This window comes from Clytia hemisphaerica, unplaced genomic scaffold, assembly GCF_902728285.1.
Source record: "Clytia hemisphaerica strain Z4C2 unplaced genomic scaffold, Clytia hemisphaerica genome assembly, whole genome shotgun sequence".
In the NCBI taxonomy this organism is placed as follows: Eukaryota; Metazoa; Cnidaria; class Hydrozoa; order Leptothecata; family Clytiidae; genus Clytia; species Clytia hemisphaerica.
The window spans coordinates 6,766-69,825 of NW_027103973.1; the positions used below are offsets into that span (position 1 = coordinate 6,766).

The window sequence follows — 63,060 nt, forward strand, 5'->3', positions numbered from 1 at the left end:
TTGTGATGCCATTTTGAATCTGAATAAAAGTTTTACTTGAATTAAAAGTCAAAAAATTGCTCAAAACTTGTAGAAACACACATAAACATCAATGTTTATCAAGTAAAAAAGCATTTAATTTTCCGCCCTTGTATTACTCAGTGTCATTTGCTTCCAATCAGGGGGTAACAAACAATAAAATAGATCAAAATCGTGATCTTAGATGGAGAGTTATTTTACTTTATAAAGAATTTGTTGTGAATAAAAGTTCTCTATCTGCATGTTGTCAACATGTTTTGTCTAAAGTATACGAAAAAAGAAATTGATCTTATAAACCCCCTGCCATAGATTCTTTTTATAAACATAAATAACTCTCTCGAGGTATCTAAGGCACCCTTTGACTTAGAAATATTTGTTTAGGGGGTACATAATGACTAGCAAGATAATATCATACAGTAAGACGGAGATTTTATTTGCCTTATTAAGAGCTTGTTGTAGATAAGGGTTCTCAAACTATACGTTGTTCACATTGTATTTTGTCAAAATGTATGGCTAAAGACAATTAAAATGATTATATAAACCCCCTATCTTAGTTTCCTTTTACCAACGTTAATACCAGCTTACTCAAAGTTACCAATGCACCATTTGACTCTGAATTATTGGTTCCTCCTCAGGGGTAGAGTATTATTTTGAGGACTAGAATTTATGATAAAGATGGAGATTTTATTTTCCTTATTAAGAATTTGTTGTGGATAAAAGTTCTCTAGCCGCCTGCTTTCAACAATTATATAACCCCCCTATCATAGTATCTTTCGGTAAACTTTGTATGAATATCTATTCAACTTTAATCTTATAATTATTTGTTCCTTATTAAGAGAGTAAACTATAATTAGAGGGCTTAGGAGGCTTAGAACATTCCCAAGGAGGGTGATTTCATTTTCCTTATTAAGACATTGTTGTGGCTAAAAGTTCTCCTACTCCTGCATGTCTCCAACAGTATGTTTTTTCTAAAATGTAAGACTAAACCTTTTGAAAAGGATAATCTAAATCTGATAAATATACTTAATAGACCAAAGGTATTGAAAAGGCTTATCTTGACCTCCTAATTCTTTTTATCGAATCCAATACCTTTTATTAAAAGCTTTCTAAAGGTATCTAGGTGTTTTATTAGCCTATTAATTATCGCTAAGCCCACACATTACTTGCTTTTTTATAAGAATGGTGTTTTTTTTCATTTCATGATAGATATTCTTAAATTTTTGGGAAAAATCATCCTATGATGATTACAGTATTCTTAAGTTAGGACCCTAATTCAAACTAGATTTAACATTTAATTCATACGTCTAAAGCGTAAAATGGCCTGTTTGTGAAAGTAGCGAGCCTTACTTCGGTGTAATTTACAATTTATCTATTGAAAATGCTCTAAAAATGGCATTCTTAGCTTCAGTTACCTGATTGCCCATGATAGTTGTAATCTTCTTAGCATCTTCTTAATTTTTTGTCAAATTTCATCATGTATATAAAGTATAATTCTTATTAAAAAAAGCGTATAATTCTTATATGGAGGGATTTTTAATATTATTCCCAGGCACTCTACTTATTCGGTTTTACTTTAAGTGGGAAGTGTAAACAATTTACAAGGGGAACTATGTAAGAACATAACGCTTCGTTGGAAAAAATATTAAGAACAAGCTAGAAAAAAATTTTCAGCTCTGCGCAGACTCTAAAATAAACACCCAATTTCTTAGGACATTGCACAAATGTACTCAACAAATGATAAAAGTAAATGTATCAAGACTATTTTTAAAAAATATCTTATGTCTTCAAAAGTTTTGGATGTTCTTTTGAAAAAAACGTGTGTATATTATGTATTATATTATGAGGCATCATTTATAGAATTTAATTAGATTAATTAGACTCTAATTCTTTTTAAATACATAACCGAATTAACAAACTTCTGCAATAATCTTTCTCTCAAGCATGTTTGATCGTAAATAAACCAGTTTTTTGTTGTGATTGCATAGAAATGTTTCCGTGTCCCCGTGACCATACATCCCTATATAAGTGACCATGCACCCCTGTATAAGTGACCATACACCCCTGTACAAGTGACCATACATTCCTGTATAAGTGACCATACAGCCCTGGTATAAGTGACCATACACCCATGTATAAGTGACAATACATCCCTGTATAAATGACGATACATCGCTGTATAAAAGACAATACATCCCTGTGTAAGTGACCATACACCTCTATAGAAGTGACCATACACTCCTGTATAAGTGATCATACACCCTGTATAAGTGACCATACATTCCTGGTATAAGTGAACATACACCCCTGTTTAAGTAACCATACACCCCTGTATAAGTGACCATACATCGCTGTATAAGTGACCATACACCTCTGTACAAGTAACCATACATCCCTGTGTAAGTGACCACACATCTCTGTATTAGTGACCATACACCCCTGGTATAAGTGACCACACAGCTCTGTATAAGTGACCATACACCCCTTTGTAAGTGACCATACATTCCTGTATAAGTGACCATACACCCCTGTATAAGTGGTCATACATCCCTATATAAGTAACCATACATCCCTGTATAATTGATCATAAACCCCTGTATAAGTGACCATACACCCCTGTATAAGTGACCATACATCCCTGTATAAGTGACCATACATCCCTGTATAAGTGACCATACATCCCTGTATAAGTGACCATACATCCCTGGTATAAATGACAATACATCCCTGTATAAGTGACCATACACCCCTGTATAAGTGACCATACATCCCTGTATAAGTTATCATACATCCCTATATAAGTAACCATACATCTCTGTATAAGTAACCATACATCCCTGTATAAGTGACCATACATCCCTGTATAAGGGACCATACATCCCTGTATAATTGATCATAAACCCCTGTATAAGTGACCATACACCCCTGTATAAGTGACCATACATCCCTGTATAAGTGACCATACATCCCTGTATAAGTGACCATACATCCCTGGTATAAATGACAATACATCCCTGTATAAGTGACCATACACCCCTGTATAAATGACCATGCACCCCTGTATAAGTGACCATACATTCCTGTATAAGTGACCATGCACCCCTGGTATAAGTGATCAAACACCCCTGTTTAGGTAACCATACACCCCTGTATAAGTGACCATACATCGCTGTATAAGTGACCATACACCTCTGTATAAGTGACCACACACCTCTGTATTAGTGACCATACACCCCTGGTATAATTGACCACACAGCTCTGTATAAGTGACCATACACCCCTGTGTAAGTGACCATACATTCCTGTGTAAGTGACCATACATTCCTGTATAAGTGACCATACACCCCTGTATAAGTGGTCATACATCCCTATATAAGTAACCATACATCCCTGTATAATTGATCATAAACCCCTGTATAAGTGACCATACACCCCTGTATAAGTGACCATGACCATTACCATCCATCCCTGTATAAGTGACCATACACCCCTGTATAAGTGACCATACATCCCTGTATAAGTTATCATACATCCCTATATAAGTAACCATACATCCCTGTATAAGTATCCATACATCCCTGTATAAGTGACCATACATCCCTGTATAAGGGACCATACATCCCTGTATAAGGGACCATACATCCCTGTATAAGTGACCATACATCCCTGTATAAGTGACCATGCACCCCTGTATAAGCCACCATACATCCCCTGTAAATCTTATCACAAATAGAATCCAGCCCGTGAGAGTAGAGGTACTATCGCTAAATTGTTGTCAGGCATGTGTTAAGAAGGGTCCCTTTTGTAAACCCTTGAAAGTCTTTCAAATGGGTACAGAGAAGTATATATTAGGAATCGGTTCTCTGAAAGGGTCCCGAAATTACGAAACATAAAAAACCGACTCCATCAAAGGGTCATAAACTCTGGTAATTTTGAGCCAAAAATTTGAAAAATAGTCTTTCAAAGGGTCACATAAATGTCAAAATTCACTCCCTCAAAGACTCGAATTTATTGTTTGGATATACCCGTCAATTTTTAAACCTAGTACCCCTCCTGAAAAGAGCTCTCTAATTGCCATATCTTATCTGTCTTTTTTAAGTCTTTTTTTAGCATTTTAATTGTTGCTATATCCTTGATAATGTATTTGACATGTTTTGCTATCTTTTCAACAATGATGTATTAAGGGATTATATTTTTAGTGAAATTTGTCTGGAACGTTTGAAATACGTTTGTTTAATGTTAGTTAAATGTCTGGTAAAATTCGGTTCACCGCCAAAAGTACATTTTCACAAAGGGCTTGCTAAGAAATCGCCGATCTAGAATCTAGAGCTGGCCAAAGTAAATTTTTCATTCGCCAGAAAATTGAAAACAAAGAAAAATGCATAAATGCAATAAAACATAAAAATGCATAAAAACAAACTTCTGGACTTGACTATTTGAAGCTATTTTGCTAATGCTGAAACTATACTCCCACACCTCGGTACGAACCACCAAATGCAAGCAACCTTGGTTTCCTAACCCGACGCCTTACCACTTGCACTATCGTCGCACAGCAAAATCACGCAATTCATAACATATTATACCGAACTGGCAAAAGACGGGGGTAATGTTATTATAATATGGGTAAAAGTACCCCTTTTTTAAACCTGACTGAAATTCGAGCCGTTACTAGCAACCCTGCGGGGCCCAAGGCGCCGAGTATGCACCCGGCACAGTGACAAGCCGTTACTAGCAACCCTGACCCTAACTAACTGACAATAATCGAATCCTGACCCCCAGAAAATTACCACGGACTAGAGAGAACGAAAAAAATTGAAGGGGCGGAATTGTTGATTGAAACTAGTTTTCACCGTTCGTTCTTTCGTTTGTTCGTTATGAGCTTTTTTCGAGATTTGCTCCTTAGCTCTTTATGATTTGATGCAAAATGAAAATGCCCAAAATGTGACGGAGCCAAAACCATTTTTTGGCTCATTAATTGAATCTTTATTGATAAAAATCACTATTTATAAGCATGCATCTATGTTCGATTTTTTGATGAGATAGATATTCTTTTCCTTCCAATCCCATCCCATAGTACCACCCAATGGGCACGGTGTACAATCAGTGATGAAAATAAACGACAAATTTTAGTAAATGGTAACTATTTGTGTTCTGAATGATTATTTTAACGGTCATGCTCACATACAGGGTGTCCCTAATAAAAGTATCGAGTTTGAACATGCGATTGAGTAAAAAAGTTTGTGTGTGTTATCGCTAAAATATAAGAACGTTCTCCATCAAATAGGCTCATTACAAAAGGTAGTTACAACGTATAAATTAATCAATAAAAAGAGGGAGAGCTTAAAATACAATTTTGTGAATACACACTTAAAACTTTCTACTCAATCGCATGTTCAAATTCGATACTTTTATTAGGGACACCCTGTAGATCTTAATTATATAAGTGTTAAATGCATAGCCAAGTAGGGCAATAAAGATAATCGCTTGTTGATCTTTTGATCAATCTACGGTTGTTGTTTTATATCGTTAATAGTTATATTCTTCAAATTTCTTTTTTCTAGATGAAGCTGTTCCTTGGAATATGAAATGCGGATCAAGTCAGTTAGGTCAATTACGTATGGATGGTGGTGAATAAATTATGCAAAGAATCAATTATGCCGAATTGAATAATTATCAATGATTGCATCGATTCGAGAAGTCAGTAGCGTTTCTCATGGGTGTAGGAAAATTCGTGTGGGAGAGCAGATTTTTATGACAAAGTAATTATCTATTCATAACATGTTAACTTCGTAACAAAACTTTTCCCTCCTAGAGAAATTGCCCAACACCCTTGAGAATGCTACTGGGAACTCCCTTTTTTAGAAGGCCCAATAAACGGGTAGCGTTTGCCTGAAAAATTATTTTGTTTTTAATGCAAAGAGTAAAATGAATCTTGATCATCTAAATTTGAGTCTTTTTCAACAAGAAACTTTAATTATTACACCCCTGTGTCACAAACCCACTGCGACCCCAAACTCACTGCCGTCGCCGGTGGGAAAATACCCTGGAATTTCAGCCCCACTGGGAAAATGACTTTGATTTCATTCCCATTCGAGATTCAATCTTTGAGACTGAGGCTGTTGTATACTTTTATTCCCCTTTTGAGAATTAGCCCTTGATTTGCTAAAGATTATTTTATTTTTTTGGCATTTTTGAGCCTTCTTTTTGTGTATGCATGCTTATGATAATTATGTCACATTGTGCAAACACCCAAAATATTTGTTCATTGATGATGCTAGTTAATTTGTAACGTACAAACATTTTTTATAATACATTTCATTTATAAGAACGCACTAAATATAAGAAATTGATAGGAACCACAATGAATAAGAATATGCTAAAAATGTTTAGATCCTAACCTAGGAATACCCTTTCTGAAAAATGTTAAGAATATCTGTGAGAAAATGGAAACATCATTTTTATAAAAAAGCGTGTTTGAGATGTAGAAAGGCTGTGGCTCAATATTATTTACGGGGATGCTTGTTCCCGGTGTCAAATTTTATTTTCTGTTGAATCACGTAATTTTATTGTTTTGATTCAATATATTGAAGCTTCATTCTTTAATTTAGTTTAAAATGGTACTGTAGGTTTTTGGAAGTTTCTTAACTTCCAGAAAGAGAAGATTTAGCAAAAGGGTTTATTGTTCGTGACCAGGTTTCCGAAACCTGACGAAAGAAGTGAGCATTATTGAAATTAAAGTCTGATTGATCTGACGCCACTAGAAACATTTTTCGGACTTACTTTTCTTTTATACTGGAAACATTGTTAATCGAATAGAAACATTTGAAAACTGAAACACGCAAAATTTTTCAATTTGAAGGGAACGACGCATGGTATATTTATTAAATGCTGATCTAGCATTGGCACAAACATCCATACGGAGGAGTATTTAGGAGTGCTGGATCATAACAAAAACCAAAAGTGACTTTATTCCAAAAAATATATTCAAAAAAGTGAATATAATTTACTATAATGTTCAACAACAACAACACAAAAAGACTTACATAAAACTGAAAGAAAGAAAGAATGTCTTTTTCTTTTGAATGAAATCGAGTGTTTCTATTTTTAAATGAAGACATTCTATTGTGAATATATTCGAAAACTTCTTTGCAATCTTCTTGTTAACATTTTGTCTTCATTCACTTTCGTTTACTGTTGAAAACATAACAAAGTTTTAGCTATACTCTTAAACCGCTTATAACTGTTGGTTAAGCCAATCAGCTTTCGGGCTGACATCAGCATGTATTTCAGAGTATACCATGGAAGTGCCACCAAATCCGACCCCTACTATAAGTATAGCGCTATTGCCTTTAATGAAAAAAGTTGCTAGTGGCAGCCCCATCATCTCAAAGGACGATAAAAAACTTAAAGAAATCGGTTTTTGAAACAAAAAATGTTTCAAAATATCATCAAAGAGTTTTTGCCTAGTTGTAGCTTCGTGACGGTGACAAAAAATCGTTTTCTTGAAATCTCAGTGAAATAACAGTGGACTACAGTACAGAAAAATACAATTTTTTGTTTAGGTTTTTGTAAATGTGAGCAAATTCAGTTTAACTCTCTGTTCCTTAACTTTTCTTTATTTTTTCGGAACATTTTCAGCCTCGAGCTCATTATAAACTTATATATTAAAAAAAGGCGTACAATTTTTATTTGAAAGGCTTTCAGTAATTAAATTAACAAAAGTAAAACAAAAGCTAATATATTTTCTTCTCCAGTAAAATTTCACCCAACGAAATAGACCCTTGATTTAATTCAGAAATTCAGTTATCAAAGACGACGAGAGTTTTTGATGACATTTTTGTTGTTTATAAATAATGTTGGAATATAAAGATAAACGTTCAAATTGAAAGTTGAAATAAAATTTAGTAAAACAAATAGTTTTTTGATGACAAGAAAAAACATTTACATTAATTTTGTAAGTGAAAAAATATTTTTACAAATAGTTTCTAAAAATTAAAAAAAAGCGTAAGATATGTTAATAGTCTACATTTTTTTATAAAAACGTTAAAAGATTTTGAAGCCTCTTAGATGCTCTTAAACTTTTAGGGTTAAAACTTTGAAATGATTTTCCATCCATTTTGTTTACATATATGCATAAAAGTTGCAGATTTAAGAGCTTGAGTAAGCCAATAAGAAAAACGATGTTGCTTAAAAAAATACACAATTGGTGACTCCATTTCGGTATCAAAGAAAATATTTGTTTCTTTAAAATGATAAAATGTAACAAAAACTGAAATAATTATCTCGAAAATTCTATGTACTAAGTTCAAAGATTATGATTAATTATTTAAGTCTTAGTCTTTTAAGTTTAATCATCAGAAGAATCGTCACTATCGGTTTCATCTAAAGAATCGCCACTATCGGTTTCATCTGAAGATACTTCACTATCGAAAATTCTTCTTTCATCAACAATCATGAGATTCGTCGTGCATCTCATGATGTAATTACATATATGGCCATCAAAATCACCCGGGTATGCTCCCTTGATGATGATGATGTTATTCCATTCAAAACCGGAAATTAAATCATAGCCCTTAATCAATAAAATGTTTCCGTCTACGAGAAATTGATATGGACTTTCACCTTCATTGAAATCGTTTTTGTATATGCCATACCTTTTCCATTTCAATTGCAACTTGTTCAATGTTTGAAGATCATCATCATCCTCGTATGGAATATCATATATCACTAGCACTCCATCGTTCGCGATCTTTCTCATTTCTGTGATGCCGTTTTCAAATGAGTCGGAATGGTAGGGTTGTTTTCCATTAGGGTGATTCGGTGGTGGAAGTACTATCCCTTCTTTATAGAGCGAAGTTTTTCTTTCTTCAAATGCCTCTCTAACGATACTTTCACAGTTTCTTAAATTTACGTCAAGTTCATATTTCATGAAATCGTCATACATCGAAAGATCTTCATTACCTTTTAAAAGATCCCGATGACCGTACCCGTTTGATGCAATCCAAATCACATCAACGTGTTCTTTGACTTTCATTATCATATCTTTCATTGGATTATTGGGAATATAACACTCATCGATGAATAACGCTTTGATGTTTCCCGTTCGAATCCTTTTCGTCAGCTTTTCAGTTTCCTCTTTATTCTTTTCATCGATATCGGTAATGCCGAACTGTTTGTAAGAAAAGAAATATATTATTTTAAGTAAATCTGTTCATTTGCATGCAAAGGATCCTAAAAGTCTCTTACGGAAAAATGCACGATAAAATTTTAATTGAACTATCGTTTCTGACTTTTCTTCAATAATACCGGTAAGCTTAAAACATTTACAGTATTAATAGTATATCAGTGCAATATTAGTTTTATAAAGTTGTTTCATGTTTTAAATTCAAAATGGTCACTCAGTCTCTCATACATAAAAAGCCTAATTTTTGGCACACTTGGGGATTAGAAAGTTTTTTTCCGAATAGAAAAAATGCAATAAACAAACCATGAATCTGCGTTGACAACAGTCTTAAAACGATCTCAATTTTCTTTTACTTTTACTGCTCTTTTCAGTTATTCTACGATATCATTTATAATCGATAAAACAATGTATTGTAACATAGTTTGGAGTCAATCGATCAATCAAAGCCGTTTTTTTAGTTAAAATTAGAAAAAGATTCAAAATTAGATTCAAAATGCAACTCACATAGTATTCTCTGTATCCATAAACCTCAACTCCATGTTCTTTTCCCAATTTGTCTTTCAAACTCCACTCGAGAAGGGTTACTCTGCTATCATCATCCCTCTCAATGACATACATAACACGTCCTTTGTATTGCGCCATTTCACTCAATTGTTTCGCTTTCTCCTGAAGGATGAATGACTTGCCGCATCCGTAAGGGGCATAAAAGAGGATCTTATTGAATTCAGAAGTGTCTGTCTTCATGATGGGAAGTTGACGCTGACTGTAAAAGAGTATGTTGTCAGTAGTGCAGACGGTATCGATGGCTTGCGAGATATACTCGACCCAGTTTGACGTTGTAATGGGTGCTGTTTTTGAAGCGTGAATGGCAAACACAATTATTCTTAGGAGGTCTTTAACTTGATTTACTGCTGGGATGAAAGGTATTCCAGACGGAACGGTCGGATATTTTGCCAACGCGGTGGATAACCAACATTTCAAATCTGTTTCTTGGTCAATGTAATGTTGATTGTTGAAGAAAAGGTAGTCCTTCTCAACAAAAATGGCTGGATGGTACGTCCAGCCTTGTCCCAATTGATCACTCAATCTCTCTTCTATCAATTTATGGTATTTATCCAACTGGTCAAAAGCTTTTATATTTAGTGTCCGTTTGATTTCAATGCCTATGATTAATTTCCTGGTCCACGAGAAAATAAGGACGTCAATCTCCTGATGCATTTTCTTTTGGACATTGGTGAGAAAGTTGATGGAACTGAGAATCACAGTATCTTGAAGAACAGGATCGTCTTTGAGGGAATAGATTTTTTCAAAAAATGAGTGTTCACCTTTTTCACCGACCTCCGATAGAACTAATCCGAAAAGCCATTTTATTGTTGGATGGGATGGTGGGTTTTGTTTGACCAAGTTTTCGACTTCTTTTTTAACGTCTTTTAACTTCTGGAAATGAAATTAGGGATTAAAAAAAACTTTACTCTTTGAAAGCGATGGATTCCATCGAGGTGTACAAACGAATTCTTTCTTTTACTGAACTATATCAACCTGGAATAAACTGTCAAAAATTGTCGCTGAGGCAAAACCAGTCAAAGTATTCAAAGAGACAAAAAGATTCGACACAAGACAATTGACAATAATAATCACGATCAGCTTCAGGTCCTCTTTCACCTAGAACTTTTTTACCTTAGGATTTTTATAAATTTCGAGAAACAAATTGTTGATAAGTTACCTTATTTTTAAGAGTTTGTTCCAGTTTTGATCCTGGTGATTTTAAAGCCAATTCCTGAATACATGCTTGGATGAATGTGTCTTTGTCCTCAGTTGTTGATGGTAGAGTTATATTGACTGTTTCCAACTCTTTGACCATTAGATACTTTATCTTTACATTGAGAATCCAATTACTGAATTCTTTTCCATTGATTTCCCTGTTAGTGTTGTTTTCTTGCAATTCAGAGAAAGCTTGAAGTCCCTTTGTTAACCAATGGAGATAATGGAAATATTGAAGCTCACGTGTGAACCAATGGGCTGGCGAATCCTTCTTCAAATTATCCAAACATTTCTTAAGAGTGTTTATGTCAACATCGTAGTCAAGGAGGTGTACGGTTGAATCCTTCTTCGCGTATTGGTGTGATTGGAAAACCGGGGGAATAAATACAGGATCATGGCGGTTGGTGTTGAATAATGCTGAATCAGCATACTCTCTTAAGAGAAGCTGATCAGCGGCAAGAATAGGGTCGTTAAATAACTGACCATTCCCGAGGTTGAACTTTCGGTTTTGTTTGTCGATGGTGGATTGTGCATTTATCAATATTTGATGATATAATGACGTTCGCGGGGTGCATTTTGATGGATCGATAATCTGCGATTTCAGTGCAGCGACTTTCTGTTGAAAATTCAATTGTGATGCCATTTAGAATAAGAATAAAAGTTTTTCTCGAATTAAAAGTCAAAAAATTACTCAAACCTTGTAGAAACACACATAAACATCAATGTTTATCAAGTAAAAAAGCATTTACTTTTCCGCCCTTGTATTACTCAGTGTCATTTGCTTCCATTCAGGGGGTAACAAACAATAAAATAGATCAAAATCGTGATCTTAGATGGAGAGTTTTTTTACTTTATAAAGACTTTGTGTGGATAAAAGTTCTCTACCTGCATGTTGTCAACTTGTTTTGTCTAAAATATACGAAAAAAGATATTGATCTTATAAACCCCCTGCCATAGATTCTTTTTATAAACATAAATAACTCTCTCGAGGTATCTAAGGCATCCTTTGAATATTTGTTTCTTATTTAGGGGGGTACATTATGACTAGGAGGATAAGACCATTCACTAAGACGTAGATTTTATTTGCCTTATTAAGACTTTGCTGTTGATAAAAGTTCTCCAACTGCATGTTTTCAATAGCATATTTTGTCAAAATGAATTACTAAAAACAATTAAAATGATTATATAAACCCCCTATCTGAGTTTCTTTATTACAAACGTTAATACTATAGCCGCATGTTTTCAACAATTATATAATCCCCTATCATAGTATCTTTTGGTAAGCTTCAATACTATTGTATGAATATCTATTCAACTTTAATCTTATAGTTATTTGTTCCTCGCTAAGATGATAAACTATAATTAGAGGGATTAGGAGGCTTAGAACATTCCCCAAGGAGGGACATTTCATTTTCCTTATTAAGAATTTGTTGTGGCTGAAAGTTGTCTCCAACAGTATGTTTTTTTTGTAAATGTAAGACCAAAGGTATTGAAAAGGATAATCTAAATCTGATAAATATACAATACCTTTTATTAGGAGCTTTCTAAAGGTATCTAGGGTGTCTTCTTAGACTGTTAATTATCGCTAAGCCCACAAATTACTTGCTTTTTTATAAGAATGGTGTTTTTTTTCATTTCATGATAGATGTTCTTAACTTTTTGGGGAAAAAAATCATCCTAGAATATTCCTACAGTATTTTTAAGTTAGGACCCTAATTCAAACTAGATTTAACATTTAATTCATACGTCTAAAGCGTAAAATGGCCTGTTTGTGAAAGTAGCGAGCTTTACTTCGGTGTAATTTACAATTTATCTATTGAAAATGCACTAAAATGGTATTTTTAGCTTCAGTTACCTAATTGCCCATGATAGTGATAGTCTTAGCATTTTCTTAATTTTTTGTCAAATTTCATCATGTATATAAAGTATAATTCTTATTAAAAAAGGCGTGTAATTGTTTGATGAAAACTGTTATATGGAGGGATTTTTAATATTATTCACAGGCACTTTACTTATAAGTGGGAAGTGTAAACAATTTACAGGGGGAACTATGTAAGAACATAAGGCTTCGTTGGAAAAAATATTAAGAACAAGCTAAAACAAAAATTTAAGCTCTGCTCAAACTCAAAAGTTTTGGATTTTCTTTTGAAAAAAACGTGTGTATAATATATTATGTATTAGATAAGGCATCGTTTATAGAATTTAATTAGACTAATTAGACTCTAATTCTTTTTAAATACATAACCGAATTGACAAAGTTCTACAATAATCTTCATCTCAAGCATGTTTGATCGTAAATAAACCAGTTTTTTGTTGTGATTACATAAAAATGTTTCCGTGTCCCCTTAGCATTGAATTCATATTCAACCATACATCCCTGTATAAGTGACCATACACCCCTGTATAAATGACCATACATCCCTGTATAAGTGACCATACACCCCTGCATAAGTGATCATACATTCCTGTATAAATAACTATACACCCCTGTATAAGTGACCATACACCCCTGTATAACTGACCATACACCCCTGTATAACTGACCATACACCCCTGGTATAAGTTACCATACACCCTGTATAAGTGACCATACACCCCTGTACAAGTCACCATACACCCCTGTATAAGTGACCATACACCCCTGGTATAAGTGACCATACACCCCTGTACAAGTGACCATACACCCCTGTATAAATGACCATACATCCCTGTATAAATGACCATACACCCCTGTATAAGTGACCATACACCCCTGTATAAGTGACCATACACCCCTGTATAAGTGACCATACACCCCTGGTATAAGTGACCATACACCCTGTATAAGTGACCATACACCCCTGTACAAGTCACCATACACCCCTGTATAAGTGACCATACATCTCTGTTTAAGTGACCATACATTCCTGTATAAATAACTATACACCCCTGTATAAGTGACCATACACCCCTGTATAACTGACCATACACCCCTGTATAAGTGACCATACACCCCTGGTATAAGTTACCACACACCCTGTATAAGTGACCATACACCCCTGTACAAGTCACCATACACCCCTGTATAAGTGACCATACACCCCTGGTATAAGTGACCATACACCCCTGTACAAGTGACCATACACCCCTGTATAAATGACCATACATCCCTGTATAAATGACCATACACCCCTGTATAAGTGATCATACATCCATGTATAAGTCACCATACACCCCTGTACAAGTCACCATACACCCCTGTATAAGTGACCATACACCCCTGGTATAAGTGACCATACACCCCTGTACAAGTGACCATACACCCCTGTATAAGTGAACATACACACCTGTATAAGTGACCATACGTCCCTGTACAAGTAATCATATATCCCTGTATAAGTGATCATACATTCATGTATAAGTTACCATACATCCCGGTTTAAGTGATCATCCATCCCTGTTTAAGTGACCATACATCCCTGTGTAAGTGGCCATACATCCCTCTATAAATGAACATACATCCTTGTATAATTGATAATACACCCCTGTATAAGTAACCATACATCCCTGTATAAGTGTTCATACACCCCTATATAAGTGATCATGCACCCCTTTTTAAACTACCATTCATCGTAGTTTAAATGGCTAGTGAATAATTGATGAAACATCCCTGTATATATAACCCAAGGAACCTTTAAGAAAAATTAACTAAATCATAACCCCTATTTAAGAGTTCAGTAGCTTCTTAAACATATTTTAGAAACACAGTGAACTTGTTTTTTAATTTGGAATAGAGCAGTTTTTTGAAAAGAAATATCTACTGCACATTAGATTAGAAATTGATTTCCGATGGGATATGAACCTTAAAAATTAGGACTGTTAACTTTTGAATCTAGAATAAGGACGAGAATTTGAATTATTTTTGACTAAATGTACATCAAGGTTTTCTCCCGCCAGGGGTTTTTAGCGGGTCACTGCATATTTATCATTATTGACCCAAAAAAATAATATGAAATCGAATTTGATCTTGGAATAGATTTATTCAATCCATTGCAATCCTATTTTCCAAATTTAAGTCATCATTGCCATTCAACTAAAAGTATGACTTACATTCAGAATTCTCTTTCATGAGATTGACATTTTAACTCTCTCTATGTATTGTTTGGCGATCTAAAATTTCTTTATTTTCTTTATTACGGCTTTCCTTTCACATCGGACAAACACTCGCTAGGCGACAACGTTTTCAAATATTTCTCAATCTTATCAAAAATAGAATCGAGCCTCAGGGAGGGGGAGGTACTATGGCTAAATTGTTATCAGATATGTGTAAACATAGTATAAGAAAGCCGCGGCTGGAATATGTACCGCATTGTCTTTTCAGTTAATTGCTGTTCCATCTCTGTCTCCGAGCTTTATAAGAACATCAAGATTGTCAGTTTATTATTGGTAAATAGTTTTTGAAATTTTTCTCTTATTTTCCTTCACAAGAAGATTTTTTATTTCTAGATATCTTTGAATCTGTACCCAATGAAACACTTTAACTGATTTTGGACATATTTTAGAGGTATTTTGTGGAAACGATACTTTTTCGCCAAAATTAAAATTATAAGAACTATATTTAAGATGACAACTTTCCTGTCAGTTTGAATGATAAATTTTGAAGACGCTGGCTTGAAATTTTCACAGAGTTATCTTGATGTACTATTTCATTGATTTCTAGAAAGATTTCACTGAAATATTGTGAAGGCATTTCGAGGCACCTTATTAATTTTTGAGTTCTTTCAGCCCAGCCATTTTGTGCTTGTTTAAATTTCTTATTGTTGATCTTTCCTGCACAATGATATTATAATGCAAGTGTATTATCAAGGGCATATAATTAATGTCTAAAACGCACTGCGAAGTAAGTATTAACGACAAACTAATAAAGTTTACCATTAAAGATGCTACACTACATATTTCTTGATCAACAAATAGTCATCAAATACGACAGAGATAGAACAGTAGAAATTCAGATGTTATCATTCCAGCCGCGGCTTTCTTATACTATGGTGTAAAGAAGGGTCCCTTTTGTAAACCCTTAGAAGTCTCTCAAATGGGTACAGAGGAGGATATATTAGGAATCGACTCTCTGAAAGGGTCCCGAAATTACGAAATTACTCCATCAAAGGGTCATAAACTTTGGTAATTCTGAGCCAAATTTTTGAAAAATAGTCTTTCAAAGGGTCACATAAATGTCAAAATTCACTCTCTCAAAGACTCGAATTTGTTGTTTGGATATACCCGTCAATTTATAAACCTAGTACCCCTCCTAAAAAGAGCTCTCTAATTGCCGTATCTAATCCGTCTTTTTATTAAGTCTCTTTTTAACCATTTTAATTGTTGCTATATCCTTGATAATCTATTTGACATGTTTTGCTATCTTTTCAACAATGATGTATTAAGGGATTATATTTTTAGTGAAATTCGTCTGCAACGTTTGAAATACGTTTGTTTAATGTTAGTTAAATGTCTGGGAAAATTCGCTTCACCGCCAGAAGTACATTTTCCCAAAGGGCTTGCTAAGAAATCGCTGATCTAGAATCTAGAGCTGGAAAAAGTTAATTTTTTATTCGCCATCAATTTGAAAACAAAGAAAAATGCATAAATGCAATGAAAACAAAAGCCTGAGGGGCTACAAATGAATCTAATAAACCTTTCACCGAAGAAAAATCTTTTAGCTATCAAACATTAAAAGTTATGACAAAAATTTATTAAGAAAATCGTTTATCAAACGTTACTTTTTTTTGCCCTTTCTGTCCGACCCACCGACAAGACGTCGGTGCGAAACTTTTTTTTTCAAAAAAGTGAAAAACTTCAGGACTCAAAGAGTTAAGAATAAAATTAAGTTATACTTCTATCTTTTAATTCCTGAAAAGTATGATTTGAATTCAGTGATTTCCACCTGAATCTGTACAGGCTGCACGTTGCCTTCGCATCAACGCCAAATTGAAAAAAGATTTAATATCCCTAGATAAGAGAAATTGAACCAATCAAAAAAAAAAGAAAAACCTCCTCTGTAACCTCAGTCTCCTAGATGGCTGTATATGCCTAAAATCGTCGAGGCGATCCAACCAAGAAGCAACAGCCTTTCCCAGATGGTTATACCTTAAGGGAACTTTTTTTATTGAAAACTAATTTTGACGAGCGGCAAGAATCCTGAAAATTTTTAATTTGGGCGAGAACTTATTTTGGTGATTGATGAATTTTTTTTATTTTGGCGGGCTGTGGCGGGAACTAATTTTGGCGAATGACAGCCGAAGTCTGTTCTCTCTTGCCTTATTTGAAGCTTTTCTTGTGAAATCAAAAAGTTATTTAGACAAATACCAAAAGATTTAGTTTTGGGCGTGAACTTCTTTTGGCGAGAGGGCAAAATAATTAATTTTGGCGGGGGCTAATTTTAGCAAATTTTGTCTAAATTTGCCGAATTCGCCAAAAGTACCTTAAGGTATATGCCTTAATTTATCGATAGTTATTTAAGATATGTTCTTCATTCAGGTGATCCAGAAATGCTTTACGAATCAGTTCACTCAAAAATTTTCTTGCTGCCGGAAGATTTTCATTTATATCCAGCTCACGATTATAAAGGTATGACATGTTTTTTGAGAAAAAAAGCAAAAATGTTTGAGTGTTTAAGTATAAAACATTCTGTAGTAAACCAATAGAGCACTAATCATTTTTTCTTGAATTCGACAAATTTCTTTCGTTTTTGAACGAAGCTCATTGTAGGGCTTTTACCAACTCTAAAGAAAAACAAATATGATGTAATCTTTCTTTGTTGACCAATGAGAACTTGTTATTTCGCATCAGGACATCACGTGACCACTGTTGCCGAAGAAAAATCTTTGAATCCTCGATTAACCAAAACGAAAGAAGAATTTGTTCAACTTATGAAAAACCTTGGTCTCGCCTACCCGAAAAATATAGGTATGAAAAAATGTTGAAACCTTCTGAATGAGAATTGTTCAAAACAAATTTTGCTTCTGATATGTCTAACCCATTTGTTAGATAAGGGAGTTAATTTAAACTAAAAAATGCTTTTTTGGACCTACCCTAATGGAGGTCCTTTAATTTAACCAATGTCTGTTCGTTCTTCTGTTTTTTATGAGCTCTTCCCTCGAGATTCGTTCATTAGTTTTTTCTGATTTGATGCAAAATGGAATTGCCCAAAATGTGACGGAGCCAAAAACATTTTCTCGTCTCATTAATTGAATCTTTATTCATAAAAATCACTATTTTTAAGCATTCATCTATGTTCTTAGCCAAATTACTCAATTTTTTGATGAGATAGATATTCTTTTCCTTCCAATCCCATCCCATAGTACCGCCCAATGGGCACGGGGGACAATCAGTGATGAAAATAAACGACGAATTTTAGTAAATGGTAACTATTTGTGTTCCGAATGATTGTTTTAATGGTCACTCTCACATACATCTTAATTATATATGTGTTAAATGGATAATCAGGTAGGTCCATAAAAGTATCACTTGTCGATCTTTTGATCAATCTACGGTTGTTGTATTATATCGTTAACAATTATATTCTTCAAATTTCTTTTTTCTAGATGAAGCTGTTCCTTGGAATATGAAATGCGGACCAAGTCAGTTAGGTCAATTACGTATGGATGGTGGTGAATAAATTATGCAAAGAATTAGTTATGCCGAATTGAATAATTATCAATGATTGCATGGATTCGAGAAGTCAGTAGCGTTTCTCATGGGTGTAGGAAAATTAGTGTGGGAGAGCAGATTTTTATGACAAAGTAATTATCTATTCATAACATGTTAACTTCATAACAAAACCTTTCCCTCCTAGAGAAATTGTCCAACACCCCTGAGAATGCTACTGGGAACTCCCTTCTTAGAAGGGCCATTAAACGGGTAGCGTTTGCCTGAAAAATTATTTTGTTTTTAATGCAAAGAGTAAAATGAATTTTGATCATCTAAATTTGAGTCTTTTTCAACAAGAAACTTTAATTATTACACCCCTGTGTCACAAACCCACTGCGACCCCAGACTCACTGCCGTCGCCGGTGGGAAAATAACCTGGAATTTCATCCCCACTGGAAAAATGACTTTGATTTCATTCCCATTCGAGTTTCAATCTTTAAAAAATACACTCCAAATCCATCCATACGGAATTTTTAACCTTGGAACAATAGCATTTCTATTCCCATCAGGATTTCAATAGGAATTTTTATTCCCACTACTGAGAAAAAAGTTCCAGTGGGGCCTTGAGACAGGAGTGTATTATTGGAAAAAAAGTTTTTCGGTTCATTCAAAATATGATGAGGCTCTTTCAATCTCGTCATTGAGCACTATGTTGAATATTAAATCAGTTATACAATAAATTTCTGGACAGATTCTGATTACTTCGCGCATGACACGTATTTACTGTGAAGGCCATCATTAAAAGAGAATCTGCTCAGGCTCACTGACCATTTTACTAATCTATTAAATCCAGATTTTGAATGAACATTAAATGAGCTTTTACGCGTGTTAATTGGATTGGATAAAGCAAAAAAAGACTTAGTTATTTAGTTACTTATTGAAGCTGAAAAAGGAGAGTGAAGTAAAATGTAATTTATTTCAAAAGTAGTGACAGTTCCTTGATTATTTTCAAATGATTTCATTCAAAATTTAGTTGGCTGAACACCCAGATCAGATAATCACATTCACTACATCTCTCTAAATGACAAAACGCGTGATGTGGGCAGGATTTATGATCTCTTATGAGATTAGAGAGAGACACATCTTTTTGTTAGAAACTTTTTTTGAGACTGAGGCTGTTTTTATGTTTTCAGCACTTTGAGCGTCAAAGTTTTCTTGCTCTGTTATTAATTTCAAAGTGAACTCTTTCAGGGCTTTTTTATCGTTATTCATATTTTGAGAATTAGCCCTTGATTTGCTAAAGATTGTTTTAATTAATTGGATTTTTTTAGCCTTCTTTTCTCATAAGACTGTTCTTATAAAAGTAAAAGAGTGTATGCATGTTTATGATGATAATAATACATTGTGCGAAACACACAAAATATTTGTTCATTTGGGACTAGCTGGAAATTTTACAAACTCTTACTTGATTTGGTTGGTCGTTAAGATGTAATAAAAGAATCTTGTTACTTTTTCTAAAGAACGCGTCCTCTCTATCACTTTACAGTAAATGACCAATTAGTGAAATATCTTGTAAAAACTCCGAGGATTCTCGTTCATTTATGATGCTAGCGATTTTGTAACCTACACGTGTTTTTTATAATACATTTTTTATAAGAACGTACTAAATATAAAAATATGATAAAAACTGGCCCTTTCTGAAAAAAGTTAAGTATATCCGTGAGAAAATGGAAACACCATTCTTATAAAAAAATGTGTGTACCATTCACAAAAAAATGTAGCAACGTCCCTTGGTAAAATGAAATGGAGTTAGGTTGAATTTGAATTCTAACCTAAAAATAACGTAATAATATTTTAGGATGATCTTCTCCCAAAAGTTAAGAATATCCGTGAGGAAATGGAAAACACCATTCTTATAAAAGGCGTTTTTGAGATGTGGAAAGGCTGTGAACCAATAGTATTTACGGTGATGCTTAGACCATAGCCAGTGGATTGCTAAAGTTTCAAAATAAAGAAAAAATTCAAAATGCCGCAACAAGCATTGACCATTGACTTTAGTCAATTTGAGGGTGCTGATTTGGAGATTAAATGTTACTCTTGTCTCCCGAATAGACGTCCCCCCGCTAATTGTTAAGAGAAAAAAATCCCCCCCCCCCGCTCTTATTAAATTCGAATAATTCAATATTTTAAAATTTTCCTTTTTGTTAGTATTGGTTCTTATTTTACGTGTTCATTTGTGAAAGTATCTTTTTTGTTGTTGAAATTGATATCAGTAAAAAAAATTATGTCTTCAATTACCCCCTACCTCTTATTTCATCCTCTCCGCTTATTATAACTTAGAAAATTTTCCTATCCCCCCACTGCAAAAAATCATTTCTTAAAGAAAGTCACACATCTTATAGCAAGAAAGTTAAACTCCTAATAAGGAATTAAGTCTTAATACAAGAAAACGCCATTTCAATGTTTTTCATTTTCTTAGAATTTTCAAAAGTCGAAATACTGAATTCTTCGCTCAAGAAAAATAATCTTACTGTAAAGATTTTGTTAAGAAAATTACAATATTAATTTTCTTAAATTTTCTTTTCTTGGAAATTGACGAAAAGATAGTACCAAAATGCTATGAGAAGATTATAGGTTTGTTGAGTGTAAAATTTTAATTTTCAAAAAAGCACGTGGTGCGAGAAGACGTGTCTTCAAAAACTTAAAAGATAAGTATTTTTCTTTCATTGTTACTTTATCGTTTACTTATTGCTTTTTTGCCTGTAAAGCTATAACATACCACAGTTATAAGCTGATACATGTAAAGCAAATCTTTAAGCAAATTTTATTGAAGGAAATGGAAAGGAATAAGTAAGACAGCGTATTCAGGAAAATTCATGGATGTGGTCTACTCTCAAGTACTTTAAACGGTGCTGTTTGTAGTACCAGCCATAACGATTTTCGCTTAGCTGTATGAAGGTAAAAATGGGAAAGAATGAGTCAGCGTATTCAGGAAAATTCATGGATGTTGGTCTACTCTCAAGTACTTTAACCAGTGCTGTTTGTGTAGTACCGGCCATAACGATTTTCGCGTAGCTGTATGAAGGTAAAAATGGGAAAGAATGAGACAGCGTATTCAGGAAAATTCATGGATGTGGTCTACTCTCAAGTACTTTAAACGGTGCTGTTTTTAGTACCAGCCATAACGATTTTCGCTTAGCTGTATGAAGGTAAAAATGGGAAAGAATGAGTCAGCGTATTCAGGAAAATTCATGGATGTGGTCTACTCTCAAGTACTTTAACCAGTGCTGTTTGTAGTACCAGCCATAACGATTTTCGCTTAGCTGTATGAAGGTAAAAATGGGAAAGAATGAGACAGCGTATTCAGGAAAATTCATGGATGTGGTCTACTCTCAAGTACTTTAACCAGTGCTGTTTGTAGTACCGGCCATAACGATTTTCGCGTAGCTGTATGAAGGTAAAAATGGGAAAGAATGAGACAGCGTATTCAGGAAAATTCATGGATGTGGTCTACACTCAAGTACTTTAAACGGTGCTGTTTTTAGTACCAGCCATAACGATTTTCGCTTAGCTGTATGAAGGTAAAAATGGGAAAGAATGAGTCAGCGTATTCAGGAAAATTCATGGATGTGGTCTACTCTCAAGTACTTTAACCAGTGCTGTTTGTAGTACCAGCCATAACGATTTTCGCTTAGCTGTTTGAAGGTAAAAATGGGAAAGAACGAGTCAGCGTATTCAGGAAAATTCATGGATGTGGTCTACTCTCAAGTACTTTAACCAGTGCTGTTTGTAGTACCAGCCATAACGATTTTCGCTTAGCTGTATGAAGGTAAAAATGGGAAAGAATGAGTCAGCGTATTCAGGAAAATTCTTGGATGTGGTCTACTCTCAAGTACTTTAACCAGTGCTGTTTGTAGTACCAGCCATAACGATTTTCGCTTAGCTGTATGAAGGTAAAAATGGGAAAGAATGAGACAGCGTATTCAGGAAAATTCATGGATGTGGTCTACTCTCAAGTACTTTAAACGGTGCTGTTTTTAGTACCAGCCATAACGATTTTCGCTTAGCTGTATGAAGGTAAAAATGGGAAAGAACGAGTCAGTGGTATTTAGTAAAATTCATGGATGTGGTCTACTTTCAAGTGCTTTAACCAGTGCTGTTATTAGTACCAGCCAAAAATATTTTATAAGCTCAGCTGTATGATAGTGTGAAAAGTGAGTGACTATCCATGAAAATCTATTTATGTTGTGTATAAAATTCCAGGTCTTCCAGCTACTTTATCTGGTGCTCTAACAATTTATAAAAATATTTCTTATAGAGTAATATTTTCCTTTTTCTTATAAATAGTAGCGTATTCTATTACCGATAATTTATGTGAACTTTTTCTTGATTTAAGAAAATTAAAGAAGATATTTTCTCATCACAAGAAAATATTTATTTATAAAGTTAAGTACGGTGGCTTGTTAGGGCCATGTACAAAATATATTAGTTAGCTAATTAAATGGGCTCAAAACGCAATATTTTAATGACTTAGCGTACTAACTCGACTTAGCGTACTAACTCGACTTAGCGTACTAACTCGACTTAGCGTGCTAACTCCACTTAGCGTACTAACTCCACTTAGCGTACTAACTCCACTTAGCGTGCTAACTCGACTTAGCGTGCTAACTCGACTTGATTATGAGGGTCTTCAGATAATGTGTATGTAAAATAGAGGTCACCAAATGACGTATATATATCACAAGTCTGATTTATTCAGGTGTTATTCTGGTTATCAGGTTATTGGTTATATACAAGGAAAGCAAGCACATATATAATGGATGTCGACATAGATTCGTCATCTGGTGAAGATTCTGGGCTTGAGGAAAATCTAATTCTTACAGACAGTAAGTAAGCAATATATATTTTATCATTATTGTGATGGAATCCAGTCTTAAAAATGGCAAAAATGGCCCTTAGGCTCAGGCAATTTCTATATATAAAATAATCAAACAAGTTTGAAATGAAATCAATCAAATCAATTATACATTGTGATTGAATTTGATTGAGTCAAAAAACTCAGATTGAATTTAAAGACCTTTCCGATAATGCGGCAGAACGCGGCAGACATCTTTATTTTAATGCAATGCAATTAGGTTTAACTCGCAGAGTATACACAGGAAAAAGTCATTAGTTCAGTATAATTTACATTTGGCGGGAATTTGATTTGGCTGATGGCGGCAAAAATTAAATTTAGCTGGAACTTAATTTGGCAGATTTTTTTACTCAGTATCGGCCACATAAATTTGGAAGCCAAAGTAATCGTTTCAAAAGAATCAAAATTGCAAGTGTTTCCATCTCCAGATAGCGTAGTTTTGATACTGACCTTTTTTCAATCAGATTAGTATTAAGCATGCCTAGGATTGAAGTCAGAAATTTCTAGAGGAAGGCTTAACCTTTAGAATCCGCAATTATAAAAAACTGGGCCTAATCCAAATCAAGTCAAGTTTTCTGACTATGTAAAAATTCCTTAAAACATAACTTAAAGATCTAGATTTAAATACTTCTAAAATAAACATCTCATAAAATTTGTAAATATATTATATAAATAACATCCAGAAATATATCAAGATATTTATCTTTTAAAATAAATAAAACTATATGGAAAACAATAAATCTCTCTGAAAACATCCCTTCTCCAGACCAGAACTTTTGTAGAATGAAATTATCAAGAATAACAGAACTAATAAAATCTAACAAAAAGAAACATACGCAACCAATTAACAAAATTTGTGTCAAAACCACTTCATATAAGACTGCTCATCTTGAAATTGACAAGAAAAAGAACATGTAATCTCAATATACGTGAAAAATTCAAAGAAATTCAGGAATTGTTATAAATTTATTCTTTTTTCATTTCAAAGTCAAACAGTTTTCTAGCCAGTGGAAAAATTGGGGCAGTCTAAGAAGGGTGAAAAATATATCAAAATACATACACTTTTAAAAAAGAAAAACAACTACGATATTTTTCAAACATAAAATATCTGGAAAAAATAAAAAACAAGTCTTCCCTTACTTTGTTCAACATCGGAAGGTTCAAATAAAAATTCGTTCTAAAGAGTATAAAAATAAATAACAACAATGAGCTTCATTACATCTAGGCATTTATGTTTTCTGTGGATGTTGTTTTTTAATCTTTCATAAACAAAAGAGAAAGAAATACCCAAAAACACAGACATTTTGAACTTATTTTTAAAACTGTTTGCACAATTAATCAATTATGAGGTAAAATCAAAATGCAAAAAAAGGTTTAAAAAATTTTTGTCAAATAACAAGCTTGTCCAAAGTGACCTATGAAATTAGGAACCTGGACAAAAATCAGATTAAAATATTTTGAAAGCCTGATGTTTAAACGTTGCTGATCCTTTCTTTTGTGGTTTGGTTGCACAGCATTAACTTGGAAACTTGGAAAAACACTCAAAAATATGAACAGGTGACATGTTAAAAATGGTTACCTTTCAAAAAATAATTTAAAAAATAAACAAAAGACGCTATGACCAACAAAATGTGAATGTAAAGTTAAGCCCTGAAAGGCGTGGAAAATCTGTCAAATGTTACTCGAAATAGTCACCCATTTTGTATTCTGGTTGGTACAAATGACGAATAACATTGTTTTGAAATGCTAAATAGGTCGAAAAGTTTTTAGGTATATAAATCTTTTTGAAACATGTGAATGATGTTGGCCTTGACACGAATTCGCTCATGGATTTGCATGACACTGTCATTTTAGCACCCGGCAAAAGGTAAGATGAAGATGTGGTAAACTGCAATAATTTTATCAACAGTGGTTGGTCTGCCTCATCTATGAGCCTTTTAAAGTACTCAAAGGCTCTTTCTTCTGCATCATCCTTTGGATCAGGAAACGAAATGGCTTGCATCACAGTGTTTGGGGTAGGTAAAGCATTGCCATACATGGCTTCAATACAATTCTCTGGTAGGTCAGAAAAAAAATTTTTGAAACCTTTCACAATGTGTAACATTGCAAAGGCTGGTTTGTTGATAACATGCATCTTAGCAGACTTCAAAATAAGTTCTTCAATGTTTTCTACTGTTGGTAGTCTTCGGATACCATAAACAGAAAGTGACTCGATGGCAGCAGCTTTATCAAAGAAAGCTCCACTGTATGCATTGGACAGAAAGGTTGCGTCTTTTTTGGAAACACTCAATAAGAAGGATTCCATTAATAGCTGATTCTTTACAGGTTTGCCAAGTGCATGAGTGAGTGAAGCTCTAGCAATTTGAAATGGAAATACCCCAAAATTCAAAAAGAAATGAAAAATTATCGACCCAATATGTTCATAATCATCTTCTGTTACATCAGCCATCATAACTGGAAGATATTGTTCTCTCCCATCAAAGTTTTTAAGCAATAGCTCATTGATGAAGATATCAAATGCTTCACGACCTACACCGTCCCCCTTAGCATCCTCACCATCAAAAGAAACCTCAAATCTATAGTCGAAGACTTCTTTATCACTAAAGAAGTTCACGATATCTTCGAACACGAAGTTCCTTCTAACAATAAGTTTCCTAGGAATGGGAACAAGGTGATCAGCTAGCATTTCACGTCTCACTTCGATCTTCTTAATACTAGATGTCCATGAGGTCAACTCATGCTCAGCAACTTCTTCATTGGTTTCAATCATACGAAGTAGCGTCCCTTTACAAATATCAATTGATTCTGCTTTTGGAAGCGGTGAATTCAACTGCATAGGTAAACTAAGATAAAAGTTAACATAGTCTAAAGAGCCTATCCAATCATAAACATGTCTTAATTGACAATTTAAAGGAAATTTTCGTTGAATTTTCCCAAGTACAATGTGCATCACAGAAACCATAATGAAATCTTCTGAGTCTTCTGGTTCGAGTAGAAGATTTTGTTGCAGAGCTTCTCTTTCTTTTTCTTTCTTTCGCAATGATTCGATTGAGGTTCTGAGAGACTCTGTTTCACTCTGCATTTTCTCCTTGATTGCATTCTAAAATGAAAAAAGGCAAAAGTTTACTATCAATAAGATTTGAGATTTGTCTCATGAATAACTATAGTGGATGGGCCAACTGGGGGACAGGGTAATTGGCAGACACATGTCTTTAAACATCGAGAAAAATAAAAATACAAACATTAGAGAAAAATCCATCTGACTTATAATCCAACTTTTATTCTGTCATGGGGCCGTTCAAAAAGTACGTTCGTCCATTTTCACCTATTTTAGACCCCCTCCCCCCTCTGTTCGTCGGCGTTTGTTTCAAAGTACCCCCCCTCAGTAAGTTCGTTTTTAATCTTAGATTTCTGATCCCCCTCCAATTTGAAGGTTTAATTTTACACTTATTAAAATGATAATGAATTTTGAGTTTATAAAATTGTCTTGAAGATAATTGTTGGAAAATTAAACAATATGACTTCAAAGAGTTTTTTGTTACATTTGATAATAGATAAGAGAACGCCCATTATAACAATTATGGTCTAGTCAGCTCTGTGATTTATATAAAAAATGCAATCAGTAAAGAAAAGAAAGAATTGTTTACGATAAAATTAAGATTGAAGCTAGACCCCCTCACCTCTTCAAAAGCGTACATACACTTGACGAACTTGACCCCCCTCCCCCTGTTCGTTTTTGTTTGCTTTCTGGCTGACCCCCTCCCCCCTCAGCAACGAACGTACTTCTTGAATGGCCCCATCTGTGCAAAGATTGCCTTTATTTTAACAACCTGTCAAACTACGCTTGTGGGTGAAAAGATGTCAATTTACGTCCAAAGTAGTTTCAGAAAAAATGTAAAGAAGGAGCTTGATTGAAAATTGTACTCTTGGATACCAAATACACAGGGGGTGTGGAAAAAAATTCATTTTTAAGGTAGGTAAGACAACAGGTGAGAAAATGAATGTCAAATATTAAAAAAAGGCATTTTGACACTGCTTATCCTTAGAGCAGAACAACTTTTTTTTTACAGTTTTGGAAAACTTACCATTTCTTTCAGTTGGTCCTGCTTCAGACTATCAAGATATTCCAAGTCTTGTTGCAATCGAATTTCTGATGACCCTCCAGGAATTGATGCTGGTGGCTGTTGCGGTTGTGACGATGATGGACAATTAAGATTGTTTAACAATGATGGAGGGTGTGGGTGGTGTTGCTTCTTTCAGTTGTGTTTTTTGAATCCTTTGATCTTTTGGCTTTTTCTTTGGAATTTCGAAATCAGATCCTGATGAGTCACTGTCATCAACTTTATTCTTTCTATTATTGTGATATTTTCTGAGTATAAATTGTTGAGAAGAGAGTTTCTTTGTTTTCAGTACAAATACTGGTTTTGGCCAAGATTTCATTTTCAAAAAATTTTCCACTGTGAATTTAACAGAATTCTCAGTGTCAATTGGATCTTTAATTTCGTTTAGTTGTTGGTCGGCAACAGACCATTCGAAATAGTCGAGATGCTCATCTTTGGAATTAACTCCCCCGGGGAAGAAAAAGTTTTTCAATTTTGTAGTTATCTCTTGGAGATCTTCACTGAGTGGGATGGATTTACTATGTACACCACCACCTGTCTCACTACGAACCATGCAGTATCTATCCTTCTTAGGATCGTAGTTGTACCATTTGAAGGAGGATGGGGCAGATTTATGCTTGACATTTTTTGAAGATCGATCTCTTCGGACATTTTTCACCAAATTGGTGAGAATCTCTTTTCTGTCATGTTCATTTTGCTTTTGACAAAACTTCCTATGCAATAAATAATAATCTCCCAACGGCAAATACATGTTTAAGAAATCTTCTTTTGTAAAGTGGTGAATGTTGTCAAGCGTGACCTAAGAGAAAACAAAAAGATAAAAAACAATTACCTTAAGTAGATTAATTTTGGCGTGGACAGGCGTGGATTAAATTTGGCGAATTTGGCGAATTTTGCAAAAATTTGCCAAATCAAATCCTCGCCAAAATTTTAAAAATCGGTCATTCACCAAATTAAACCCAAGCTAAATCTATCAAAATCTCCCATTCGCCAAATTAAATCCACGCAAACATTTTTTTTAAAAACAACGTTTTTTTGAGACTTTATTTACCCGATCTCGTGTTGTGTATATAAATTTTATCTAAACTAATTTTACTTCCATTTAGCAGGATCTTACGTATGTAAGTACATTTTAGTAACCTATTTTTACCTTTATTTAGCCATCTTATGTTATGTATATACATTTTTTTCTGTTCTGATACTATAACACATTATAACGCATGAATAAAAAAAATGTTTTTGTGCCTTTCGCCAAATTTAACCAAATCTCACATTAGCCAAATTAAATCCCGCAAAATTTTACAAAATTCATCATTCGCCAAATTAAATCCTCACCAAAAATCGCATTTTGCCCAATTGCCAAAGTAAATCCACGCCAAAATTAATCCACTTATTAAGGTACAGATCTTGTGCGCTTATTGTCAATAACAATTTCTCAGCAAATCTTTCACTTTGCAACCACAGGTTATATTTTTAAAAATCTATGCAATACTAGGTGTCTTTTTGTCAAAAGTGGACAGAAATATTGGACATCACACTATTGTGTGGAAAAATCAAATATAACAAAGAAACCTCAGAAATAGGAATTCCTAAAATCCACAAATAAAATTAATCTACCTTGGCACACTTGAATTTCTCGATCACAACTTCCCCCACTTTTGCTTCTTCAAGAAATTGAATGATCTAAAATATATAAAAACGCAAACATTTTTCAGGTTTACGAGCTTCAGTTTGAGAAATTGAAGCCAACTATTAAGTTGAATTATTCAGCCCCAACACTAAGTGATGAGATTTTAGCTCCCCTAAAGTGCATAGGTCCCCCCCAACAAGGGGTACGTACTTCCAGCCCCCTCCTTTTTTGGTAAAATTTAGGCTGTAACCCCCCCGACCAAAAGGGGTGCTGACGCTAGCAGTTTTGTCTAACAACGGTAATTGATCGATTGATATCAATTAGCTAAGCGTGGTTTCCACCAGTGTGATAGAGCTATTGTTGCAATAAATTTTTTTGTAATTAGAAAATATGGTGATAAGATTGATTGTTTCCACCAGTGTGATATCTCCACAAAGATTTGATGTTACAGATTTGAAAACAAATTAAACAAAAGATTTTTCTCGGAATGAATAGAGAGAAATTAGCAGCTTCCTTAATTTAATTTCTACTGATATCACACAGTCCTATTGCACACTGCAATATCGTCAACGGGACAGTCTGATAAAACATGGGCCAGCAATTCGGCCATCATTTTACCGAAACATCCAAAGTCATTCAATTAACATAGTCGCAAATCTCACAGAAAACAAGGTAGATGCTGAATGGACCTACCTGATGATGAAAGACATTGATGGAAAAGATCCTGAAAAACGAGCGAATGAACGAACAAAAGAACAAACGAAAGAACGAGTAAACGAATGAAAGAGCGAGCGAAAGAATAGAGCAAAAATTCATGAATGAAACATGAGTAACACTCGAGAAATTGAAGAAAATCTTTTTTTGGGCACGACAATCGGCTCACTTATGAAAGTAACCCCAATTGACGGTAGGACCTCCAGGTAGTTCCAACAAACTTGTTGTCAAGAGAGACTTAGCAGTAAGTGAAAATACAGACCAGAAAGTCAACCATCCCATGATATGACCACTCATCTCAAGTTCGAGCCGATGACAGTTAGTTCAGTCAGATCAAAAGCTATCAAACAAGTGTCTCTAAAAAAATATAAACAAACGTTCACACGGAAAAAAAAGATAAATGATGGAGAGAAGCTACTGTGGATTCATTAAATGTAAACAAACCATATTCCAGAGGCTGTGTATTAAAACTGCAAAGAGTCCAACAAATAACAAGACTTTTCAATTCCCTTATGACTTTGTTGACAGCGCGAGTGAGAAAATGAAAGTAAGTACAACGGAGCCTGGGGAGGAATAATTCAAATGCGCTAGGCTTTATTTACACTATCAACACCCTTTTCTTCGCCCTTTCACCACCTCACCACCCCAACGTCCCGTGCTGCCACGCCCCATTTTCATTAAAACTAATCTTGCTCCACAATCTTGTCAATTTTACAGCTCAGTGTAAACTAGCCTTTAGGAATTAGAATTTTTAATGAATTGCCGCAATTTTGTGCTTTATTCCGTGGGGAGAGAAAAGTTGATGGAAGGATGTTTATTACTGTTTCCATATTTGAACATGCTCCTTCGTTGGTTGAAATCTTCTTATTTACATTTCCTTCATTTTTGGAAGAAGTCCCTGGTTGGGGATTTTGAAATTTGGCACACTCGTTGTACATACCTTCATCCATCATCAGTCAAAAAATAAAGATTCCCAACCAGGGACTTCGATCGCTAGATCAATTAAAGTGATTTTACCCCCTGGATTACACTGGATTACTCGATGATTCAACAAAATAATTAATATACGCACTGTAAAAGAATTACTTATCGAGACACAAAATCCCTGATTGCATAATTTTTTAGAGACACTTGTTTGATAGCTTTTGATCTGACTGTAGTTGATGTAAACCACGCTCTATTGATTTTAATGGCCCGTTCCAGTTATAGTCCGTTACCCCCCTAGTGGACGACACGCAATTTCCGAAACAAAAGCAACAAAAAAATTACTGGAATTTCTGATACCTAATTTGAATTCTTTAGCAGAATTCTGACACAGTTAAGATAAAGGTCAACAAAATTCCGATACCAACAGCAAGATCAATTTAAAAATTTTGATACCAACGACAACACTGGCCAATAAAATGTGATTTCTGTTACTATGTTTTCCAGGCGATATCAATCGAAGATTTCGATTATCCAATTAATCGAAGTCAATCAAAGTCAATCAAAGTTAATTGAACGATTAAAATTCAATTATTGAATCTAATCGAATACTAATAGAATATTTACATTTTTTCACTGTTAATTCGATTATATTCGATTAGTTTACAGTTCGATTAAATTCGATTGTATTCCTTTAGCTTCGATTATGCTCGATAATACTTACAAATATGTAAATAGCCTGTAGAAAAGTGCCGTAGCGCGAATGAAGGCTTCAAAAATTCATCTGTCATAGTGCGAGTTATAACCTCACTATAATATAGTTATGAATATCAAGAATTGAGGATTGAAAGTAATCTTATACTAATCGAAAAAGTGATCGAATAGTAATCGAAGGGAGTCGAAGGGGCCATCCATATCGTATGTACGCAAAAATTTTCCAAAAATTTGATACCCCCTCCCCCTTGTATACGCAGAGAACAATAGAAATGATGTCATTCAAACAATAGATGTACGCTTTTGCTAAACCCCCTCTCCCCCTTCAGCTGCACTGCGTACATACTACCGTAAGATGTTCTAATACTGACTCCCCTGCTCTAAAATCGAATGCTAGAAAAATGATTATTTTTTTTGCGAAAAACTTGAATTTCATGTCATAAACTGAATTATTCAAAATAAAAACAATTTTTAAATAGTTTTTGCAAGAAATTTTAATTGCAAAAAAAGTTGTCTGTTTTTTACGACAATGTCGGAATTAGAACCTGGGGGTTGGTATTAGAGCATCTTACGGTATATGGATGGTCCCGAACGGTAATCGAAGGTGATCCATTTGTAATTGCATTGAATTTCTATTTCTTTATAACTTTGATTAATCATCGATTATATTTGATAATCGAATTTTAATCGTTCAATTATTTTCGATTAATTTCGATTAGCAGTCATATTAACTTCTATAAAATAGCTCCTCACTCGATGAAGGCAAAAGCCTAACTGAATACCTAGTAATCTAAGGCTCTATGATTGAAAATCAATCATGTCATTATACATTAACTACCTGGTTGGGGAAAACAATTTTCAAATTGTCAACCCTTTCAGTTCTGTTCAGTTCAGTCCCACGCACCCGCAGGGCGGGTACCCTAGTAAGTCTTTTGTGTATATCCATTATATAAATTATCCATTATATAAATTATTTCATGAAAAATAAAAAATTCCCCACAAACCAGGTAGTTAATGAGATAAAATTGATTTTTAATCACTTTAAATCTGCTGTAACCTAGCCTGGTTGTAAGAACTTTTAAAAAATAACTTAAGACAGAGTAGCAGAAGGAAAAAGTACAAGTATCTACCTCATTGTTATTGATTCCCTCCATAGCTGATAGCTGCTGACTGGCTGGTTCCAGATGGAATGGAATCTCCTGATCTCAGCACACCATCTCAGTTCAGCGGATTGTTTTCAAATATTATTTTGTGAAATGAGCCAATCAAACTCGGCAGTTTGAGAGTATTACGTCATGGTAAACATTTCAGTGGATGTGTTTATAACCTCGTGTATTTTCCCGCCAAAATCGAGTTTAGTACGCTAAGTCAAGTTAGCGCGCTAAATGGAGTTAGCACACTAAGTGGAGTTAGCACACTAAGTGGAGTTAGTACGCTAAGTGGAGTTAGTACGCTAAGTCGAGTTAGCACGCTAAGTCGAGTTAGTACGCTAAGTCGAGTTAGTACGCTAAGTCATTAAAATATTGCGTTTTGAGTCATTTAGTTAGCTAATTATATCTGTTTTGTACATGGCCCTAACAAACCACCGTAGTTAAGTAAAAAATAATTGACATAAGAAAAATTTTCTTAATGGTATAAGAAAAATTATCTTAAAAGAATGTTAAGAAAATTTTTCTTACCTATCGGAATAGAAAATATTTCTCATCTTAAGTAAGTTTTTACTTAATTCGTTATTTTTTTTCTTCTAACAAGAAATGATTTTTTGCAGTGCTGCTTATTCGGACGCCCCCCCCCATCTATTCAGGAGACAGGAGTACCAAGCTTGATAACCCGCAGTTTTGGCGTAATTTGCGATATCTTTCGTTTTTAGGTAAGCCCTGAAAATTCATGGTTTTGTGCGGGGTCTTCAAAATCAAAAAAGACCTATACTACATGTATTAAAGTCTCTAGACGATGTTGTCAAAAATTATTTCCCCACGATCTGCATAATTTATACAAAATAAAGCACTTTTTTACGATAAAACTCCAATAACTTTTGATCTTGAAAAGTTGAGACTTTGATCTGATACAATTTTTTGACAAAAAATATTAACCAGGGGTTATAAGAATGATGTCTGTAAGCTTTATTACACCGAATATTTAAACTATGCTGTATACGTCAGCAGGGAAAAAGTGACTTACTTCGACAGAGATAATTTTCTAATGATTAAACTTGTTGAGAATATTTTTAGACTTAAAACTCAAAACGCTAAGAACATCCAAACGCTTCAAAAAATTCATATGATCTTTAATAAAAAACGTCTTTACATTTTTTCACAAGCATAAAATTTTGGAAGTGGTCAAGTAAAAATTCGACATTCCACGGGCTACTCACATTCCTTGCTCCCAAAATTGGAACAAATTTTGACAAATTTCTGAGATCTCACAAAATAATTGGATCGTGTGAATTATAAGCATACAATAATTCATAATAAAAAAAATCAAGCATAGACTAAGGACCCTCTATTTAATTCAGAATTCTAGGTATCAAAGATGGCATTTTATTTTTAATTATTCTTGTTGTTATTCATACAGTTTACGAATGATATTTTTGATAAGATAAATGACATTAAAATAAATTTTGTAAAACAAATAATTATATTTTTATGACAAGGGATTGACATTAATTTTGTGAGTGAAAAAAATTTACAAATAGTTACTAAAAATAAAAAAAAAGTGTAAGATCAAGTAAGATGTGTTAATAATATCTACATGTTTTTTATAAGAACGTCGAGAAATATTGAAGCCTCTTAGATGTTCTTAAATTTTTAGGGTTAAAACTTTGAAATGATTTTCCATCCATTTTGTTTACAAATTGCATAAAAGTTGCAGATTTTAGAGCTTGAGTTAGCCAGTAAGAAAAACGATGCTGCTTAAAAAAAATACACAATTCGTGACTCCATTTTAGTTGTCAAAGAAAATATTTGTTCCCTTAAAAGTGATAAAATGTAGCAAAAACTGAAATAATTATCTCGAAAACTCTATGTACTAACTAATTTCAACAATTATGATTAATTATTTAAATTAGTTAGTTAATTTAATTAGTCTTTTAAGTTTAATCATCGGAAGAATCGTCACTATCGGTTTCATCTGAAGAAAATTCTTCTCCGTGAACAATCATGAGATTCGTCGTACATCTCATGATCCAATTACTTGGATGGAAATCAAAAGTACCCATGTGTTCTTTCACGATGATGATGATGATGTTATTCCATTCAAAACCGGCAATTAATCTATAGTCCTCAATCAATAAAATGTTTCCGTCTACGAGATATTGATAAGGACTTTCACCTTCATTGCAATCCTTTTTGAATGCTCCATACCTTTTCCATTTCAATTTCATCTTGTTCAATGTTTGAAGATGATCATCCTTCTTGTATGGAGAACCATACATCACTAGCACTCCATCGTTCGTGATCTTTCTCATTTCTTTGATGACATCTTCAAATGAGTCGGAATAGTAGGGTTTCTCTCCGTCAGGGTAGTTTTGTGGTGGAAGTACTAAACCAGCTTTATAGTGCGAACTGTCTCTTTCTTGAAAGCGTAATGCCTCTTTTACTATACTTTCACAGTTTCTTAAATTCACGTCAAGCTCATATTTAATGAAATCGTCATACACCAAAAAATCTTCACCAACTGATAAAATATCGAGATGACCCTCCCCATTTGATGCAATCCAAATTACCTCAACGTGTTGTTTGACTTTCATTATCATTTCTTTCCATTGATTATTGGTAACCCTACACTCATCGATGAATAATGCTTTGATGTGTCTTGTTCGAATCCTCTCCATTAGCTTTTCAATTTCCTCTTTATAGATCTGTTTGATATAAAATATTATTTTGAGTAAATCTCTTCATTTGCATACAAAGGCTCATAAAAGTCTCTTACGGAAAAATACACGATAAAATTTTAATTGAACTATTGTTTCTAACTTTTCTTCAATAATACCAGTAAGCTTAAAACATTTACAGTATTAATAGTAGATCAGTTCAATATTAGTTTTATAAAGTTGTTTCATTTTTTAAATTCAAAATGGTCACTCATTCTCTCATACATAAAAAGCCTAATTTTTGGCACACTTGGGAATTAGAAATTTTTTTTGCCGAATAGAAAAAACGCAATAAACAAACCATGAATCTGCGTTGAAAACAGTCTTAAAACGATCTCGATTTTCTTTTACTTTTACTTTTTCTTATCGGTTATTCTACGATATCATTTGTAATCAATAAAACAGTATATTGTAACATAGTTTGCAGGCAATCAATATAACATAGTTTGCAGGCAATCAATCAATCAAAACCGTTTTTATTTAGTTAAAATTAGAAAATGATTCAATTTATATTCAAAATGCAACTTACGTGTTTTCTGTATCCATAAATCTCAACTCCGTGTTCATTTCCCAATTCATCTTTCAATCTCCATTCAAGAAGGGTTTCTATATCATAACCCCTCTCAATGACATACATAACATGTCCTTTGTATTGCGCCATTCCACTCAATTTTTTTGCTTTCTCCTGAAGGATGAAAGACTTGCCGCATCCGTAAGGGGCATAAAAGAGGATCCTATTGAATTCAGAAGTGTCTGTCTTCATGATGGGAAGTTGATGCTGACTGTAAAAGAGTATGTTGTCAGTGGTGCAGACGGTATCGATAGCTTGCGAGATATACTCGACCCAGTTTGACGTTGTGATGGGTGCTGTTTTTGAAGCGTGAATTGCAAACACAACGATTCTTAGGAGGTCTTTAACTTGATTTACTGCTGGGATGAAAGGTATTCCAGAGGGAACGGTCGGATATTTTGCCAACACGGTGGATAACCAGCATTTCAAATCTGTTTCTTGATCAATATAATGTTGATTGTTAAAAGAAAGGTCGTCCTTTTCAACCAAAATGGCTGGATGGTACGTCCAGCCATGTCCCAATTGATCACTCAACCTCTCCTCTATCAATTTATGGTATTTATCCAACTGGTCAAAAGCTTTTATAGTCAGTGTCCGTTTGATTTCTACGCCTATGATTAATTTCTTGGTCCACGAGAAAATAAGGACGTCAATCTCCTGATGCATTTTCTTTTGGACATTGGTGAGGAAATTGATGGAACTGAGAATCACAGTATCTTGAAGAACAGGGTCGTCTTTGAGGGAATAGAGTTTTGCGAAAAACGAGTGTTCGCCTTTTTCACCGAGCTCCGATAGAACTAATCCGAAAAGCCATCTTATTGTTGGATGAGATGGTGGGTTTTGTTCGACCAAGTTTTCGACTTCTTTTTTAACATCTTTTAACGTCTGGAAATGAAAATTAGGGATTAAAAAAAAATTTCTCTTTGAAAGCGATGGATTCCGTCGAGGTGTACAAAAGAATTCTTTCTTTTCCTGAACTACCGGGTGTGTCAAAAAAAACGCCCCTATTTTACAATCTTTGACGTACATTTTTCTATTCAGTTGAACTGCTTGAATTTTTTTGTGAGTATTGTACATTTTATTTCCAAACATTTCTAAAAGTTTGGCAGAGTTACCTCAAATGAATTTAAAGTTATGAATATTCTCGCAAGATCACTACTTTTTGTGTTGTTTACAGTAGCAATTAATTGACGTCAAAGAAGACGTCAAACCTTTACATTCTAGCTTTCCTATCAACTGTAAAAACCGTTTTAAAGTGAAATTGAAGTTTAAGCTACATGTAGAAGGGAATATTCCTACTAAACCAAAAATTTTTGATGTCAAACTTATCTTTTTTTTAAATTAAAGGGGTTTTGGGAATCTTTTCGCAGTGTTATCGTAACATCTCAAGGTGTTCAAGGCAATGTAAAGCATTTCTTAGCAAAACAAATTTTCATCAATTCGTTTCATTTCCATTATTTAATCGATCATATTATATTATACAAGCTCTGTTCTGCTTCTTTAACATTTTGCAAAACAGTTGAACTGAAAACCTAAGTATTTTGATGTACAAAAGGTAATAACATCGGTTCATTTCTGCACCATTGACGATTTGAAAGTATTTTTTTGTCGTCGCAATTGACGTTAAAAAATGGCTTGGTTGGAACTAGCTAGAATCTATCAAATATTGACCTTGGAACAAAACTTAACCTATGAAATGAAAAAATGATGCCATTTTAATGTTTTAAAAGTAGCGAGACAAAATAAGAGCGTAAAAACGAAGCGTAGTTTAGTTCCTTGTTCCATATGGGAAAATTTAACTATGAAAATCCGTGAACAATGAAAAATTGACCTAAGTCAGCGGAATTATCATAAAGTCACTTTAAATGAACATACAAATGTATAATTTTCACCAAGGGTAAAAAATTAAATTCTAAATCTTCCCTAGAAATTTCATTTGTCTTCGTTCAATAGAAATTTGTACACCAAAAATAAAAAAATAGGCGCGTTTTTTTTGACACACCCGGTATATCAACCTAGAATAAACTGCCAAAAATTGTCGCTAAGGCAAAACCAGTCAAAGTATTCAAAGAGACAAAAAGATTCGACACAAGACAATTGACAATAATAATCACGATCAGCTCCAGAGGTCCTCGTTCACCTAGAACTTTGTTACCTTAATAATGAATAGGTTTTTATAACTTTCGAGAAACAAATTATTGATAAGTTACCTTTTTGAGAGTTTGTTCCAGTTTTGAACCTGGTGATTTTAAAGCCAATTCCTGAATACATGCTTGGATGAATGTCTTTTTGTCCTCAGTTGTTGATGGTAGAGTCGTATTGACTGTTGCCAACTCTTTGACCATTAGATACTTGATCTTTAGATTAAGAATCCAATTGCTGAATTCTTTTCCATTGATCTCCTTGTCAGTTTTGTTTTCCTGCAATTCAGAGAAAGCTTGAAGTCCCTTTGTTAACCAATGGCGACAATGGAAGGATTGGAGCTCACGTGTGAACCAAAAGGCTGGCGAATCCTTCTTCAAATTATCCAAACATTTCTTGAGAGTGTTTATGTCAACATCGAAATCAAGGAGATGTACGGTTGAATCCTTTTTCGCGTATTGGTGTGATTGAAAAACTGGGGGAATAAATATAGGGTCGTGGCGATTGGTGTCGAATAGTGCTGAATCAGCATACTCTCTTAAGAGAAGCTGATCAGCAGCAAGAATAGGGTCGGTAAATAACTGACCATTCCCGAGGTTGAACTTTCGGTTTTGTTTGTCGATGGTGGATTTTGGATTTTTCAATATTTGCTCATACAATGATGTTCGTGGTACGCATTTTGATGGATCGATAATCTTCGATTTCAATGCAGCGACTTTCTGTTGAAAATTCAATTGTGATCTCATTTTGAATCTGAATAAATCTCGAATTAAAAGTCAAAAAATTGCTCAAAACTTGTAGAAACACACATAAACATCAATGTTTATCAAGTAAAAAAGCATTTAATTTTCCGCCCTTGTATTACTCAGTGTCATTTGCTTCCATTCAGGGGGTAACAAACAATAAAACAAATCAAAATCGTGATCTTAGATGGAGAGCTCTTTTACTTTATAAAGACTTTGTTGTGGATAAAAGTTCTCTACCTGCATGTTGTCAACTTGTTTTGTCTAAAATATGCGAAAAAAGATATTGATTATAAACCCCCTTTCTTTTTATAAACATAAATAACTAATTTTGAAGGTATCTAAGGTATCCATTGACTCCTTATTTAAGGGGGTACATTATGACTAGGAGGATAAGACCATTCACTAAGACGGAGATTTTATTTGCCTTATTAAGAATTCGTTGTGGATAAAAGTTCTCCAACTGCATGTTTTCAATAGCATATTTTGTCAAAATGAATTACTAAAAACAATTAAAATGATTATATAAACCCCCTATCTTAGTTTCCTTTTACCAACGTTAATACCTTTCTCAAGGTATCCAAGCCACCTTTTGACACTGAACTATCTGTTTCTCCTCGGGGGGTAAAGTATTATTTTGAGGACTAAAATTTATGTCAAAGATGGAGATTTGTTTTTCCTTATAAAGACTTTGTTGTGGATAAAAGTTCTCTAGCCGCATGTTTTCAACAGTATTATTTGGAGTATGTTTTATTTAAAACATATGACTAAAGCACTCTAATGGCAATTAAAAGGATTATATTACCCCCTATTCTAATTTCTTTTGGTAAGCTTTAATACTATTGTATGGATATCTAAGCAACTTTAATCTTATAATTTTTCGTTCCTTATTAAGAGAGTAAAGTATAATTAGGAGGCTTAAAACATTCCCCGAGGAAGGAGATTTAATTTTTTTTATTAAGAATTTGTTGTGGCTGAAAGTTCTCCAGCTGCATACAGCCAGCAGTAAGCTTAATCTAAAATATATAAGACCAAAGGTATTGAAAAGCCTTATTTTAACCTCCTACTTCTTTTTAACAAATCCAATACCTTTTCTTAAGAACTTTCTAAGGTGTCTTCTTAGCCTGTTAATTATCGTTAAGCCCACAAATTACTTGCTTTTTTATAAGAATGGTGTTGTTTTTTTCATTTCATGATAGATATTCTTAACTTTTTGGGGAAAAAAATCATCCTAGAATATTCCTACAGTATTCTTAAGCTAGGACCCTAATTCAAACTAGATTTAACATTTAATTCATACGTCTAAAGCGTAAAATGGCCTGTTTGTGAAAGTAGCGAGCCTTACTTCGGGGTAATTTACAATTTATCTATTGAGCTTTTCCAAAAAAAAACCGTATACCCCCTGTTGAGGAGGTCCATTTCCGTTCCAAGGGGGTAAGGTTTGATATGTGGCGGAATTCCACAGGGAGATACAAAAATTTGTCAAAAATAACTGGAATTCCATGGGGGTAGCCTTTTAAATCCTACTAAAATTCAGAATTCCAGAGGGGTTTAAGCCTGAAATTGCCTGGAATTCCAGGGGGTTGCAGCATTTCCAGCCACAAAATAATGGACCTCCTCAACAGGGGGTATACAGTTTTTTTTCTGGAAAAGCCCATTGAAAATGCTCTAAAAATGGCATTCTTTGCTTCAGTTACCTAATTGCCCATGATGGTAATATTCTTTGCATCTTCTTAATCTTTGACCAATTTTATCATAATATTCTTATAAAGTATAATTCTTATTAAAGAAAGGGTGTAATTGTTTGATGGAAATTGTTATATGGAGGGATTTTTAATATTATTCACTTTATTCACATATTTAGGCACTTTACCTATCGTGGTTTTACTTTAAGTGGGAAATGTAAACAATATACAAGGGAAATTATGTAACAACATAAGGCTTCGATCGAAAAAATATTAAGAACAAGCTAACAAATATTAAAGGCTCCACGCAAACTCTAAAACATCCAATTTCTTAGGACACCACACAAATATACTCATCAAATGATAAAAGTAAATGTACTTTAAGACCATTTTTAAAGAATATTTTATGTCTTCAAAAGTTTTGGATGTTCTTTTGAACAAAAACGTATATATATTATGTATTAGATAAGGCATCGTTTATAGACTTTAATTAGATTCTAATTCTTTTTAAATACATAACCGAATTAACAAAGTTCTGCAATAATCTTTCTCTCAAGCATGTTTTGATCGTAACAAAATCAGTTTGTTGTGATTGCATAGAAATGTTTCCGTGTCTCCTTAGCATAAAATTAGTATTCAACCTTACAACGCTGTATAAGTGGCCACACACCCCTGTACAAGTGAGCATACATCCCTGTATAAGTGACCATACACCCCTGTATAAGTGACCATACATCCCTGCATAAGTGATCATTCACCCCTGTATAAGTGACCATACATCCCTCTAAAAGTGGTCAGACACCCCTGTATAAGTGACCATACACCCCTGTATAATAGACCATACATCCCTTTATAAGTCACAATACACCCCTGTATAAGTGACCATACATCACTGTATAAGTCACCATACACCCCTGTATAAGTGACCATACGCCCCTGTATAAGTGACCATACATCCCTTTATAAGTGACCATACATCCCTGCATAAGTCACCAGACATCCCTGTATAAGTGACCAGACATCCCTGTATAAGTGACCATACACCCCTGTAAAAGTGACCATACACCCCTGTATAAGTGACCATACACCCTGTATAAGTGAACATATACACCCCTGTATAAGTGAACATACACCCCCTGTATAAGTCACCATACATCCCTGTATAAGTGATTATACACCCCTGTATAAGGCAGCCTACACCCTGTACAAGGGACCATACACCCCTGTATAAGTGACCATACATTCCTGTATAAGTCACCATACACCCCTGTACAAGTAAACACCACTGTAAAGTACCTGTAAGAACTTGCCATGTACCATACACCCCTGTAAGTCACAGTGACACCCTGTACAAGTGACCAACACGTGTACACCCTGTAGAAGTCACCATACCCCTATCAACCCCTGTAAAGTGACCATACCCCCCTGTATTAGTGACATACATCCCTGTATAAGTCACCATACACCCTGTACAAGTACACCCCTGTAACATACACCCCTGACCCCTGTATAAGTCACCATACACTCTGTACAAGTGACCATACATCCCTGTACAAGTGACCATACACCCCTGTATAAGTGACCATACGCCCCTGTATAAGTGATTATACACCCCTGTATAAGTCACCATACACCCTGTACAAGTGACCATACACCCCTGTATAAGTGACCATACATTCCTGTATAAGTCACCATACACCCCTGTACAAGTGACCATACATCCCTTTATAAGTGGTCATACACCCCTGTATAAATCACCTTACACCCCTGTACAAGTGACCATACACCCCTGTATAAGTGACCATACACCCCTGTATAAGTGATTATAAAACCCTGTATAGTCCACCATACACCCTGTACAAGTGGACCATACACCCCTGTATAAGTGACCATACATCCTGTTAGTACCATACCCTGTACAAGACCACACCCCTGACCATAAGTCCCATCAACCCGTATAAGTACCATACACCCCTGTACAAGTGACCATACACCCCTGTATAAGTGACCATACACCCCTGTATAAGTGATTATACACCCCTGTATAAGTCACCATACACCCTGTGAAAGTGACCATACACCCCTGTATAAGTGACCATACATTTCTGTATAAGTCACCATACATCCCTGTACAAGTGACCATACACCCCTGTATAAGTGACGATACACCCCTTGATAAGTCACCATACATCCCTGTACAAGTGACCATTCACCCCTGCATAAGTCACCATACATCCCTGTACAAGTGACCATACATCCCTTTATACGTGGTCATACACCACTGTATAAGTGACCATACATCCCTGTACAAGTGACCATACATCCCTTTATAAGTGACCATACATCCCTTTATAAGTGGTCATACACCCCTGTATAAGTCACTATACACCCTGTACAAGTGACCATACATCCCTTTATAAGTGACCATACATCCCTTTATAAGTGACCATACATCCCTGTACAAGTGACCATACATCCCTTTATAAGTGGTCATACACCACTGTTTAAATTACCATTCATCGTAGTTTAAAAGTGAATAAGTACTAGTAATAGCATGGTTTAGAGGCTGATTTGGATTAATAACCCCTCGTTTCATTGAAAACATATCAAAATAGCCCTCATTAATCCAAAATCACCTGAGAATACCATGTTATTCCGCGTTAATTATATGGTCAAAAAAAGAATTGAAGAACACTCAATCGCTATTCTTTTCGAAACTTATAAAAACCAGGGATATGTTATAGCGGAGCTGGATGAAGGACGAGAATTCCTTAGCGGATTGCTTCTTTTTCTTTTCTATTTTAAACTGTTGATAATAGAAATTCATCTCTGTCCCCTTGAGTGTTCTGTTTTTATAAGAAAAATGAAGCAGACAAAGTATTCATGCAGTACGTTTGCACATATTTTGCTATGATGTTCCCGCTTTTCATCAAAATAATATTTGTAGAAGATACACCAAAAGCTTCCTTGTAAATGAAATCTATTTTTATCAGCGTGTGTTATGAATTTGAGAAGCTTTCATGATTTCTCTTTAAAAATTTCGGATGTAAATATTTTGACAAATATTGTTTCAATTGACTTGAATTTTTTTCCATAATCAGACATACCGACTTGCTATCTGAAAATATCAGTTAGAAGTGAGGCACCCCGCGGTGAAGCGCGGTATGTCAAATGAAAAAGTACTATTTATAATCTTAGAGAAGAAGCTTCTTATAACTTTACTAATGAAAACAATGTTTTTCATTATTTTAAATTGTCATTCACCAATGTTTTACAGACCCTGTTGATAATTAAAAGTTTTTAATCGTGAACGATAAATGCAGCAGCAGAATCATTGGCTAAGAGGGAATCCAATTTTCACGAGTTTGTAACTAAAAAAGTTAAATTTCCTATCAAATTTTAATGTCAGGGACAGAGATAGAACAATGCTTTTTTAAATGTGCGTTATCCAGCTCCGCTATAACATATCCCTGTAAAAACATTCGAAACTATAAAAAAAACATTCGACTGACACTCTTATTTTGATTGGCTTAAAAATCTCGTACGATGTTTTGCTAACCAATCAAAATATCGTACGATACTTTTCTTTTAACCAATAGAAATATTTGTTTACATCAGGGCGATTACAAAAAAGCGGGGCTATTACGGATTTATCGCCCCGCTCGTCCTTTACAAATCTAAGCTAAATGTAATCAACCATATAATTAGTGATGAAACATCCCTGTTTATAAAGGAACCTTTAAGAAAAATTAACTAAATCATAACCCATTTTTAAGTGTTAAATGGTCTCTTAAACATATTTTAGAAACACACTGAACTCGTTTTACAACTTGGAATGGAAAAAGTTTTTGAAAAGAAAAATCTCCTGCATAATAGATTAAAAATGATTTCCCACGGATGATGAATATGGGTTCACTTTGAATAATGAGACTTTTGACTTTTGAATTTAAAAAATTTGAATTATTTTTGACTAAATGTCATTGCGCATCAAGGTTTTCTCCAGACGGGAGTTTTTAGCGGGTCACTGCATATTATCATTATTGAGTCAAAAAAAAGAAAAATGAAACTGAATTTGAACTTGGAATAGATTCATTTAATCCATTACAATTCTATTTTCCAAATTTATGTCATCATTGCCATTCAACTAAAAGTTTGACTTACATTCATCATTTCTTTAATATCTTTGTTAAAGCTTCCATTCAGATCGGGTAAAAAGCTGCTCTAATCACAACGTTTTCAAATAAGCGAGCCTCAGGGAGGGGGAGGTACTACGGCTAAATTGTTGTCAGGCATTTGCGAGTAAGGATCCCCTTTTTTAAACCCTTGAAAGTCTCTCAAATGAGTACAGAGAAGAATATATTAGGAATCGACTCTCTGTTAGGGTCCCGAAATTACTTCATTACTCCATCAAAGGGTCATAAACTTAATTTAATTTTGAGCCAAAAGTTTGAAGAATAGTCTTTCAAAGGGTCACATAAATGTCAAAATTCACTCTCTCAAAGACTCGAATTTGTTGTTTGGATATACCCGTCAATTTATAAACCTAGTACCCCTCCTGAAAAGTGCTCTCTAATTGCCGTATCTTATCCGTCTTTTTTAAGTCTCTTTTTTAGCATTTTAATTGTTGCTATATCCTTGATAATCTATTTGACATGTTTTGCTATCTTGTTAACAATGATGTGTTAAGGGGTTATATTTTTAGTGAAATGCGTCTGCAACGTTTGAAATACGTTTGTTTAATGTTAGTTAGATGTCTGGTAAAATTCGCTTCACCGCCAGAAGTACATTTTCCCAAAGGGCTTGCTAAGAAATCGCTGATCTAGAATCTAGAGCTGGCAAAAGTTAATTTTTCATTCGCCATCAAATTGAAAACAAAGAAAAGTGCATAATTGCAATGAAAACAAAAGCCTGAGGGGCTACAAATGAATCAAATAAACCTTTCACCGAAAAATATTTTAGCTATCAATCATTAAAAGTTATAACAAAAGTTTTTTAAGAAAATCGTTTATCAAACGTTACTTTTTGCCTTTTTCGTCCGACCCACCGACAAGACGTCGTTGCGGAACTTTTTTTCTTCAAAAAAGTGAAAAACTTCAGGACTCAAAGAGTTAATAAAAAAGAGATGAAATTAAGTTATACTTCCCTCTTTTAATTCCTGAAAAGTATGATTTGAATTCAGTGCTCTCCATATGAATTTGTACAGGATGCACGTTATTTAATAATAACGTTGGCTGATTTCTTAGGAAAAAGGACAAAAATACTCAAAAAATGGCAAAAATAAGAACATTTTCACAACATTTTTGGGCTTAAAACTCAAAAAGTTAAAAACATTTAAAGGATTCAAAAATTTTCGACGCTCTTATAAAAAAAACGTGTAGGCCCAATCAGTAGCGTGATGGGTCGACCAAAATCCGGGCAAGACAAGCATCATATTAGGACGGATCCTAAAATGATACAAGTCATCTGGATGATAGCCGGTCGTGCACATCAGGAGTTGTGATAACAGAGGTTATAAGATTGGTAGTAGAGTGTTAAAAGGCCGAAATTATGTCGAAACAAACTGAATGTGATTTGTGTAAGATCTTGGGCTTGGATATCAAAGTTGTCGTTCCTATAATTTTAAACCATTTTGCTATGAGGGTGGAATATGAAAAATTTTGCATATGTATTTGGCTGACTAGGAAGAAGAGCCCCAAGACTGTGCAATTAAATAGTTGAATTAAAAAATGGTTATACGTTAAGGAAGCTTTTTTTGGCGAAAACTAATTTTGACAAGCGGTAAGAATCCTGAAAATCTTTAATTTTGGCGAGAACTTATTTTGGTGATTGATGAATTTTTTTTTTTTTTTGGCGGGAACTAATTTTGGCGAATGACAGCCGAAATCTGTTCTCTCTTGCCTTATTTGAAGCTTTTCTAGTGAAATTAAAAACTTATTTAGGGCGAAAACTTCTTTTGGCGAGAGAGCAAAATATTTAATTTTGGTGGGAACTAATTTTAGCAAATTTTGTCTAAATTTGCCGAATTCGCCAAAAGTACCTTAAGGTATATGCCTTAATTTATCGATAGTTATTTAAGATATGTTCTTCATTCAGGTGATCCAGAAATGCTTTACGAATCAGTTCACTCAAAAGTTTTCTCGCTGCCGGAAGATTTTTATTTATATCCAGCTCACGATTACAAAGGTATGACAATTTTATACAAAAGCAAAATATTTGAGTGTTTAAGTATAAAGCATTCTGTAGTTTACCAATATAGCACTAATTATTTTTTCTTGAATTCGACAAATTTTTTTCGTCATCTTGATTGAAGCTCATTGTAGGGCTTTTACCAACTCTAAAGGAAGAATAAAAACAATTATGATATAATCTTTCTTTGTTGTCCAATAAGAACCTTTTATTTCCCATCAGGACATCACGTGACCACAGTTGCCGAAGAAAAATCTTTGAATCCTCGATTGACCAAAACGAAAGAAGAATTTGTTCAACTCATGAAAAACCTTGGACTTGCCTACCCGAAAAAGATAGGTATGAAAAAATGTTGAACCTTCTGAATGTTCAAAACCAAATTTTGCTTCTGTCTAACCCATTTGTTTGATAAGACGTATAAGACGTTCACCCATGGAAGGGGCTGTCTGATTGTCTTATATTACGGGAAAGAATAAATCTTTCAAGCTCACAATTTCCCAACCACTCCTCTGCATCAATCAAATCTGGACTATAATTGAATGGGTTTTATAAACTAAAAAGTGTTTTTTTTTTACCTACTCCGGTGAAGGTCCTATAAATTATGATAAGTGATTATTTAATAAGAAGCCCCTGTCCATCCGTTTGTTCGTTCGTTCCTCTGTCCGTTCGTTATGAGCTTTTCTCGAGATTCACTTATTAGTTTTTTCTGATTTTTTGCTAAATGATGCAAAATGGCAATGCCTAAAATGTGACGGAGCCGAAAACATTTTCTCGTCTCAATAATTGAATCTTTATTCATAAAAATCACTATTTATAAGCATGATCAATGTTCTTAGCCAAATTACTCAATTTTTTGATGAGATAGATATTCTTTTCCTTCCAATCCCCTCCCTTAAAACCACCCCCAATGGGCACGTTGGACAATCATTGATAAAAACAAACGACGAATTTTATTAAATCGTCACTATTTGTGTTCCGAATGATTATTTTAACGGTCACGCTCACATAGATCTTAATTATAAATGTGTTAAATGAATAACCAGGTAGGTCCATAAAATTATCACTTGTCGATCTTTTGATCAATCATCAATCTACGGTTGTTGTATTATATCGTTAACAGATATAGTCTTCAAATTTCCTTTTTCTAGATGAAGCTGTTCCTTGGAATATGAAATGCGGACCAAATCAATTAGGTCAATTACGTATGGATGGTGGTGAATAAATTATGCAAAAAATTAATTATGCGAATTGAATAATTATCAATGATTGCATGGATTCGAGAACTCAGTAGCGCTTCCCAGGGGTGTAGGAAAATTCGTGTGGGAGAGCAGATTTTTATGACAGTATTTTTTTTTAAAGTAATTATCTATTCATAACATTAATAAATAATTACTTCGTAACAAAATTTTTTCCCTTCTACAGTGAAAGGCCCCCAAAACGGAGACGGCCATTAAAATGCGGATTTTGACCTGTAGATTTATCAGAATTAGACGACTTTTGTTTATTTTGAAAGAATGATAGTCATACTTAAAAATGAGCTTGTTTTTGATGGTTTGAGACGGATTCAAAATAACATATTTGCGTCTGAAGAAAATATTTCAAGGGGTGTTGGAAAATTCGTGTTGGAGAGCAGATTTTTATGACAAAGTAATTTGTGAATAGATAATTACTTCGTAACAAAACTTTTCCCTCCTAGAATAATTGTCCAACATCCCTGATAATGCTACTGGGAACTCCCTTTTTTAGAAGGCCCATTAAACGGGTAGCGTTTGCCTGAAAAATTACTTTGTTTTTAATGCAAAGAGTAAAATGATTCTTGATCATCTAAATTTAAACCTTTTTTAACAAGAAAATTTTTTACCTAGCTTTTTAACAAGAAACTTTTGGAAAATTTTGCAAACATTTCAGCCCCATTGGGAAAATGAATTTGATTTCATCCCCATTCGAAATTTAATATTTAAAAATTGCACTCCAAAACTCCCTACTGGATGTTTAACGTTGGAACAATAGAATTTCTATCCCCATCGGGATTTCAATGGGAATTCTTATCCCCATTTTTTGAGGACAAAAGTTCCAGTGAGACAGGAGTGTATTATTGGAAAAGAAGTTTTTAGGTTTATTCAAAATATGACGAGGCTCTTTCAATCTCGTCATTGAGCACTATGTTAAATATTAAATCAGTTTTATAATAAATTTCTGAACAGATTCTGATTACTTCGCGCATGACACGTATTTATTGTGAAGGCCATGGCTCATTAAGAGAATCTGCTCAGGTTCACTGACCATTTTACTAATCTATTATATCCAGATTTCGAATGAATATTAAATGAGCTTTTACGCGTGTTTATTGGATTGGATAAAGCAAAAAAGGTAAATTTAGTTGGCTGAACACCAAGATCAGATAATAACATTCACAACATCTCTTTAAAAGACAAAAGTTTGCGCAGAATTGATGATCTCTTATGAGATTAGAGACATACTATTTTTTTGTAAGAACAATTAAACCTCTTTTGAGACTGAGGCTGTTGTATACTTTTATTCCCCTTTTGAGAATTCAGCCCTTGATTTGCTAAAGATTGTTTTATTTTTTTGGCATTTTTGAGCCTTCTTTTTCTCATAAGACTGTTTTTATAAAAGAAAAAGAGTGTATGAATGTTTATGATGATAAAGGACACATTGTGCCAAACACCCAAAATATTTGTTCATTTATAATGCTAGTTAATTTGTAACGTACACGTGTTTTTATAATACATCTTTTTATAAGAACGTACTAAAGAAATTAATATTCTTGATAAAAACTGGTATCAATGATTAAAATTGCCCTTTCTGAAAAAATTTAAGAATATCCGTGAGGAAATGGAAACACCATTCTTCTAGAAAAATGTGCGTAGCATTCACAAAAAAATGTAGCTACGTTCCTTGGTAAAATGAAATGGAGTTAGGTTGAATTAGGATCCTAACCTAAGAATACCGTAATAATATTTTAGGATGATCTTCTCCAAAAAGTTAAGAATATCCGTGAGGAAATGAAAAACACTTTCTTATAAAAGGCGTTTTTGAGATGTGGAAAAGTTGTGAATCAATAGTATTTACGGTGATGCTTAGACTATAGCCAGTGGATTGCTAAAGTTTCAAAATAAAGAAAAATAATTCAAAATGCCGGTGAACCAGCTTTGACTATTGATTTTAGTCAATTTGAGGGTGCTGATTTGGAATTTGAATGTTACCAAGAGCTTGATAACCCGCAGTTTTGGCGTAATTTGCGATATTTTGAGTTTTTAGTCAAAACTGTAAGCCCTGAAAATTCATGATTTTGCGGGCTCTTCATGCTGTATGAGATGCCTATACATTTGTTTGAACGTCAGCAGACACCCCTGTGTCACAGACCCGGTGGACCCCCCACCCCGGTGTAAAAATAGGCAAAAAATCGGCCAAAAATCGTCCCCGGTGGAAAAAATATCCTACAACTTCAACCCCACTGTCAAATTGCTCTAAAAAATGCACTCCAAAACCATCCCCACTAGAATTTTCGAGCTGGAAACAATAGATTTTCTATCCCCATTGGCATTTTGATAGAAATTTTCATACTCACTGAGGGAAAAAGTTCTACTGGGGCACTGAGACAGGGGTGTCAGCAGGAAAAAAGTGTGGAAGGGCATTTCGTTTACAATCAATTGTTCTATTTTCTTTATTGACAAAATGACTTACTTCGAAAGAGATAATTTTCTAATGATTAAACTTGTTGAGAATATTTTTAGACTTAAAACTCAAAACGCTAAGAACATCCAAACGCTTCAAAAATTTATATGATCTTTAACGTCTTTACATTTTTTCACAAGCATAACTCAGCTCGTCAGCATATTATGAAAGTTTTGGAAGTGGTCAAGTAAAAATTCGACATTCCACGGGCTACTCACATTCCATGCTCCCAAAATTGGAACAAATTTTGACAAATTTCTGAGATCTCACAAAATAATTGGATCGTCGTGTGAATTATAAGCATACAATAATTCATAATAAAAAAAATCAAGCATAGACTAAGGACCCTCTATTTAATTCAGAATTCTAGGTATCAAAGATGGCATTTTTATTTTTAATTATTCTTGTTGTTATTCATACGGTTTACGAATGATATTTTTGATAAGATAAATGACATTAAAATAAATTTTGTAAAAAAAATAATTATTTTTTTATGACAAGAGATTGACATTAATTTTGTGAGTGAAAAAAAATTTACAAATAGTTACTAAAAATAAAAAAAAAAGTGTAAGATGTGTTAATAATATCTACATGTTTTTTATAAGAACGTCGAGAAATATTGAAGCCTCTTAGATGTTCTTAAATTTTTAGGGTTATAACCTTGAAATCATTTTCCATTCATTATCCTGAAAGGTTACATAAAAGTTGCACATTTTAGAGCTTGAGCAAGCCAATAAGAAAAACGATGTTGCTTAAAAAAATACACAATTCGTGACTCCATTTTAGTTGTCAAAGAAAATATTTGTTACCTTAAAATGATAAAATGTAACAAAAACTGAAAAGATTATCTCGAAAATTCTATGTACTAACTAATTTCAAAAATTATATTTAATTATACTGTAGTAGTCTTAATCTTTTAAATTTAATCATCGGAAGAATCTTCAGTATTGGTTTCATCAGAAGAAATGTCACTATCGGTTTCATCTGAAGAAAATTTTTCTCCGTCAACAATCATGACAATCATGAGATTCGTGGTGCATCTCATGATGGAATTACATGGATGGTCATCAATAATTCCTGTTTCTCCTTTAAAGATGATGAGGATGATGTTACTCCACTCGAAGCCGGAAATAAGTTCATTGTCAATCAATAAAATGTTTCCGTCTACGAGAAATTGATATGGACTTTCACCTTCATTGAAATCGTTTTTATCTTCTCCATACCTTTTCCATTTCAATTTCATCTTGTCCAATGTTTGAAGATCATCCTTCTCGTATGGAATATCAGATATCACTAGCACTCCATCGTTCGTGATCTTTCTCATTTCTGTGATGGCATCTTCAAATGATTTGGAATGGTACGGTTGCTTTCCATTAGGGTGATTCGGTGGTGGAAATACTAAACCTTCTATATAGTACAAAGTTGTTTTTTCTTCAAAGCTTAATGCCTCTTTTACTATACTTTGACAGTTTCTTAAATTCACGTCAAGTTCATATTTTATGAAATCGTCATACAGCGAAAGATCTTCATCACCTGATAAAATACGCTGATGACCCAATCCGTTTGATGCAATCCAAATCACCTCAACGTGTTGTTTGACTTTCATTATAATTTCTTTCCATTGATTATAGGTAACCTCACACTCATCGATGAATAATGCGTTGATGTGTCTTGTTTGAATCCTCTCCATTAGCTTTTCCATTTGCTCTTTTATTTTCTCTTCATCGAGCTGTTCGAAAGAAAATATTATTTCAAGTAAATCTCTTCATTTGCATACAAAGGATCATAAAAATCTATTACGGAAAAATGCACGATAAAATTTTAATTGAACTATTGTTTCTAACTTTTCTTCAATAATACCGGTAAGCTTAAAACATTTACAGTATTAAGTGTAGATCAGTGCAATATTAGTTTCATTTTTTTAATTCAAAATGTTTACGTAGTCAGTCTCTCATACAAAAACAGCAAAAGTTTTCTCACTCTAGCAGATTTGAGCGTTTTTTTCGAATGAAAATGACACAATAAGCAAATCATAAATCGGTGTTTATAACTTATAGGTTGTAGTCCTTAAACTGTCTCAATTTTCTTTTACTTTTACTTTTTCTTATCAGTTATTCTACGATATCGTTTGTAATCAATAAAACAATATATTTTAACATAATTTGCAGGCGATCATTCAATCAAAGCCGTTTTTGTTCAATTAAAATTAGAAAATGATTCAACTTAGATTCAAAATGCAACTTACATGGAAGACTCTGTATCCATAAACGTCGACTCCATGTTCTTTTCCCAATTCGTTTTTCAATCTCCACTCAAGAAGGGTTTCTAGATCATCACTCCTCTCAATGCCATACATAACACGTCCTTTGTACTTCTTTATTCCACTCAATTGTTTTGCTTTTTCTTGAAGGATGAACGATTTGCCGCATCCGTAAGGCGCATAAAAGAGGATCTTATTGAATTCAGAAGTGTCTGTCTTCATGATGGGAAGTTGACGCTGACTGTAAAAGAGTATGTTGTCAGTGGTGCAGACGGTATCGATGGCTTGTGAGATATACTCCACCCAGTTCGACGTCGTAATGGGTGCTGTTTTTGAAGCATGAATTGCAAACACAACGATTCTCAGGAGGTCTTTAACTTGATTTACTGCTGGGATGAAAGGTATTCCAGAGGGAACGGACGGGTATTTTGCAAGCAAGGGGGATAACCAACATTTCAAATCTGTTTCTTGGTCAATGTAATGTTGATTGTTAAAAGAAAGGTCGTCCTTTTCAACCAGAATGACTGGATGGTACATCCAGCTTTGTCCCAATTGATCACTCAACCTCTCTTCTATCAATTTATGGTATCTATTCAACTGGTCAAAAGCTTTTATAGTTAGTGTCCGTTTGATTTCAACGCCTATGATTAGTTTCTTGGTCCATGAGAAAAGAAGGACGTCAATCTCCTGATGCATTTTCTTTTGGACATTAGTGAGGAAATTGATGGAACTGAGAATCACAGTATCTTGAAGAACAGGGTCGTCTTTGAGGGAATAGAGTTTTTCGAAAAACAAGTGTTCGCCTTTTTCACCCAAATCCGATAGAACTAATCCGAAAAGCCGTTTTATTGTTGGATGAGATGGTGGGTTTTGTTTGACCAAGTTTTCGACTTCTTTTTTAACATCTTTTAACGTCTGGAAATGAAATTAGGGATTAAAGAAAACTTCACTCTTTGAAAGTGATGGATTCCGTCCAGGTGTACAAACGAATTCTTTCTTTTACTGAACTATATCAACCTGGAATAAACTGTCAAAAATTGTCGCTGAGGCAAAACCAGTCAAAGTATTCAAAGAGACAAAAAGATTCGACACAAGACAATCGACAATAATAATCAAGGTCAGCTTTAGAGGCCCTCGTTCACCTAGAACTTTTTTTTACCTTGGGATTTTTATAAATTTCGAGAAACAAATTGTTACCTTTTTAAGATTTTGTTCCAGTTTTGATCCTGGTGATTTTGAAGCCAATTCTTGAATACATGCTTGGATGAATGTGTTTTTGTCCTCAGTTGTTGATGGTAGAGTTATATTGACTGTTTCCAACTCTTTGACCATTAGATACTTGATCTTTACATTAAGAATCCAATTGCTGAATTCTTTTCCATTGATTTCCTTGTCAGTGTTGTTTTCCTGCAATTCAGAGAAAGCTTGAAGTCCCTTTGTTAACCAATGGCGACAATGGAAGGATTGAAGCTCACGTGTGAACCAATGGGCTGGCGAATCCTTCTTCAAATTATCCAAACATTTCTTGAGAGTGTTTATGTCAACAACGTAATCGAGGAGATGTACGGTTGAATCCTTCTTCGTGTATTGGTGTGATTGAAAAACTGGGGGAATAAATATAGGATCGTGGCGATTGGTGTCGAATAATGCTGAATCAGCATACTCTCTTAAGAGAAGCTGATCAGCGGCAAGAATAGGGTCGTTAAATAACTGACCATTTCCGAGGTTGAACTTTCGGTTTTGTTTGTCGATGGTGGATTGTGCATTTGTCAATATTTGATGATATAATGACGTTCGCGGGGTGCATTTTGATGGATCGATAATCTTCGATTTCAATGCAGCGACTTTCTGTTGAAAATTCAATTGGGATTCCATTTTGAATCTGAATAAAAGTTTTACTCGAATTAAAAGTCAAAAAATTGCTCAAAACTTGTAGAAACACACATAAACATCAATGTTTATCAAGTAAAAAAGCATTTACTTTTCCGCCCTTGTATTACTCAGTGTCATTTGCTTCCATTCAGGGGGTAACAAACAATAAAACAGATCAAAATCGTGATCTTAGATGGAGAGTTCTTTTACTTTATAATGACTTTGTTGTGGATAAAAGTTCTCTACCTGCATGTTGTCAACTTGTTTTGTTTAAAATAAGCAAAAAAAGATATTGATTATAAACCCCCTTTCTTTTTATAAACATAAATAACTAACTTTCTCAAGGTATCTAAGGCATCCTTTGACTCAGAAATATTTGTTTCTTATTTAAGGGGTACATTATGACTAGGCGGTTAAGACCATTCGATAAGACGGAGATTTTATTTGCCTTATTAAGAGCTTGTTGTGGATAATAGTTCTCTAGTTGCATGTTTTAAATTGCATATTTTGTGAAAATGTATGGCTAAAGACAATTACAATGATTATATAAACCCCCTATCTTATTTTCCTTTTACCAACGTTAATACCAGCTTACTCAAAGTATCCAAGGCACCTTTTGACTCTGAATTATCTGTTTCTCCTCGGAGGTAAAGTATTATTTTGAGGACTAGAATTTATGTCAAAGATGGAGATTTTATTTTCCTCATTAAGACATTGTTGTGGATAAAAGTTCTCTAGCCGCATGTTTTCAACAATTATATAACCCCCTATTATAGTATCTTTCGGTAAACTTTAATACTACTGTATTGTATGGATAACTATTCAACTTTAATCTTATAATGCCCTATAATCATTTGTTCCTTATTAAGAGAGTAAAGTATGATTAGGAGGCTTAGAACATTCCCCAAGGAGGGACATTTCATTTTCCTTATTAAGAATTTGTTGTGGCTGAAAGTTCTCCTACTGCATGTCTCCAACAGTATGTTTTGTCTAAAATGTAAGACCAAGGCTATTGAAATGGATAATCTAAATCTGATAAATATACAATACCTTTTATCAAGAGCTATTTCTAAAGGTATCTAACGTGTCTAATTATCGCTAAGCCCACACATTAATGAATTGATGGAAAAGCTATTAAATGAAGAGATTATCATTTTTTATTTTCCCATCACAGACACTTTAAACTTTGCGAACGTGTCTCGCCTCTAAGTAGGAAGAACAAAATGTAAAAGGAAAAACTATATAAGAACGTAAGGCTTCGATATGGCCAAAATATTAATAACAGGATAAGAACATTCCAAGGTTTCACAGACTCTATAACACCAAATTTCTTTGGAAATCAGACAAAAGTAATTCACGGATAAATGAAATAAGAGCATTTCAAGACCATTTTTAAAGAACACCCAAAGGCTTCAAAAATTTAGGATGTTCTTTTGAAAAAAACGTGTATATATTAGATGTGCTGTAATTATCTCTTTAAATGGATTGTAATTGCTAAAATAGTCTTAGACAGTAGTTTTTTTTTAATAAATACATAACCGAATTAACAAAGTTGAAAAATAAAAGTAGCTCTAAAGCACAGAGGAAACTGAAGAAAGTTCTCATGCGATTAAAAACAAAAAATATTTTTTTGGAAACACATTAAAATTTGTTTCGGTAACGCATCTATTGCCTAACATGAAACGCAATTTGTCTTGTTTTAAAAGTTTTATTAATAGTTTTATTAATAAATTTCCTTTTCCTCTCAATCATGTTATGAGGAGGTCTATCTGACAAATTCTGCATTACTTAAAATAGACAAAAAGAACGACAAATTTGATTAAAAACGACAAAAAACCGAAAATTTCAAATCTCATATTTGGCCGTCCACAACCCCGATCGGATTGACTGTACCAACCCTACGGATTTAACTACATGTGGTTTAAAAAAATGACAAATTACGCATACGTGTTATTAATGCAGGAATTGCAAGACGAACCTACTGTATGGTTATAACAAAAGCAGCTTTTTGTTGTAATTGCATGAAAAATATTTTCGTTGCCCTTAGCATAAAGCTTATATGTATTCAACATCTTCGACAGTGGTTTACTTTATTTTGACTTATTTTCCTCTTTAAATTCTCCAATGGTGTTTGTGCCGTTGTCTTATCTTTTATATGAGTAATGCAGTTGAGAAACAGATCTGTATATTTAACCATACACCTCTGTATAAGTAACCATACATCCCGGTATAGATGATAATACACCCCTGTATAAGTGATCATACACCCCTGTATAAATGATCGTACATCCCTGTATAAGTGACCATACATCCCTGTATAAGTGACCATACACACCCTGTATAAGTGACTATATATCCCTTTATAAATAACCGTACATCCCTGTACAAGTGACCATACATCTCTGTATAAGTGACCATACACTCCTGTTTAAGTGATCATACCCCGTTTAAGTGACTATATATCCCTTTATAAATAACCGTACATCCCTGTATAAGTGACCATACATCTCTGTATAAATGACCATACATCCCTGTATAAGTGACTATATATCCCTTTATAAATAACCGTACATCCCTGTATAAGTGACTATACATCTCTGTATAAATGACCATACATCCCTGTATAAGTGATTATACACCCCTGTATAAATGACCATACACCCCTGTATAAATGACCATACGTCCCTGTATAAGTGATCATACATCTCTGTATAAGTGACCATACACCCCTGTATAAATGAACATACACCCCTCTATAAGTAAACATAGACCCCTGTATAAGTAAACATACATCCCTGTATAACTGTCCATACACCCCTGTATAAGTGACCATACATCCCTGTATAAGTGACCATACACCCCTGTATAAGTGACCATACACACCTGTATAAGTGACCATACACCCCTGTATAAATGAACATACACCCCTCTATAAGTAAACATAGACCCCTGTATAAATGACCATACACCCCTGTATAAGTGACCATACACACCTGTATAAGTGACCAGACATCCCTGTATAAATGTCCATACATCCCTGTATAAGTAAACATAGACCCCTGTATAAGTGACCATACACACCTGTATAAGTGACCAGACATCCCTGTATAAGTGACCATACATCCCTGTATAACTGACCATACACACCTGTATAAGTGACCAGACATCCCTGTATAAGTGACCATACATCCCTGTATAAGTGACCATACACCCTGTATAAGTGACCATACATCCCTGTATAAGTGACCATACATCCCTGTATCAGTGACCATGCATCCCTGTATAAATGAACATACACCCCTCTATAAGTGACCATACATCCCTGTATAAGTGACCATACACCCCTGTATAAGTGAACATACACCCCTCTATAAGTAAACATAGACCCCTGTATAGGTGACCATACATCCCTGTATAGGTGACCATACATCCCTGTATAAGTGACCATACATCCCTGTATAAGTGACCATACATCCCTGTATAAGTGACCATGCATCCCTGTATAAATGAACATACACCCCTCTATAAGTGACCATACATCCCTGTATAAGTGACCAACACCCCTCTATAAGTAAACATAGACCCCTGTATAGGTGACCATACATCCCTGTATAAGTGACCATACATCCCTGTATAAGTGACCATACACCCCTGTATAAGTGACCATACACACCTGTATAAGTGACCATACACCCCTGTATAAATGAACATACACCCCTCTATAAGTAAACATAGACCCCTGTATAAATGACCATACACCCCTGTATAAGTGACCATACACCCCTGTATAAGTGATCATACATCTATGTATAAGTGACCATACATCCCTGTATAAGTGATCATGCATCTATGTATAAGTGAACATACATCCCTGTGTAAGTGATCATACATCTATATATAAGTGACCATACATCCCTGTAAAAATGATCATACATCCCTGTATAAATGAACATACATCCCTGTATAAGTGACCATACATCCCTGTATAAGTGATCATACACCCCTGTATAAGTGACCTTATGTCCCTGTATAAGTGACTATACACCACTGTATAAGTGACCATACATCCCTGTATAAATGACGATACATCCCTGTATAAGTGACCATACATCCCTGTATAAGTGACCATACATCCCTGTATAAGTGACCATGCATCCCTGTATAAGTGACCATACACCCCTGTATAAGTGACCATACACCCCTGTATAAGTGACCATACACACCTGTATAAGTAACTATACATCCCTGTATAAGTGACCATACATCCTGTATAAGTGACCATACACCCCTGTATAAGTGACCATACACCCCTATACACCCCTGTATAAGTGACCATACATCCCTGTAAAAATGACATACATCCCTGTATAAGTGACCATACATCCCTGTATAAGTGACCATACACCCCTGTATAAGTGACCATATGTCCCTGTATAAGTGACTATACACCCCTGTATAAGTGACCATACATCCCTGTATAAATGACCATACATCCCTGTATAAGTGACCATACACCCCTGTATAAGTGACCATATGTCCCTGTATAAGTGACTATACACCCCTGTATAAGTGACCATACATCCCTGTATAAATGACCATACATCCCTGTATAAGTGACCATGCACATAAGTGACCCACCCTGTATAAGTGACCATACACACCTGTATAAGTGACCATACACCCCTGTATAAGTGACCATACACCCCTGTATAAGTGACCACCCTGTATAAAGTAAACCCCCTGGTATAAGTGTATAAGTCATACACCCCTGTATAAGTAAACATACATCCCTGTGACATACATCCCTGTATAAGTGACCATACATCCCTGTATAAGTGACCATACACCCTGTATAAGTGACCATACACCCCTGTAATAAACCCGTGAACATACACCCCTCTATAGTAAAAACATAGACCCATAAAATACCATACACCCCTGTAAGTGACCCCTGTATACCCCTGTATAAGTGATCATACATCTATGTATAAGTGACCATACATCCCTGTATAAGTGATCATGCATCTATGTATAAGTACATAACATACATGTGTACATCCCGTATAAGTGATCCATACAATCCCTGTAGAATGAACATACATACCCCTGTATAAATGACATACATCCCTCACCCCTGTATAAGTGACCATAGTGTATAAGTGACCATACACCCCTGTATAAGTGACCATACATCCCTGTATAAGTGACCATACATCCCTGTATAAGTGACCATACATCCCTGTATAAGTGACCATACATCCCTGTATAAGTGATCATACATCCCTGTATAAATGACCATACATCCCCTGTATAAGTGACCATACACCCCTGTATAAGTGACCATACACCCCTGTATAAGTGACCATACACCCCTGTATAAATGAACATACACCCCTCTATAAGTAAACATAGACCCCTGTATAAGTAAACATACATCCCTGTATAACTGTCCATACACCCCTGTATAAGTGACCATACATCCCTGTATAAGTGACCATACACCCCTGTATAAGTGACCATACACACCTGTATAAGTGACCATACACCCCTGTATAAATGAACATACACCCCTCTATAAGTAAACATAGACCCCTGTATAAATGACCATACACCCCTGTATAAGTGACCATACACCCCTGTATAAGTGACCATACACACCTGTATAAGTAACCCTATAAGTGACATACATCCTGTATAAGTGACCATACACCCCCTGTAATAAGTGACCATACACCCCTGTATAAGTGAACATACACCCCTCTATAAGTAAACATAGACCCCTGTATAAGTGACCATACATCCCTGTATAAGTGACCATACACCCCTGTATAAGTGACCATACACCCCTGTATAAGTGACCATACACACCTGTATAAGGGACCATACACCCCTGTATAAGTGACCATACACCCCTGTATAAGTGACCATACACACCTGTATAAGTAAACATAGACCCCTGTATAAGTAAACATACATCCCTGTATAAGTGAACATACATCCCTGTATAAGTGATCATACATCTATGTATAAGTGACCATACATCCCTGTATAAGTGATCATGCATCTATGTATAAGTGAACATACATCCCTGTGTAAGTGATCATACATCTATATATAAGTGACCATACATCCCTGTAAAAATGATCATACATCCCTGTATAAATGAACATACATCCCTGTATAAGTGATCATACACCCCTGTATAAGTGACCATATGTCCCTGTATAAGTGACTATACGTCCCTGTATAAGTGATCATACACCCCTGTATAAGTGAACATACATCCCTGTATAAGTGACCATACATCCCTACCCAGCTGGCACACAACGTTGTTTCAACGTTCATCTAACGTTATATGGACGTTGTGAACCTTAGATAAACCTTGAAACAACGTTGTGTGCCCGCTGGGTATATAAATGACCATACATCCCTGTACAAGTGACCTTTCACCCTTGTATAAGTGACCGTACAACTCTGTATAAATGACCATACATCCCTGTATAATTGATAATACATCCATGTACAAGTAATCATATATCCCTGTATAAGTGACCATACACCCCTGTATAAGCGGTTATACACCATTGTTCAAATAACCATTCATTGTTTTTTAAATGTCCAGTGAATAAGTGATGAAACATCCCTGTACATATAGCCCAAGGAACCTTTAAGAAAAATTATCTAGATCATAACCCCTTTTTAAGTGTTAAATGAACTCTTAAACATAAAAAATAAAAGAAAAGTTGTCCCTCCTTCACAGCCTATCAGCCCTCAAAGGAAATGACGACTATAAAGGAATAAGCATTACGGAAGACCTGACTCGAACTGAAAGAGCAGTTCTAAAGGAATGCCTGGATAAAGCAAATAATCTGAACCTAGACGATACTGAATGGGTACATCGCGTTCGGGGAAACTCAAAAAACGGTTACGGCCTCAGGAAGTTTCGTCGAAGAGAAAACCAACATTAACACCCTACACAACGAACCTTAAAGAAATACCAAGAAAAAACACAAACATAAAAATCACCAGCAAAACCAATGAAAACGACAAAAACAGTACAGACAACGATGAATCCAACAACAAAGAAAAAGGTGACAGTGAAAGGTATGTAGATGGTCCCCCATTGCTTGACAAACCAACGGAAAAATCTTATGAACTCGAAGAAAGGCTTGAGAAAAATCCGTATTAATAAACGTCGCAAACGTCATCATAGGACATCTTAATATCAACTCGATAAGATACAAATTTGAAGGTCTCAAATTAGTTATCAAAGATAACGTAGACATTTTTTGGTATTGAACTAAGATTGACGAATCATTCTCTGAAAATCATTTCGTTATTGGAAAACTACTCGCGTCCATATCGCTTGGACAGGGACAAACAGGGGGAGGTCTTCTACTCTACGTAACGTCAGGGTATTCCTTCTAAACTCGTATTAAAAGACAAGAATTATGAAGCTATATTCATCGAGGTCATTTGAAGAAGCAAAAAATGGCTACTGGGTTGCTCTTATAATCCGCATGTAGACAATATAATTCACATTTAGAGCTTTTACAAAATAGCCTTGATTCTATAGGAGCATCATGACCGGCTTTTACTACTGGGGGATTTCAATTGTGAAATCGACAAACATAAAATGCTGAGTTCTTGCTAGCAGGGAGCTTTCTAGCTTGATAAATGAACCTACGTGCTTCAAAAACGCAGAAAAATCCGAAATGCATTGATCTGATTGCTAACAATTACCAAAGAAGTTTTCAGGGCTCTCCTCTGTATCTAATGCCTATCGGACTTTCACAACATCACAATAAGCGTCTTAAAAACCACTTTTGAAAAGTGTCCACCTAAAGCCATTAAATATAGATGCTACAAAAATATTAACGAAGACCTTTTCAAAAATCATTTAACACAAGTACTAGAATCGAATCGCAACTTTGAACATAAAATGAAAAGTGTAGTAAATCTTCTAAACGTTGAAGCACCGATAAAAACTAAAATACTAAGAGGTAATGATAAAGCTTTCCTGACAAAATCACTACGAAAGGCCATGATGCATCGATCTCGACTTAATAACATTAAACGAAAAGACCCCTCTAACATCAACAAATATAATTACAACCAACAGCGAAACCGATGCTTATATCTCCTGAGAAACACTAAAAGAAAATTTTATGAATCTCTGGATGAAAAGCAAATCACTGACAATAAAAGATTTTGGAAAACTGTGCGCCCTTTTTTCTCTAATAAAGGACCATAAGTGAGAAATAACCTTAGTCGAAATGATGACTGATTAAAGATATAAGAAATTGCAAACATGTTTAATGAATTCTTCATAATATCACTGAAAAATTAGATTCAATCAACCACCAACAGAACAGTGCCTCTCAATGACTTTCTGATAATATTTCAAATTAAACATGCTTTTAGAAA

General features: G+C 34.5%; 6 protein-coding genes and 1 long non-coding RNA gene across 7 annotated transcripts in view; 2 read left to right on the top strand and 5 right to left on the bottom strand.

The window, feature by feature from the left end:
- Positions 1–12, bottom strand: part of LOC136810597 (uncharacterized) — a 2,784-nt gene extending 2,772 nt beyond the window's left edge. Inside the window, exon 1 of the mRNA XM_067067155.1 lies at positions 1–12. This exon is cut by the window's left edge and continues 675 nt beyond it. Coding sequence (XP_066923256.1) covers positions 1–12 — 12 coding nt within the window.
- An 8,350-nt stretch (positions 13–8,362) lies between these two features.
- Positions 8,363–11,673, bottom strand: LOC136810590 (uncharacterized). The gene is made up of 3 exons (XM_067067150.1): positions 10,923–11,673; positions 9,704–10,636; positions 8,363–9,184 (listed from the first exon to the last, which is right to left on the bottom strand). The coding sequence occupies exons 1-3, from the start codon at positions 11,601–11,603 to the stop codon at positions 8,363–8,365; spliced, it is 2,436 nt and encodes an 811-aa protein (XP_066923251.1). The 5' UTR covers positions 11,604–11,673.
- Positions 11,674–17,470: 5,797 nt separating this feature from the next.
- Positions 17,471–18,671, top strand: LOC136810595 (uncharacterized). Its single transcript, XM_067067154.1, has 3 exons — positions 17,471–17,563; positions 17,786–17,902; positions 18,541–18,671. Exons 1-3 carry the CDS (start codon positions 17,485–17,487, stop codon positions 18,612–18,614), a joined length of 270 nt encoding a protein of 89 aa, XP_066923255.1. The 5' UTR covers positions 17,471–17,484; the 3' UTR covers positions 18,615–18,671.
- Positions 18,672–28,341: 9,670 nt separating this feature from the next.
- LOC136810594 (uncharacterized) lies at positions 28,342–32,800 on the bottom strand. The gene is made up of 3 exons (XR_010847133.1): positions 32,735–32,800; positions 29,240–29,305; positions 28,342–28,421 (listed from the first exon to the last, which is right to left on the bottom strand). It is a non-coding gene; the product is annotated as an uncharacterized lncRNA (long non-coding RNA).
- Positions 32,801–34,698: 1,898 nt separating this feature from the next.
- On the bottom strand, positions 34,699–38,934 carry LOC136810591 (uncharacterized). Its single transcript, XM_067067151.1, has 3 exons — positions 38,257–38,934; positions 36,005–36,931; positions 34,699–35,463 (listed from the first exon to the last, which is right to left on the bottom strand). Exons 1-3 carry the CDS (start codon positions 38,932–38,934, stop codon positions 34,699–34,701), a joined length of 2,370 nt encoding a protein of 789 aa, XP_066923252.1.
- A 7,229-nt stretch (positions 38,935–46,163) lies between these two features.
- On the top strand, positions 46,164–48,092 carry LOC136810592 (uncharacterized). The gene is made up of 4 exons (XM_067067152.1): positions 46,164–46,191; positions 46,710–46,799; positions 47,025–47,141; positions 47,951–48,092. Exons 1-4 carry the CDS (start codon positions 46,164–46,166, stop codon positions 48,022–48,024), a joined length of 309 nt encoding a protein of 102 aa, XP_066923253.1. The 3' UTR covers positions 48,025–48,092.
- A 3,331-nt stretch (positions 48,093–51,423) lies between these two features.
- On the bottom strand, positions 51,424–54,636 carry LOC136810593 (uncharacterized). The gene is made up of 3 exons (XM_067067153.1): positions 53,959–54,636; positions 52,747–53,676; positions 51,424–52,230 (listed from the first exon to the last, which is right to left on the bottom strand). The coding sequence occupies exons 1-3, from the start codon at positions 54,634–54,636 to the stop codon at positions 51,424–51,426; spliced, it is 2,415 nt and encodes an 804-aa protein (XP_066923254.1).
- Between the last annotated feature and the right edge of the window lie 8,424 nt (positions 54,637–63,060).

Coding starts and splice junctions, on each gene's coding strand:
- LOC136810590 (XM_067067150.1), bottom strand. CDS start 11,603: ATGGCATCACAATTGAATTTTCAACAGAAAGTCGCTGCACTGAAATCG. Junction 10,637..10,922: donor AACAAACTCTTAAAAATAAG/GTAACTTATCAA, acceptor TTTCATTTCCAG/AAGTTAAAAGACGTTAAAAA. Junction 9,185..9,703: donor ATGGATACAGAGAATACTAT/GTGAGTTGCATT, acceptor TCTTACAAACAG/TTCGGCATTACCGATATCGA.
- LOC136810595 (XM_067067154.1), top strand. CDS start 17,485: ATGCTTTACGAATCAGTTCACTCAAAAATTTTCTTGCTGCCGGAAGAT. Junction 17,564..17,785: donor TCCAGCTCACGATTATAAAG/GTATGACATGTT, acceptor ATTTCGCATCAG/GACATCACGTGACCACTGTT. Junction 17,903..18,540: donor CGCCTACCCGAAAAATATAG/GTATGAAAAAAT, acceptor TCTTTTTTCTAG/ATGAAGCTGTTCCTTGGAAT.
- LOC136810591 (XM_067067151.1), bottom strand. CDS start 38,934: ATGAGATCACAATTGAATTTTCAACAGAAAGTCGCTGCATTGAAATCG. Junction 36,932..38,256: donor TGGAACAAACTCTCAAAAAG/GTAACTTATCAA, acceptor TTTCATTTCCAG/ACGTTAAAAGATGTTAAAAA. Junction 35,464..36,004: donor TTTATGGATACAGAAAACAC/GTAAGTTGCATT, acceptor TATATCAAACAG/ATCTATAAAGAGGAAATTGA.
- LOC136810592 (XM_067067152.1), top strand. CDS start 46,164: ATGTCGAAACAAACTGAATGTGATTTGT. Junction 46,192..46,709: donor ACAAACTGAATGTGATTTGT/GTAAGATCTTGG, acceptor TTCTTCATTCAG/GTGATCCAGAAATGCTTTAC. Junction 47,142..47,950: donor TGCCTACCCGAAAAAGATAG/GTATGAAAAAAT, acceptor TCCTTTTTCTAG/ATGAAGCTGTTCCTTGGAAT.
- LOC136810593 (XM_067067153.1), bottom strand. CDS start 54,636: ATGGAATCCCAATTGAATTTTCAACAGAAAGTCGCTGCATTGAAATCG. Junction 53,677..53,958: donor TGGAACAAAATCTTAAAAAG/GTAACAATTTGT, acceptor TTTCATTTCCAG/ACGTTAAAAGATGTTAAAAA. Junction 52,231..52,746: donor ATGGATACAGAGTCTTCCAT/GTAAGTTGCATT, acceptor TCTTTCGAACAG/CTCGATGAAGAGAAAATAAA.